Source organism: Saccostrea echinata, unplaced genomic scaffold (assembly GCF_033153115.1).
Source record: "Saccostrea echinata isolate AGI-Se365-2 ecotype Australia unplaced genomic scaffold, CSIRO_AGI_Sech_v1 ptg000033l, whole genome shotgun sequence".
Lineage (NCBI taxonomy): Eukaryota > Metazoa > Mollusca > Bivalvia > Ostreida > Ostreidae > Saccostrea > Saccostrea echinata.
In genome coordinates, this window is record NW_026889782.1 from 24,522,598 (window position 1) to 24,594,686 (window position 72,089).

At 36.6% G+C, this 72,089-nt stretch overlaps 3 protein-coding genes and 1 pseudogene across 3 annotated transcripts; 2 read left to right on the plus strand and 2 right to left on the minus strand.

The window, feature by feature from the left end:
- The first annotated feature begins 10,899 nt into the window (after positions 1–10,899).
- On the plus strand, positions 10,900–12,656 carry LOC133198306 (uncharacterized; annotated as a pseudogene).
- Positions 12,657–12,660: 4 nt separating this feature from the next.
- LOC133198307 (uncharacterized) lies at positions 12,661–15,252 on the plus strand. The gene is made up of 2 exons (XM_061334415.1): positions 12,661–13,520; positions 13,641–15,252. The coding sequence occupies exons 1-2, from the start codon at positions 12,661–12,663 to the stop codon at positions 15,250–15,252; spliced, it is 2,472 nt and encodes an 823-aa protein (XP_061190399.1).
- Positions 15,253–22,995: 7,743 nt separating this feature from the next.
- On the minus strand, positions 22,996–23,535 carry LOC133198308 (uncharacterized). The gene has a single exon (XM_061334416.1). The coding sequence runs from the start codon at positions 23,533–23,535 to the stop codon at positions 22,996–22,998; it is 540 nt and encodes a 179-aa protein (XP_061190400.1).
- Positions 23,536–24,474: 939 nt separating this feature from the next.
- LOC133199055 (baculoviral IAP repeat-containing protein 3-like) lies at positions 24,475–24,972 on the minus strand. The gene has a single exon (XM_061334942.1). It carries the CDS (start codon positions 24,970–24,972, stop codon positions 24,475–24,477), a length of 498 nt encoding a protein of 165 aa, XP_061190926.1.
- Between the last annotated feature and the right edge of the window lie 47,117 nt (positions 24,973–72,089).

Here is a 72,089-nt window from a genome sequence, read left to right on the forward strand (position 1 = left end):
CACATATGCACTCAGCATGTTTAACAACGTTCGGTTGAACCGCTCAACCATGCCATCAGACTGAGGATGATACGGTGTTGTGTGAGTTTTCTCAATCTGTAGTAAGTTACACATCTCATTAAATAACAAACTCTCGAATTGCCGACCCTGATCAGAATGGATTGAGTATGGTACGCCAAATCTTGCTATGAATTCTTCGACAATGAGTTTTGCAACAGTGCGAGCTTCCATATTGGGCATTGGATAACTCTCGGTCCATTTCGTGTAGTAATCTGATACAACGAGTATATATCTATTACCGTTTGTTGTCTCTGGCAACTCACCTAATATGTCAGTGGCTATTCTCTCCATTGGTCGACCTGTTTCAACTAACTGCATTGGAGCACGTTTAGTTCTGTTTGGTCCTTTTCTTTTGCTGCATTGCTCACATCCAGCTATGTATAACCTTGTGTCTCGTTGTAAGCCGGGCCAATAGTAAGACTGACGTATTTTACTTATGGTTTTTCTCACACCTAAATGTGCCGAGGTACGATTATCGTGACAAAACTTGAGAACCGTTCGTCGCAAACTCATCGGAATAATAGCTTGGAGTTTTGTAGTTTTCAGCTCAAAGTCTTCCCACTTCCTGAATAGGATGTTGTCTTCGCAGACTAATCTGTCGTACTGTGTGAGTAATGACTTCACAAATAGACTCTCACCAGCTATATCTTTGTTCTTAGGTCTCACACCTTTAGTCAACCACTGCTTAACCATAACAATATCAGAATCTTCATCTTGCAGTGTTCGCAGCTCAGAGCTTGACAAATTCTGTTCCTTGTCCTCCGCTTCTGTCGCTGTCATCACAACCACCTTATCTTCTTCAATTTCTAGATATCCACACTGGTGACATGGTATGCGACTCATTGCGTCTGCATTTTGGTGAAGCTTTCCAGGTCTGTGCTCAATGTCCATGTCATATGCTGATAAGACATCGATCCATCGAGCTAACTGGCCTTCTGGATTTTTAAACCGCATCAGCCATTTCAGTGAGCTGTGATCGGTCCTAATTGTAAACTTTCTTCCAAGTAGATAATGTCTAAAATACTTTACGAAGTAAACAACTGCAAGTAACTCTTTGCGAGTGACACAGTATTTTCTTTCTGTTTTAGACAATGTTCTACTTGCATAAGCGATAACGTGCTCACCACTCTCATTCTTCTGAGATAAAACCGCTCCGATAGCATCGTTACTCGCGTCAGTATCAAGTATGAAGGGCTTTGAGAAATCTGGATAAACCAAGATGGGTGCGTTCATCAAGGACTGTTTCAGTTTCTCAAACGCTACCTGGCAATCTTCATTCCAAACAAAACCATGCTGTTTCTCAGTCAGGTGAGTAAGTGGTTTTGCCTTCTCTGCATACTTCTCAATGAATCTCCGATAGTAACCACAAAGTCCTAGGAATGACCTAACTTCAGTTGCTGTGGTAGGCACAGGCCAATCCTTAATTGCTTTAACTTTCAATGGATCTGTGGATACACCTTTTCTTGAGATGACATGTCCAAGGTATTCTACTTCTCTTGCAAATAACGAACATTTCTTGGCTTTGAGTTTTAAACCTGCTCCTTCCAACTTCTCAAATATTTTGCTTAAATTTTCTAGCATGTTTTCAAATGATTTACCAATGACAATTATGTCGTCTAAGTAAATCAAACATATCTGCCATTGTAGACCTGCCAGCACTGTTTCCATTAGTCTCTCAAACGTTGCTGGTGCGTTACGGAGACCAAATGGCATAACTTGGAACTCATAAAGACCTCTCTTTGTTGAAAAAGCTGTCTTTGGTTTGTCTTTCGGGTCCAACTCAACTTGCCAGTACCCAGAACTTAAATCTAGGGTACTGAACCAAAGAGAATCAGCTAGGTAGTCTAACGACTCATCAATGCGTGGCAGTGGATATGCATCCTTTACTGTCACAGCATTGAGTTGTCGATAGTCGACACAAAACCTCATTGTGCCATCTTTCTTCTTTGCTAAGACTATTCCCGAAGACCAGGGACTAGCACTTGGCTGAATCACATTTCTCTCTAGCATGTCGTTAATCTGTCTATCGACCTCTTCTTGCCAATGGACAGGTACTCGTCTCAAGGGCTGCTTTATAGGAGCTGCATTTCCAGTATCGATCTTGTGCTTTACGACATTGGTTCGTCCGAGATCTCTTTCTGAAGATGCAAAAACGCTTGCATGTTTGAGTAGAAATTCCTTAACCCGGACCGCTTGTTCACTGGTCAAATTATTGACTGTCCTGTCATACAAATCTTTTAAGAATGATGGTAATTTCTCCTGTTGTCTCTCAGTCGTCTGAGCACTCATTACTTTGTCTATTGGAGTCATCGTTCCAACTATGGTACCAGGATAGATGTGCTTTACATCATCGGATAGATTGAGTACTCGTATGGGTACCTCTTTAGTTCCATGAGTAAGTGTTCGTCCAAGCAACATTTGATCTTCGCCTTTAAACTTTCCGGACGGCTCAATTATGTGGGTCTTTTCAGGTAAACACTCATCGCTGGTGAGACACACATGACCAACTGTGACTGTCTCAGTTCGAGGGGGTAAGTTCAGATGTTCTGTAACTGCTATCCGGTAATAACCAATTTTTCCTTCCAAGAATAATGAGTAGGATTTCTCACCGATTCTCAGTTTCCCATTATGTACGTCAATAACACAGGAATGGGTTTTCATGAAGTCTAAACCTAAAACACCATCCACTTGCAGATCAGCTACTGTCATTTGCTGTGTGTAGACATCACAATTGTCGAAGGTAATTGAGACAGTTGTTTTACCTTCAACTTTAAGTTTTGATCCGCTTGCACACAAGACGTCATTTGCGTGATCTGTTAAATTAAGGGACGATTTTAACTCTTCATAAACATAGGACGCAAGGATGCTTATTGTTGCTCCAGTATCCACCAGTAGATTGATTGTACGCTGGTTCACTACTGCCTTAATGAACATTCCTGCCTCGTTCCTGTGACGACTAATTCCAACCTTATTCTGGACAGACTTTTCTTCTCCAGTGCTCAAAGATGAGAAATTACTGTTACCTTTTTCTGAGTCCTTAGGTCTTGCATCTTTTGAGTCTGTCCCTCTGTTTCTTCTGTTGTCTTGACTGGTTTTTGGTTTCTTACAATAAAGACTTATGTGACCACGTTTTCCACACCTATAACAGGTCCGTTGAGACATAGGACATTTGGGTTTCTGAATGGTCGAATTCTTCTCATAATCCTTTCTCTTCTCATGAGCAACAAATCTGTTTCTTTTTAGTTGAGTAAGCTCACGAAGCATAGACTCCATTGTCTTTTCTATCGAGGCCATTCTCGACTCAAAATCCGATCCTTTTGAGTCGTTGCTAGACACTGGGCGAGCAAAATTCTTTGTCTCTTGATTGCGCCGGTCAGATTTAACATAAGCTTCGAGTTCAACGGCAAGACTGATTGCTTCATTCAAGGTCTTTGGACGACTTTGTTTTATTCGTATTCTCATGTCTGAGTCAACCAGGGCATCAATAAATTGCTCTTTTGCCAACGTTTCTTGTAAGTCATTACCAGCTGAAGGATAAGCTAAGTTTGTGAATCTTCGGATTGCTTGTCCAAGTTCAGGTAATGTTTCTGTGGCTTTTTGACGTTTTTCTCTCAATTGTACTCTGTACAATTCCATTTGGTTTGCTGGAAGAAATCTTTCCTCTAGTGCTTTAACTAGGACTAAGTACTCGTGAGTAGCATCACCGCTCAAATTACCCAGTATACCTTGTGCTTGACCTCTTAACGAAACTGCAAGGTAAAGACCTTTCTGTTTGTTTATCCACTTGTTTAATTCTGAGCAAGCCTCAAAATGAGATTTGTAATCTAGCCATGATCCGCTTCCATCGAACGTAGCTGGTTTAATAAATGTACTCATTGGTGCTTTTTCTGTTGAGTTAAATTCCGTTTCTGCTTTATCAGATGTTCTCGTCGTCTCACGTAAACGATTTCGTCTCATTGTTATGCCGTCTACACCTCTTCTCAGTTCATATGGGGTCTCATTTTCTTCCACGTTTGGCAATTCATCTTCATTATTTGTTCTACTCCTTACACTTGAGTTTCTCACTATAGACTCTGAATTTCCTTCTTCTCTCAGCTCTACTTCTGCTGTTGAGAATCTAACTTTAGGTCTGGCACCACTGTATTCTTCACGATCACAAATCTTCCTTCCCGAGAAGTCTGCATACTCGGAAGGACGCCCTGAAGCTAGTCCAGAATCATGCTCGTCTACTGGATTACTCACAGTCACAGTCGGCTTAGGAGTCGAATGTCCAATCTTGCTAGTTTCTCTCATAAATGAGTTCTCAATTCTTATCTGCTCAATTTGTCCTTCAAGGGCAGTGATTTCGTTCTGTATTTCTGCTATACTTTTATCCATGTTTATTAAACCTTAGTCTCGAGGATCCCACCGCTGCCACCAAAAATATGTAACGTGTTCTCTTCTGATGGATCCCTCAGTTACTAAACTGAGACCGAGACTCAAAAATAATACAAACTTAAAATATCAAATAGATCGCCTGCCAAAATATACAGATACGGCGAACGTATGTACAAAAATAATCGCCTGCAAAATATAGAAAATAAGGCGAAACGAGTTCCTCTCGTTAAAATAAAAAAAATGATTACCCTTAATTACTTAACTAACTAATCACTAATAAAATCACTTTCAAAAATATTAACTAAGATTTACAAACCTATATACAAAACTATATGACTTAAAATGAGTTCTCAACAGATGAGTACTCAGCTACTCAGCACTTTTATTTATACACACTAAAAGACACTATGTCCACTGAGGACTAGTCGAGCTGTCCCCGCGAGAGTAAGGATACTTGATCCACGTTCTCTTATGGGAAACTGTCGGCTTACCTATAAATATAAACCTCTGCACACAGCTTTCCTCTTCTGAGGTCAAACTAACACTGAATGTGCTGACGCTAGTGGTATGGCGTTTATATACCCTCAGAGCGGAAGTCAACGTAACTTGTCAACTAAGGGCGCCAAATTCAAACTTAGTAACATCATTTACATTACAGTGTCAATGGGAGTAGTAACATTGTGTGAGGGAGTGGTGACAGTGGTTATAGTAACATTGTGTGAGGGAGTGGTGACAGTGGTTATAGTAACATTGTGTGAGCGAGTGGTGTCAATGGGAGTAGTAACATTGTGTGAGCGAGTGGTGTCAATGGGAGTAGTAACATTGCGTGAACGAGTGGTGTCAATGGGAGTAGTAACATTGTGTGAGCGAGTGGTGTCAATGGCAGAAGTAACATTGTCCAGGGTATCACGTTTCTGAGTAGACTCAGTCATGTATTGTATCAGAGTACTGGACTGAGCCGTATGTGTTAGTACACGATTTGAGGACACATTATAATTTGCAATTGAAGTTTGTGCATTTTGTTTGTGTCTCTTTGTGAATGCAGAGAAAGGTCCAGACTTGTGAGTGTTGACGGAAAACGAAGTAGCCGCTGTTGTCATGAGGTCGGTCACGTTGTGACGAAGCGAAGTGTTGAAATCTAGAGTCAATTGAAAAATGCAAGTCAACAGTGAACATAAATAAAAATAAAATTAAACTAATAAAGGAGAAAAACAGAGAAAAAGACTGTACTTACCCATTTCGTTTTGTGATGGCGTTGTCATTGTGACTGTAGTGAGTTCTGAAAAATGAGAAATTAAGATATCTACAAATCGTAAAACGTGAAAGTATCCCAACTGCCTTTCACCTAAAACTGGGAATGTTATAAATTTACTCAATAAGTGAAATATTGAATATAGGTAACATACCAGGACAGACAGGTTCATCTAATAGAAAGTCGCAAGGCATTGTGTCTTTTCCTGGGAAAAATCAGATCAAAGATCTATAATTTTGCAGCCTTAGCTAAAATCTTGTGGTTTTGATTGGCTTGAACTGACAGTGGGCGGAGTTTTCCCACGGCAAGTGTATATGATTACATCAGCTAGGCTCATTCGTAACTACTCGGCCATTTTCCGGAAGAGAAATAAAGTTATTTATCGTTCACGGAAATGACCGAGTAGTTACGATTGCAGTCAGGCTCTATTTTTGAAAAGGGGGGGGGGGGGGTATTTAAGGAATGCATTATTTTTACCTGATTTTAGTGATATCTTCCGAAAAAGGGAGATTGAGAAATAAAGAATGTACATATACCTGGACATTGAAGACTTTCGTTTGTGTAGTCCAACATGACAATTTCCTTTACATTAAGATCATCTGCTGTACAAAAATGCTTATACTGTGTCACAGGTCCACATGATCCACGAATCAGTAACTGTTTTATGACAACTTGAGACTGGATTCTCCGAATAAAACAATCAACAATCACAAATTGTGCATCAAACATACACACATCCTCACTTGTACATTTTGCGAATTCAGACGACTGATGACACAGTTCACATCCTAACGAATTTCCGATTACGAATAAGGTGTAGAAAAGTATGAAATACATAACAGTAAAATTATTTTAAAGAAAAAAAAAGAAAGAAAATATGAATAATGTAAGTACGTTTGTATCAGATAAGCGAATGAAATAGAAATGGGTTGAAATGAATGGAAAAATTTGATACTGTCGTCAAATGACATGATTAAATTTGTTTAACTGATTAAGTTTGACATCATTAATGAGATAATCTGGAAATATCATCGTACCGACCCGTATGACTGTGAAAAATATGTCAGGTTACCGTGATCTCATTAGAAGGTGATGATTTCAAAATTCGTTACACCCTCTTGCTATAATCATTGTACGAAAAGTTAATTTTAAAATATCTACCCAAACAATGAAAAGAATCACATGGTTATTTTTTTTTCTTATAAAAACTGAGGGAAACACCTCAGAACTTCACTCTGGTTCCACTCATAACAGGATGGCATCATACAAGTAAGTGTATTTTCATTAAAACTTGCGCGAATTTTTTTTTTTTTTAAAAAGAAAACTATTCTATTATTTCCTCTCTTTTTTTAAGTTGCACTTGTGAAAAAAGGGAAGAAATATTAAGACTTCTCAGTTATATTATGGAGGATTTGAAGACTATGGAGTGTCCGTGAGTTATTCTTTTCTTTTTTTTTCTTTCCTTTTTTATTTGGTTTTGTTACCGTTTTTCTTCTTATTTTTTTTTTTTAAATTTTAAATTAAATCAGTATGAATCATTTACTTTAGATGTGAATTATTTTTATCTTAGAATGGCACTCCGGTTGCATAAAAGGAAAACTTTCTTCAGGTATTGAGATTATATAATTACGTGTGAAGAAATTTAGTGTTTTATTTTTACGCACACTTTGTTAATTTTTATAATTTATTAATTTTTTTACATTTAGTCTGTAAATTTTATTTCAGTACGCCTGATGTTTCGTGAGTGCATTAATTCAATCCTTACTTTAATAAATTCCTCATTCTTATTTATTTTTTACGTACCTAAGGGGGAAAAAAAAGGAAAAAAAATTTTGTTTTAAATATTTTTTATTAGTCCTGTGGGGAAAAAGTCCAGCAAAAATGGGTTAGTATATTACAAGAGTATTTATAATCTTTTTTTTTTTTTTTTTTTTTTTTTTTTGAAAAAATAAAATTACGCAGAAAAAAGGATCACAAAAGTATTATTAATATATAGTCAGATAGATAAATAGTTAGATCAGACAAATAGATATCTTTTTTTCCATTTAGACCGCCGAACGCACCACGACGTCCGCCGTTAGTATTTTATACTTTTCTTACAAATATTTTTTTTGTTGGGATTCCTTTAAGCTAATACATAATTTTCTTAAACGTTTATTTCTTTATTATATATATATATATATATATATATATATATATATATATATATATATATATATATATATATATATATGGATTTACTTTATCTTTCATTTACTGATTATTGTAATGATTTATTTTCAGCCGTCTTGTGATGGAGATAATTAGTGTTGAAGAGTAGGTTATCTTTTTTTAACGTCAAGTGGAATAATCTTATAGAAATAATATGTAGTCTGTCGGTATTGAGAAAATCTTATTATTTTGTAGTTCGGATAGCTTGGTGCAGTTACTTGGTGACAGCACGTTCGAAGAAGAGGAACAGTAAGCAAATCTCTCTCTCTCTCTCAGCTACTCACTTAACTACTCAAAAACAGTAAATATTACTTTAAAAAAATATTTCAGAAGCGAGTCATTGACGGTGGAAGAAAAAAATGAAATGACGGTGGAAGAAAAAAATGAAGAGAAAAATGGGGAAGAAAAATGAATGTGACTCTCTCTCTCTCTCTCTCACGCACACACTCCGTCACACATGTACATACACATCCTCTCACACACACACACACATACACACACACATATTAGTATACAAATATTAAATTGTGTACTATATGTTTTTTTTTTATTTTGTAGAAAGAAGAAAAGATTCGCGATGACATTGTACATGTAATATCGCGAAAAGAATAAAATCTAGAACTCAAAATGATAATATTTTGTTTGTGTTATTATTAAAACTATATGTGAAGTTGGAAAAAGGCTTCATGAAAGAATGGTTGTAAAATGAATGAGGAGAATGGTGAAATGAATCTACGTTTATATTATGACAAAGAAAAATGAAATGAAACAAAAAATAACAAAATGAAGTGTTGTTACTTGATGGATGATAACTTCAACAAAAAGAGAATAATTTTTACTGATATTTGACAGGTTATAACCAATTTATTTAAAAAAAAAAAAAAAAAAAATCTAAAAAAAACACACAAAAAACCACTAAGAAAGTGTACGAAGGATCCTATAGCCATTGAATAAAAAATAGACCTCAATGAAAAATTGAAATACTTATTTATTTTTATTCTTCTTATTTTTTTTTCAATATGTCGATTATATTAAACAAAGGATTATAAGATTAAATTAAAAAAGAAAAGAAATTAAAATTGTATTCTTTAATTCAAATGTCGACTGTTATTCATTCTATTGATTTCGTGAGTCTATTATACTCTGTATATGTATTTAAAAAAAAAAGACTATTTCGAAATCTCTCTTGGTAACAGACTGTTGTTTACGGATGATAGCTGACAACCAATAGAATTTGTCAGTAAAAAATAACATCACTGAAAATCGTATAAAATCTCTGCACATTTATTTCTTGAGTAGTCTAATAGCAACCCTCAGATCAGTAAGAACGTAACATCTTCATCTAACAAAAAAAAAATGTATCAATGTGGATATTGTCATTTAATATTCGGAGATTATGATAGTAAGGATAATCACGAAAAAAAAAGCACAGTCAGGAATATAAGAGAGGAAATTTATTCCCTGATAGGTAAGAAAAAAAAACCCAGATATAAAACATGTATAAAAATACAAAATCCAAAGCAAATCAAGTCCAAGCAAAGAAAAAAAAATTGGAAAAAGAAGAGAACTATAAATAAAGAATTGGATAAAATTTATGAGATAAAAAAAAAGTATGTGTGTTGTTATTGTTGTTGTTGTTTTTTTTTTGGTTGTTTGTTTTAACCAAAAATGATTAAGGGAAGTATACTTATTTAAAAGTGTATAACAATATTATTATGTCCGATTTTAAATATACAAAATGAATGCATTAAATCCTCGCTCGGTTACAAGACGCCGACTGGAGAAAGGGAGCTAATACGAAAAAAAAAAAGATTGGTATATTATGACATGAAAGGAATTTTGTTTGAAAGACAAATATACCCCCCCCCCTTTCCGTTTTGGTGGGAGTAGGGAGTGGTTAGATTTCAAATTTCTTTAGTTATACTATACAATTTATTATTTCTAGACGTAACTCTTAATGGACAATTGGAGAAATCATTCATATTTTATCCGTTTAATGTTTTAAAAAATATATTCAAACAAAAAAAAAAAAAAATCACATTTAGAAGAAAGCATTCATTGTAGATCTTTAAGAAAGATGGAGGGTACGTATGTGCGTGTGTGTTTCTTTATTTTTAAAAATATTATTATTATAAAATGGTGAGGAAAATATACAAATTTTAGAAACGTTTTACAATATGACAATGACTGGTTTTTAAATCTCCGCTCGGTGAGATATCACAAAACGCAGACTGGAGAAAGGGAGATAATACGAAAAATATTTATAGGAATTGCGATATGAAAAGAAGTATGTATTACCGAGTTGTCTTTGCTCTAAATATTTAAAAAAAAAACTTTAGAAGAAAACAATCATTGTGAATCTTTGAGAAAGATGTATGGGTGTGCGTGCGTGTGTATGTGTTATTGTATGGGTCTGAGGGTGTGCGCATGTGTTTTCTTTTTCTTTATTTTTAAAAGTATTATTATTATAAAATGATGAGGAAAATATACAAATTTTAGAATCGTTTTTACAATATTACAAAGACTGTTTTTTAAATCGATATAAAAAGACGGAGACTGGAGAAAGAGAGGTAATACGGAAAATATTTACACGAATTGTGATATGAAAGGAAACATTTCCGAATTCTCTTTCCTTAAAATGCTCGTACCCCCCCCCCCTTTATTTAAATATTAATAATAATAATAATTAACGTTTAAATTTTTAAAAAATAATAAATTCAAATATTTTAAGTATGGTAACTCGAAATGGTCATAACTTTTTTTTTCATATTATTTTTCAAAAATGCTAGTAATCCCCCCCCCCTTTCCCCTCTTATTTAAATATTTATAATAATAATAATAATAATAATAATAATAATAATAATTAAATTCTTAAAAAATAATAAATTCAAATATTTTAAGTACGGTAACTCGAAATGGTCATAATTTTTTATCGTTTCACTTATGATGACCCATTTCGAAAGATAAATAAGATGTGTATAATCTTTTATTAAAGCCCCATTGTCAGAGAACAGGATCTCTTTCGTGATATTGAAGGCATGGAATGGACAGACGCGTCTCCTCCTTCTGCTCAATCCATGATGGATGACATCCAGGCTTCGTCAAACCTGGAAGGTAATGATTTTGACGATATTGCAGAAACTTCGTTTCACAGTAACCAGTCCCTTCTGGTGGACATGGAGGTCGAGGGGATCTATGCCCCTTTCAGTCTGGATTTTTCAGATGTAGCAGACGTTTCCTTACAACAAGGAGACTCTCTCATCCAAAATGTACAAGTAGAGCCTTTAAGTGAGGGAGTGCAGACGGGTGGGGGAAGAGACGATTTCAACATTCGTTTGGTAAAAGAAAGAACCTGAAAACGATGGGTGTTAAGGAGGTCACCTTTGAGTTAACTTTTAAAGACCATCTCTTTCGTCAAGAGAAAAAAAATGAAAGAGGCCTTAGATGTTCTAAAAGAAGCCTTTGAGAAAGCAATACAACAAGCAAAGAAAGACCTCCGACCCGGAGACATCATGAGAGGTGTCATTCATAACGACGGACTAGATTTACCTGTCTACATCCCTTTTCGACCAATGGAGGACATGGATGCCGAGGCCATGTTAAATTGTCTCGAGATTGTTCTCAATAGTAATGAGGACATCCCCTTTGATTCTTCTTGTCGAATTGATCTCGGCGCTATTAAATATCCACGGGGTGGAAGAGGTGTCAAGATGTCAAATTTGACCAGAAAGATAAAAAATAAACTTTCCATTGTAGAGATTCGAAATCTCGACAACGCTTGTCTCATTCGAGCCACTCTTGTTGCTCTGACTAGTGCCTGTAAGACACATCCTGTCGAAATTCAGAGAATCAAAGCGCTGTACCCGACTTTAACGACAGAAGACATTTTTTTTTCAATTCGAGAAGTGTCCCACGTGGTATTACGATGATTTACGCGATAATAAAAAAGGAGCACAAGACACGCTGACGAGAAGGGTCTGTCAGACCATGGGCATCTCCAGCGAGAATCCGCTCACCTACGACTATCTTCCGCGATTAGAAGATTTCCTCAACATCTACGTCGTCAGTTCTAGAATGGGGGATGCTTTTTCATATGTCAGTCCCAACCTCGACGAGAAGCGCAAAAAGATCTTTTTATATCACGACGACGAAGACGGCGTCGAACATTTTCACGCAATCACAAAGATTACTGGCTTTTTTGGAAGGTCACGATTCTGTACGCACTGTCTCAAACCCTACGAAAAGGTTTACAAGCACAGTTGCACCAAACACTGTAACGTCTGTCTGTCCAACGATTGCACAAAAGGAGAGATTCAAACATGCCCGGACTGCCATCGTAGCTGTCGTTCCCGTGCCTGTTTCATACGTCATAAATTACCCTCAGAGGGGGGTGACGTACCCTGCGAGGTCATGTATAAATGTCCGATTTGTCTCCAGACATTTCACCAATCGGAGCGGAAGCGAGAAGATCATCGATGTGGATATTACGTTTGTAAGTCCTGCCAGCAGTATGTGGAACCGGAACACTTATGCTACGCCAGGGCTCACCCTTCCTCCTCTCCAGATGAACGTCGATATATTTTTGCCGACATTGAAACCTCGCAGAGAGACGAACTCGTGCAATGCGAATTCGGGTATTCTCCCCGACCTGTAGTCGACTGTCATCGATGTCGAGACAAGACCTGCCGGGAGTGTCGACTCTGTCAACACTGTCAGAAGTCTCACTGTGGACAAGCCAGACATTCATTTGTCCTAGCCGTATGTCAAACTGCCTGTTTCAATGCGAGAAGGAAGACCTGACGTCTGAGAGTACCTGCGAAAATTGCGGAGATCGATGCGGGACCTGTTCTAAGATCGACAAAAAGACAAAAACATATGTGACTCCTCCCTGTCTCGGTAGATGCGGGGGTCGAGAACGTGTCTTTAAGACTCTATTCGATCTCGGAATTTGGATGTTCAGTGAACAACATAAAGGATTTACTGTCTTTTTCCACAATTTGTCTTACGATGGTCAGTTTCTCCTTCAGTATTTATTTTCACAGTCCCTTCGCCCCTCTTTTACCATATACAGAGGAAGCAAGATTCAGATGTTCAACATCAGCGGATTACAAATTAGAGTCATAGACTCTTTTAATTTCCTTCCCATGGCCTTGTCCAAACTTCCCAAAGCCTTCCAACTAGATTCTTTGAAAAAGGGATATTTTCCTCATTTTTTCACGAGTGTGGCCAATTTAAACTACCTGGGGCCCTATCCTCCTGCCAAGACTTACGTTCCCGGCGGAATGTCGGTAGAAGGCAGACAGGAATTCTTAAAATGGTACGACGCTAAAATAACAAGTGGTGTCGTGTTTGATTTCCAAAAGGAAATGCTCGAGTACTGCCGCAGCGACGTGGACATCCTCCGTCGAGCCTGTCTCAAATTCAAAAACCTTCTGTGGGAAGCAACGTCCGTAGACGGAGGACGGGGTGTCGACGCTTTCGGTTCCTGTACCATAGCTTCGTTATGCATGAACGTCTTCAAGACAAAATTCTTACCCGAAGACTGGAAGATCTTGGTTCAGGAAAACAACGATGAACAGTGGTTAATGGAGAGACGACTAGACGGGCAAGCAGAAGTGCTGTACGAAGGACGATGGATTTCACGCAAAGATCTGGGGTTGCAAGTGTTATAAGAAGAATTTGTTTCCTCTGCCATCGCTCGACCTCCACCGCAGGGATACCACTCTCGCGTCAATTACAGCAAAAAGTCCATTGCATGGCTAGAATGGTTACGGAAACGTGCACGAGTCGAGGGACGAATTTTCAACATCCGACATGCCCTCACTGATCGTGGTGAATATCGCGTTCCTGGAACGCGGTATTCTGTAGACGGTTACGTTCCCCCCAGTTTAGATAATCCAGGTGGCGTTGCGTACGAGTTTCATGGATGCAGATACCACGGTTGTCCCCTCTGTTACAAGAATGGGGACGACGTCCTGATACCCAATTCGAACCAGACAGCATCGGAATTGTTGGCCCTGACACGACACAAAGAACGTCAGCTTCGAGGACTTGGTCTCAAAGTCGTCGTCTGCTGGGAACACGAATTCGACGTCCTGTTGAAGTCGGATGATACAGTCAGGACTTTTGTCGACCAACTCGATTTGGTCGACAGACTGGATCCCCGCGACAGTCTCATGGGAGGACGTACCAATGGATGTGTCTTGTACAAACGAGCAACCAGGGATACCAAGATAAAGTACGTGAATTTCACCTCACTGTATACCTTTGTCAACAAGACCTGTCGGTATCCGATCGGTCACCCCGAGATCATCACACGTGATTTTAACGACCTCTCTTCCTATTTTGGATTAGTGAAAGTCAAAGTTTTGCCACCTCGTGGTCTCTTTCATCCGGTCTTGGGCTATCGTACGGGAGGTAAATTGACGTTTCCTCTGTGTCGGACTTGTGTGGAGCGTCAGCAACAAGAACCTTGTACTTGTACTGAAGCACAGAGAGCCTTGACGGGGACTTACTGTACACCCGAACTCGAAAAAGCCGTTCAGAAAGGATACAAGATTTTGAAAATGTACGAGGTGTATCATTGGTCCGAAACTTCAAAATACGATCCATCTGCTCTGACTGGAGGTCTCTTTGCCTCTTATATCAACCTTTTCTTAAAAATTAAACAAGAAGCCAGTGGTCGACCGTCATGGGTTCAAACAGATGAGGATCTGAATCGATACATTGAGATGTACGAACGCAAAGAAGGAATCAGACTCGATCCGGGTAACGTTGAGTTTAATGCGGGTCTTCGAAGTCTGGCCAAATTACTTTTAAACAGTTTTTGGGGAAAATTTGGACAGCGTTTGAATTTGACAAAGACTCAATTTTTGCACGACAGTCAAGCAAACGTACTCTACCAATCCATGGTCGATCCTACCGTCGAAATTGTCGACTTTCAGATTGTCAACGACGAGAACCTCATGCTGTCAACGAAACGTACCTCCGAGGAGATGTGTTTACCGGGTCATACAAACGTATTTCTGGCATCCTTCACTACCTGTTGGGCCCGCCTCCAGCTGTACGAGTTACTAGACCGTTTACAGACTCGCGTCCTGTATTGGGACACAGATTCCGTCATCTACACTACCAAAGAAGGGGATTGGGACCCTCCCGTTGGTGATTATCTAGGAGAACTAACAAACGAACTCGAAGAAGGGGACTGGATCACAGAATTTGTCTGTAACGGTCCCAAGAATTACGCTTACCAGACACATAACGGTAAGCGAGTATGTAAAGTCAAGGGATTTTCCTTGAACTACCAATTCGCAAATTCTGAATCTGGAAAGCATGAAGGATGCCATGTTTAACAGGGAAGAACCCGACCTCGGTATCTATCATACAAAAAATTCAAATAAGATCTGCCGGGAAAAAATTCACTCGGAACTCTACTCCCAAGAAGAACTGAAACAATATTCAGCTGTCTACACAAAAAGGGTCGTCCAGAAGGACCTCACGACCCTACCTTACGGATATTGAAAGAAAAAGACCATTTGTAATTTTCGTCATTTATTGGTTTGTTTTTTTCATTTTGAATACATGATACGTGTGAACGTTTGACAATTTTTTTTTTAAATGTCAATAAAATGTTTAAAACTTGATCCAAGTCTTATTTTTCTTCTGTTGGAAAGTACGCAGACCCGGAGGAGATTTCCTCTTTAAGGGTTTGGCATAAATCAATCCGAATTCGGTCTGGAGGTCTGGAACGGTTTTTGCATTCGAAACATCTGATTCAGTTTGACTTTCTTTGGAATGGTCAGTGGATTCCTCGGTATTCGTCCCTTGATCTCTAACCTCTTTTTTTTCATTCTGGCAAAGCTTCATCTGATCGTGGGTCGTCTTTTTGACGAGAACGTACTCCTCTGCCATCTTTTTTTCAAGTGAGGTTTAAGAATCAAAGAAATAGCTTCGGGATGTCTCCTGAGTAATTTCTTAACGTCCGTGTTGTCGACGTTACGGTCAGCAAGAGACTGAAGGAGAGTCTTGTGAGCTTTCAGTTTTGTTCTGTAGTAAGAGGACACGACCGGATGACCCAAATATAAATTCATAGCTATTTCCCGGAAGGCTTTCAACTGTTCTTCAGTGGCCATGCCTACCAGTTCTTTCTTTTGTTGAGGATCTATCGAGTACAGAAATTGCAAGAAGAGATCGTGGCGTCTTGTTCTCTGGGACATGATGAAATGACGGGGTTGGCGAGTTTCGGTGGTATTTATTGGGGTAGGTAAACAACGGTTTCTCCTTCCTCCGGTAAGACGTTGGTACGCAATCGTCGTTCTTCAGGACAGTGATTGGTCAGGTCCACCAGAATGTATCCGTAAGGACGCCGCACGGCTTTGGCGTACGCGTCCATCCAAAATTTGGATCGTCCCGTGAACACTTGACTCCCAAACGTGATGATTTGACGATTGTCTCTCACGTTTTTAAACAAGACCACGTGTTGACAGTTTAACAAGATGCTCTTTTCATAAACCCCAGGCGGATATATGTTTTGAGACAAGAGGAAGGCCGTCACGTTGGCGTGAGACACCATGGTCTGAAACAGGTGTAAGGCGTCGGCACTCTTGGTTACCAAATGAATCATGTCGTCCAGGATGACGACCGTGTGAGGTGAATCCATGCACCATTCTCTTAAGTCTTCTCGACTGGGTAGACCTCGGTAGGTGGAAAAATTGGATAGACTCGACTGCATGTCGTCTACGATGGGTTGGTCTTCCAAGTAACAGTACACGATTTTTCGAGGAGGAACGTCAAATAGTTCACGACCGTGCTTCAACAAGTTCCATACGAAATGAGTCTTACCCGACATGGTACCGCTAACGACGGCAAAAGAAGTGGGGGTCTTGAATTGCATCGTACATCTTCGAGAACCTTCGATCGACTGATTCGTCTGAAGGACGAGGGTCGTATTTAAAAAAAAAAAACAACAACAAAAAAAACCTTTTTTTTTGGTTACACTTTTATTGAATAAAATCTTTTAAAATATATCATTACTACATGAATTCAATTTTAACTTTACATTCTAAATCACGTCAACAAAACCCATCCTTATACAAGAGAAAAAAAAAGACTACATGATTAAAAACAGAAAATAGAACGATCATATACATAGATATATACCTATATTATTTCATACCATGTCACATGAAAAAAAAAATTCACACAGTAAAAACAATTTGTGACCTCAGAAAATAAAAAATGACAAGACTTAAATCTGTCCTCATTTCCGCCGCCGCCGCCGCCGCGGAGGACTTGGAGACTCCGGAAACTTTTGGTCTCCGGAAAACTTTCAGTCTCCGGAAACTTCAGGTCTCCGGAGACCTCAAATCTCCGCAGTCTGTGGTTAAGACCAAAGTCTTTTAGTTCTTTTTTCAAAATGACGTCCTTCACAAGCGTTTCGGAGGACTCTCGGACGATGCGTGGCATGGAGATCCCCTTGGCACGACAGTTCAGAAAATATAATACGTAAAGTCCACAAGTGTCGGTCGAGTCTGGTTGTACTTGAACGTTGTTGTAAACACATAACAGCGAGTTGCGGTCCACAAAGTCTCTGAGACGCTCGTCGTAATCTTCTGGTAATCGTCCAAAACTATCAAAAAATTCGCATTGGTCGGCACTGACAAACCAGTAGGCGATCCAATGGGTCCCCTTCTTCTCGATGGGGTCCGTATTGGACACGTAAGCAGAAGGAAATTGGCGTACCCGATCAGGTAAAGTATTGGAAGCATAGATTCCTCGAAAGTGAGGTCGCAGTGCGTTTTGAGATTCGACGAGTTTTAACATTTGCTGGGAATCCATTTTCTGTTTTTTTTCTTCTGATGAAGTTAGATTTGTCGGACTTCACGGGACTGATCGATCATCAACAGTCCGGGACATTCACAGTAGGCTAGGGCACAGATGGTTTCTGTCGTTGCTACAGCGAACCGAGCGTACACTCCCACGTTTCCTTGATGTACCAGATTTATATATCCTTCTCCCAAGTCGTTGGGGACGAGGTCAAAGGCATAGATGGGTACAGCCCACTAATTGTTTTCCCATAGGCGGCAATGTTAACGTTTCTTCACATAGCAATGTCCCTAATTTTCGTTCAGCATTGAGTGACCCCTCAAATCAAAGCACATCAAGTTGTCTTTCCTTGGTTAAAATCTCGAGGTGGCATGTCAGATTCGTTTTCTGGCAAAATGCGTCTGTCTGCGTTAACCTCTGAAAATGAAAGTGAAAGTAGGGGATTTCAAGACTTCTCACTGGTGTTATAATACATAAAATAATTCTGCTGATCTTCTTGATAAATTACATCTGACAAGCTTTTTTGCAAGGGAACATACTCCTTATCAACAAGTATGAGGCTCAATTTAATACCTTATCACAGTTTTTTTATTCAGGTCTACAAATTAAGGAACTTGTAATTTTTTCTGCACTACTTTCTTCTCCTACCGATTCTAAAAATAATTAGAGGTATGTACCCAATATGAAAAAGTATTTTCTGGATTTTACAACATTTTACATCCTAAGTCATACTACAGACTAAGTAGTGACATTATGCCAAATTTCAGGAAAATTCAATCATTAATAAAAATTTTACACCATGCACAGTTCTGTATGCAAAATTCTTTTAAAATGCTTCCATCTAGCCACAACTGCACCCAAATTTTAAGTCATCGGTTAGCTTATTAATAAACTTATACCACTTTTATTCTCTTTCAAAACTTTAAATACATCAAGCAAAATCATAATCAAGAACTCATATGGGTCAATTTCTCTTAGTTCAAAAAATCAATGCATTTTTGCACAAAATTTTATCATCACTCACCCTTGAATTCATTGTTTCTCCATGATTAACAAAAAAAAATAAGTTTACAAATACCCTGAAAGTGGTAAAAATAGAAAGTACTGATTATTTCCTGTCCATTGATGTATCATTCAGGAAAATTGGTGTAGCAATAAAAAAGTTATAAGCCTTTATATTCTTGTATACATTCATCTGTTTCAAAGCAATTTTTACGCCAGTGCAAGTTCACTCATCTATGATGTCATAATGACATCATAATAATGGATTGCTTATTACACATGTAGTGTTACTTTTCCCGTACTTCTAATTAAACATGAAATTAAAACTAAAATATTCATTACAACTATAAAATGATAAAAATACTTGCATGAGCAGATCAAATAAATAGTCTACAGAAAATGTTTTGTTTCCATGGTAACCATTTTGTAATTTGTAGGAAAATAAAAGAGAACTTTGAAAATTTTGAATTTCCTTACAAGTCGCTCATTCTGACTGATAAATATTAAAGAAATTTCAACTCTTAAATTTGTTAATCTTAATATTTTATCATACACAACACTATGAATGTAATTGTTTTGAAATTCTTTTTAAAATATATTAGCTGTAAAATATATAGCATACATGTACAGATTAGTTTGATGGTCACTTTTATAGCTCAAATATTTAAAATCTACATTTTCTAAGCTTTAACACCCCCCCCCCCCCCTTAGACACACACAAAGAAGCTTTAGAAAATTCAACTTACATATTAAAAGTACTGCCATCATTTTACATGTGAAGACTCAAGATGTGTTCAAATGAGTTGGTTTTTACTGACTGATAGTTTTAAACACATCTGCATGAACCTCAACATTGTCCTGTATCACCATGATCCTAAAAAAAATCAATTTTAAAAATGGTGCAATAATAAATCAGCATCATAAAGCACCTAAAACATTCACAGACAGACGTCAAACAAACAAATCCTACCATAATCCTTTTATGCCCATAATTTGATATCAATTGAAAATTATGAATTTGCACTTATTAGTCTCAGCATTGTTAAATTACATGTAAATTAATAATACAGGTAAAAAGCATGTTTACTGACAATAATTAAACATTAGACAAATACATGTAATGCAGTTAATAAAATAAAAAAAAAATGTTAGTGTGCATGTTCACGCACACACTGCTTAACTTCTACACAACTGTAGCCTGACCGACTTCTTTGAAAGAATGCACATGATGTAATTCTATTCCATGAAAATAAAAGTTTTCATTTACAAATATTGTGATAAGGCATGGAAACCTTTTTTTTCTTTACCTCTTTCATAAAATGACAAATGCATATCACCTACATACTGCAAGACTCTGCACTAGGTAGCACTAAGCAGTTTTGATAACTTACTGCCATTCTACTTTCACTTTGACCTTGAACTTCACTGATTACCGATTCCGACCTCATTTGTGAAATTTTGTGTATTGAAAATAAACAATAGTGGTGGATGTACTTCTAAAATAATTGTTCCTTTTCTAAATATCTATTAATGGCTCTGAATTAATAAATTGTATAAAATCGATACATTTAATTTACATGCTACATTTGTACACAATGGGAGATATGAGCATAAGCTGTCTGTTCCTGGGGGGGGGGGTATTAACAAATCAATTTGTCTCAAAATACGTATAAACAAATTCAAATTTGCTTCTTTCATAAATTTAAACAATTGGAAATGATAGTAAACAACGAGTTCAAAACAAAGTAATGATCTATGAGAATTTTCTCTTACCAATAGGCTCCTCATATTGGGTACAGCCCACTAATTGTTTTCCCATAGGCGGCAATGTTAACGTTTCTTCACATAGCAATGTCCCTAATTTTCGTTTAGCATTGAGTGACCCCTCAAATCAAAGCACATCAAGTTGTCTTTCCTTGGTTAAAATCTCGAGGTGGCATGTCAGATTCGTTTTCTGGCAAAATGCGTCTGTCTGCGTTAACCTCTGAAAATGAAAGTGAAAGTAGGGGATTTCAAGACTTCTCACTGGTGTTATAATACATAAAATAATTCTGCTGATCTTCTTGATAAATTACATCTGACAAGCTTTTTTGCAAGGGAACATACTCCTTATCAACAAGTATGAGGCTCAATTTAATACCTTATAACAGTTTTTTTTTTATTCAGGTCTACAAATTAAGGAACTTGTAATTTTTTCTGCACTACTTTCTTCTCCTACCGATTCTAAAAATAATTAGAGGTATGTACCCTGATGGCATATCCTTTGGAGAACTGGTCTCTGTCGATGGTCAATCCTTCGTCTTTGTACCATTTCTCACTTGATTGATAGAGGTTACAAAGTGCAGTGACGTAGTTCCGATTGTTACCATAGTCAAATTTTAAGGGGCGAACGGGGATGGGTTCGCCATTAACGGTCACCACAATTTCGGACAGGTTGAAGTGCTCAAAGTTAAAAGGATTAGTTCCGTAGCTCCCGTTGACGGCCGACTGTTTGACGAAGGCAACGTACATCTTTGAAGGTTGTTTTCCGTTCCACACGTCGTCCCAGTAAAATTCACTCGTTTTGTCTGGAATGGTGGTCATCTTAACGTCCGTTTTCAGGTAGTTATATCGCGCCGGTGTCTTAGTGATAGTCTCGGCGTGATTTAACAACACGGCACTGTCTACTCGGATTTTACAGGCCTTAAAGACGGCGTCTAGGATGGTGACCTTATAATTGGGACTACTTTCGCCACTCATCAGGACAAATTCGTTCCGAGAGCGAAACAGTCACAGCTGTAAGTCAACACCGTTGATGAGGTACTTGTCCAAGTAAAAACAGTCCAAGTACAGGGGCCCTTCTAAATCGAAGGTCCTGGACATTTGCGTAAAGACGTAACGAGATCGAAGTCCCGTATTTCTTCCCGAGGCGGCATTGGGATCCTCCACACCGTCTTTGTCGGGATAATACAACAGGGTCTGTAGATAAGATTTACTGGCCTCCGCACTGCTGGACAAGACCACTTTCAGGTAGGCTTTCCAGGGGTAGTTGTTCGCATTCTGGGTGACACATTTTCCATTCATAAACACGTCAATTTGAGAGAACAGAGATTGTAAGGATAGGTTAACGATCCCCGTCTTCTCAGAAGCAGCCAAGGCCGTGCCGTCGGGTTTGGTGATCTTCACTTTCAGGTACAACCGACTTCTTCTCAAATCGAAATACTCATTTCCACTTCCGGGAATTGCAAATTCGAGCGGAGCGTCGTCCGCGTCAAAGGAAGAGATAGGTCGAGTTTCAGAAAAATATATCTTTTGAAGAGCCACTTGATTGGGAGGATCGGTGAAGAGAGAAAGCTCGCATGGTTCTGCCGTAGAAGTGTTAATTTCGGTCAGGAAAGACATGACTGTCAAAAGATGGGTTTTCCGTCGGGGTGCGTATTAGGTCGACCTTTCCCTTTCTGCGTCTTCTTAGATTTTTTTTTTCTGATTCCGTTTCTTGGGTGGAGCACGTCTTTTCTCTTTAAAAGTCGAGGAACGACTGAGCTGTTTCTTCTAGGTCTTCTTTTTTATAGACTTTCGAAGAGGCATGTGGGGCTCGTCGTTACGCATAGTTTCTTTCAGATCCGAAAGGGCTCTTTCTCGTTCGGCTGCGACTGGAGTTACTTGATGGATTTCCGACTTGGGGGAAGCAACAGGTTTCACGGGAATCATGTATGCCCTCCGTCGATTTAAGATACCACCCCCTTTTTGACTCTTTTTTCGTATCATCGGAATGAAATTTTCTCCTCTCTGCGTGTGACGAAACTGCTCCCACAATGCAGGATGCGATATGTAAGTCGGTCCAGACATTCTCAGAGTTGTCTAAATACGAGCGTCACCGTCGACTCCCCGGTCAAAAATGAGACGTCGTCGTCTTGTTTATCCTTTATATACACGTGGATGTCTCTGAGGTCCTTGGTGCGCAAAGGAATCCTATAGGGACGAAGAAAAATCACGTTGTTTGCGTCCTTCAAGACGATGCGTCTCAAAAGCGGTTTCTGACTTCCACCTACGATGCTGTCGTCACAGACGGAACAGTATACAAAGATTTCCTTGTCGGAAGTCTTGCCGAGTTTTGCGTTTCTGAATTCGGTCAGTTCTACCGTCCAATCGCCCGTTAAAGGTAAAGGTCTGGGTAATCGCACTCGAAAGTTTTGCGGTTGATTGTCGACGTGGACGGTGGCACTGTCCGTCGACTTCAGAACCATACGCATCGACATCTTCACGAAAACTGACGAGAGGGGGAACCCTCACGTCTCTTTTATATCGCCTTTCGGGATCCAGCTGTCGAATTTTTTGGGCCACCCCAACCATCTCACTAGAACTTCTTCTTTTCCGCGAACCTTGCGTTTACGCAGAATCTTGTCGATTCTCCAAATGGTCTCCTCGTCTTTCAAGACCTTTTGGAGTTCACTGGCATAGAAGGTTCCCTGGATGGGATCGTCTGTCAAGTCCTTCAATTTATAGATGGGGATGCCTTGAGACACCAATCGATCTCGAATCACAAAAATTTCTTCCGTGTAGGTTTGGTCGTAATCCCGTTGAAAAGGACGTCGTAGGTGTGTGATCCGCACTTGGTCTCCTATCTTAAACTTGTAAGGCAAACGTTTCTTCGACTTGTTTGATTTCTTCACCCGAGGGACCTGGGTGGCTTTTCGACGACGAACGAGGTAGGCGTCTAACCTCACCTCTTCTTCGTTTGCTTTCGTCACGGAAGCCGGGGTGCGACCGTTCAACGAACGATTGGGAGTGTCGTTGATAGATTGGACCACGTCTTGTAAGATGTCCATGTACTTGTATTTCTGGAGATGCGTGAAATATCGGTACAAGCGTTTTTTCAAAGTCTGAATGTATCTCTCTGCAAAGTTGGCCTTGGTCTCATTTAGAGCATAAAAAATCTTAATCCCTTGGTCTTTGAGATATCGTTGCAAAAGTCGGTTGTAAAATTCCGATCCTTTGTCGGTCCTTAAAGCTTTCGGTCTTCTCGGACCCTGAACACGTCCTTGAATGCATCCATCACGGATTTAGCTTTTCTGTCTCTTAAGGGACGGACCCACAGGTAGCGAGAAAAAACGTCTACGATTACCAGGAGGGAATTAATACCGTCATTGTACTCGGACAGATTCTGAACGTCGGCAAGGTCGGCTTCCCACTGGTAATCGATGCCTTGTACGACGACTCTTCTCCTCTTAAACCCTTTTCGGCGCACCTTCTTTTGAAGGGAATAAGCGTCCTGATTCTGTAAAAACTTTTTGATTTTCCCCATACCCACGTTGAACTTGCCTTCTTGTTTTACTACTTGATACAACTTGGAAGGTCCGGCAAACGATCCAGGATGCCGAGGATCGTACCATATTTTTTTCAGGTACTCTTCCATGTCCACACGTCGTGACGGACAATGTGGGAATGACACGATATCAAATATACTTCCACTCTTATAATTATGTGTATCATTGAATAAAAAAAGACACAAGACCAATAACAAGACATATTTTTATTACATCCATTTCTGTTTTTACAACATAGAAAAAAAAAAACTTTTTTTCGACTGCTCATCTCACTACTATGGTTGATCTTTGCCAACACGGCTCGGAGCACGTACGTGTCCTAGATCGGCTATTTCGGATTCTTGACAAGCAATCAAAAACAATACCAATCATTAAAAAAAACCACACATTATCAAATGTTCTTTGCCTATCTAATTCAGGGAACAGTTGCGTCTTTTTTCTTTACATTTTCCCGTCGGTTATCATCTGGGCATACATGCAGTTCTTGGACCAACGGAGATGTTCTTGGTAGGCATCGTCCAAAGGCTCCCAACTTTTCAGCGTCATTCCACAGCAAAAACAAGTCACCTTGTCCCCTAACTGCGTGTAAATGAATCCAGCTCGAGCCAAATCTTTTCGGTTAGGTCCCTTTAAGTATCTAGGCCAGTCCCCATACGTGGCTATCCTAGAGGCAAAGGTGAGGTACTCTGGATACTGCCAGAGACGCTGCTGAGGTGGAGGTGGTGGAATGTTTTTGATTGTCATCTGTCTAGTTCCGAAATTTCGCCATTCCTTTCTCCCTTCTTCTAAAGGAGTGTCTTGGTATCGCCAGGCAAAGTTGGCACTGGAATCCCAAGAGGTGGAAGATTGATCTTTTAAAGAAGAATGATCGCTTCGAGGATAATCACTAACGGAATCCGTCTCCACAAAATTGACGGCACAATCTAGAGAAGAAGACATCTTGATCTCTCCAACGGCAAACGAATAATACAGATGGAGACAGGAAAGGACCCTCATATATACTCTCTTTCTGAATGACGTCATTCGTCCTTGAACCCAACAAAAACTTCCTTGTTCATCGATGAATACCTTATAACATTATGACGTCAAAAAAGTTTTTATTTCTATGATATATAGGTCATTGACGTCACTGACTAAGCGTTTCTTTTTTTCACAAACCTTTTTTTGAATGACGCCACTCTCCTATTGTCATAAATATAAAGGGTCTTCTCTTACTTTGACGTCATTAAGAGTTCACAAACAGAGATTGATAACACCCTGACACAGTATTTCTTTTCAAGGTGAAAGGAAACAATGGTTCGAATGCTGTTATGGTCTCTACTTTTACGTCATGGTATTTCCTCGACGTAAGCTTTTGCTATATAACCGAAGCTCAGAGAGACATAGCTTCATTTTCGACTTCACCGTCCTGTAGAACACATCATGTCAGATCAACGTTGCTCCGTCGCTCTCGAAAATGGACGTTATGCCAAAGTCACCCTTTGGCAAAACGAAGTTAGACTAGATATGCGAGAGTATATAGTGGGAGAGAAAAAAATCATACCAACCAAGAAAGGAATATCTTTGAAACTGCATCACATCAAAACGCTGTCTAATTTCATGGAGTCCATACATGAGACCTTAAAAAAGAACGGAGAAATGAAGTGGCACCTGGGATACAATGTTTACGTCTCCGTGAAAGAAGACAATCCTTGCGTCGACATACGGCAGTACTGGAAACCGCCCCAGGCCGATGAGTCTGTTCCAACTAAAAAAGGCTTATGTCTCAGACCACAGGAGTATGAACACTTCCTAACTCAATGGGAAACAATCCTAAATTCCATACCGGAATTGGACACATTCGTACCCTGTTATGATCAGGATGATCATTTGAATCAACTGGGAATGCTAAAATGTCCCGCCTGTAATCCCGACGGATGGGAAAATTGGCGAATTGGACAGTGAATAAAAATGATCAAAAAACATTGACTTTAACAATAGTCTATATTATATTATATATGCATGTGATGCCGTTTATCGTTATATCTGTTGGAATTACAATTTTTTGTACAATAAATTTCATCATTTCAACAAAAAAAAATGTCCTGTTATTCTTTCTACAAAGGTTCTTGAGATGATGGGGGGAAAATGGCTACGGATTTTTTTTTTTTGTATACATCTTCTTCAAATCGACGTCCTTCAATTCTACACTTATTATCATGTCTTATTTCATGTGTCGACCCTGTTTCTGCTTTCCTCTTTGAATCTCTTTTCTTTCAGCTTTTTTTTCCATTTCTGATTCAAACGAACTGGAGGAACGTCACATTGGAAAAAAAAACAACAACACAAAAACACCCTTTTTTATCATTTATTATAATTACACATGCAAAAATAAATGTATTTCTAACAAAAAAAAAATACATTCTGAGAGTTCAATGTCTCATTCATACGAATTCACATGGGTCTTCTTTACGCCAAACACCGTCAGGCCACAGGAATTCAACTCTACCGTAATAGAAATCTTCCCAGATTGAATCGTAATAGGCAGACATCATATCTTCGTAGGGAATATCATCAACCATGGTCATTTTCAAAACCTCTGAAATGTTTAAGGGTTTCTCTTTCCATGATTTGTCTTCAATGTCCTGTACACGAAGACAAAATGTAGGCATTTTCATGACATTCATTTTGGTTTCTAACGCCAGTCTGACGAGACAGTGTTTTTCGCGTACGAGTTGGGTTCTCAACACGTAATGTTTTTCACAGTAGTCACAGGACACAGGGTTCGTGTTGTTTGCAATATAATCGTCGACGAGAATTTTTATAGCTGCAGCCTTTCTCAAGAAAATCCCAAAACCCACATCTTCTCTTTCCATCGTGTCAACGTATTTATTTGAATTCATCCTCTAAAATGCGTGTACTCTGCTGTCTGATCAGTAACGGTATGATCATTCCTTTCACGATTTTTCTTCTTTTATGAATTGAAAATTAGGTCAAGGTCACGTAAAAAAGAAGGTTTTCCATTGACGTCACTCTCCACTAGGCTTTGTATTTCGTTTTGATATGAATACACTCATTGTTTATCCCCTTGTTTTAGACTGAAATTAGATCAAGGTCATCTTCCTTCTGTTCATCATAGATCCATTGTCCACCTCCAGTGTATGGAATTAGGTCATACATTGTTCTGCTAATAATAGACTTTATTGTTTCCCTTCTATTTCTACCTATAGATCCGCCCTCCATTGTATTCTTATAAAAATAGAATGTAAAAATAGATTCCATTATTCTCTATTGTCCTCTGACAACAATAGATTCCATTGTTCACCCCCGGTGTATAGCCGTCCTTACTACTTACCGGTGAATTAAATTAGAATCAAGACACCGAAAAAAAAAAACTGTCTCAACCAAAGCGTTAACACTAGACGGACCTGTTCCAAACGGCAGAAAAGACTATTTAATTTAAGTTCAACCTAGAAATATGAAATAAAATCTCTCAAAAATATAAGGAACCCGAACCCAGATAAATTGCACAGAAATATAAAACCCTCCGTTAAAGCGAGACAGTTAAACTGAATGGGCCGGACACTGCACATGTATTTACATTTACTACCCCCATGTACCATTGTTTGATAAGAAATAAACGGGACAATAGGAAGGTAGAGTACACAGAGCAATTAACTTGACATGACAACCGCAGGGTTTAAAATTAAAACAGGACTAAAGAAAACAACTCGGCCATCAATTCGATTAGTTAGTGCTTTTCCATGTTTCCCGGCATTGCATGAAGAGCTCTGGTTTCATTTTGTGTAATTAAATTCCCTTCATACTTCTAAAGAAATATTTTGCTTTTGTTTGTTTGTTTTTTAAAGATAATTTTACAAAGGTAAAAAACTTTTTTCACCAATGGCTTTAAAATTAATTTATTTTAATGTATATGCAGATACAGTTCTTACAACAGTGGCCTAACCGAGTGACAAACGTAATAGTTGTGAATGTTCCCTAATATAAACATGTTCATTATCCCCCATCACAAAAAACAGTAGATTTATATCAATTCAACTATACAGAACTATACCTGTAAAAGTACGATACAATTTTATGTTTATGAATTTTCAAGAAATTCTTTAAAGTCATATGGCGTATTTTTTTTTTTAACAAGTTCAGACTAACTAAAATTAAAAAAAAGGATCTTCCCATTTGGTTAATTACTTAATATAAAGATAGGATTTTCCTGTAAATAACACAATTTAAATCAATAACCTTTTAAAGATGTTAGAAAATTTAAACAATTACTGATTTATTTACCGACTCCGCATTTACAAGTCAATTTAACTATGGAAACATGAGGTTGTTCAAGTTTAAAATCGGTGAAAATTTGAACGCAAATAACATATATAATAGTGTTGGATTTGTACAAAAATAAAGTAACAGAACTTGCCAGAATATATATTTTAACTTTTATTTAAATTTGTTATTCAAAACCTAGATCCACCTCTTAGTTCTCCCTTACCTGTACATACTTATATATTACTTAAGGGCATTGGTCAGGTGTTTTGGAAGTGGTTATTGTTATTTTGGTTTTTATTGGTTATTGATTTGAAAGGTCTGATTCTACTGGTTTTATTGACTGGGTTGGAGTTTTCCCACTTTATTATGAGCATTCTTTGTTCAGTGGTTGATTTGACCAGTCTATATATATTCATAAAAGACATTTTTGACTTTGGACAGATTTCCATTTCTGGTAAGTTACTAATATTACTTTCATATTTTAAATGTTCATCCTATAGTATGCAAAAGCCATTTCGGCATTATCCTGTTATTCGCTCCGCGGGGTGAATAATATTTGACGTTATTGACGTTATGTCAAATGAAAACCATTGGTCGATGTGAGGTCAGTATTTGAGAGGTGCTACTAAATACAGGAAACGGAAATCAAGAGTTCTGGACTGAATCTATATGTAGCCTACATAATAAACATACAAATTTCAAGCGTTGTTTTATATGTTATCCTCACAATATAAAATAAGAAATTTATAAATGAAATTTGAAAGTTTGCCTGTGTGCATAAACATTTTATGCAAGGACAAAGGGCCATACTTATTCGCACCGGTGCGAATAACAGGAGTATATATATACCGACGATCTTTCCATTTTCAAGCTAAAATGCTCTGGAAAGGGAAGATTTCCCGGGAAAAGGGTTTCTTTGGGGGAGAGTATATAAAAATGGGGCTTGGAGTTTTTGGGGGGATATTCACTCTAAAATTGACATTTTATGAAAGGACATAGGGCCATACTTATTCGCACCGGTGCGAATAACAGAAGTATATATATATACCGACGATCTTTCTATTTTCAAGCTAAAATGCTCTGGAAAGGGAAGACTTCCCGGCATATCCTGTTATTCGCTCCGCGGGGTGAATAATATTTGACGTTATTGACGTTATGTCAAATGAAAACCATTGGTCGATGTGAGGTCAATATTTGAGAGGTGCTACTAAATACAGGAAACGGAAATCAAGAGTTCTGGACTGAATCTATATGTAGCCTACATAATAAACATACAAATTTCAAGCGTTGTTTTATATGTTATCCTCACAATATAAAATAAGAAATTTATAAATGAAATTTGAAAGTTTGCCTGTGTGCATAAACATTTTATGCAAGGACAAAGGGCCATACTTATTCGCACCGGTGCGAATAACAGGAGTATATATATACCGACGATCTTTCCATTTTCAAGCTAAAATGCTCTGGAAAGGGAAGATTTCCCGGGAAAAGGGTTTCTTTGGGGGAGAGTATATAAAAATGGGGCTTGGAGTTTTTGGGGGGATATTCACTCTAAAATTGACATTTTATGAAAGGACATAGGGCCATACTTATTCGCACCGGTGCGAATAACAGAAGTATATATATATACCGACGATCTTTCTATTTTCAAGCTAAAATGCTCTGGAAAGGGAAGACTTCCCGGGAAAAGGGTTTCTTTGGGGGAGAGTATATAAAAAATGGAGCTTGGAGTTTTTTGGGGGATATTCACTCTAAAATTGACATTTAATGAAAGGATATAGGGCCATACTTATTCGCATCGGTGCGAATAACAGGAGTATATATATACGCAGCTCTGTTAAGGCTACATAAAGGGGGCGGGGCCTAATTTATACGGGAAATGTCTACTGTGACATCACACAAATATAGCAATTCCTCACAACAGAAGAAAATGAAATAATTTTCGTTTTTAAACTGCATAAGAGTGATGTACTATATCAAAACTTACCACTGCATTCATTTTTGTCGCTAGTTAAATCCCACACAGCAAGATATAAACAAGTCACTGATCGCAATGCACTTGTCGACATGACGTCATCATGGTAAAATTTGACACATTTTATGTGCAGTGAGAGGCAGATCAAGTCATTTAACCACAGTGAGAAATGCATTTTATTATTAAACAGAATATTATTTGCAAATCTTAGGTAGACCATTAATACAAATCTAAAACCTTTGTTTAGTGCCATTATCTAAAAACTATCGGGAGAAAGTATTGAATTAATTCTTCCGTATTTTTGTGTACTGGGTGTACATGTTTCACGCCGAGGTGCCTCATTAAATCGCGTTTTCGCAAGGGCATACACTTAATAGATCTTGACCATTTTTAAATATGCATAACGGAAACATTCCTTAATTTGAAAAGTGCTGCTGCTTTCCTGAAATCGAGAGCATTACTAAATAAATAAATAAATAAAATACATGGTAAAGGTCACACATATTTCGACTAGAGCCAAATAACTTGAAATTTAAACTAATAAAATGCGAATTCTATTTAAAGCAGCAGCACTTTTCATAAACTACAAGTTATATATAGATTCAATTTATGACTGAAATTTTTAATTCTACCTAAGGTATGCCCTTGCGATATTGAAATTTGTTGACCTACATACAGTACACAATACATGCTTTTATCACGTGACTGTCAAATAACGTGACCAAACCAAATTCCGTACAGAGTGGGTATGCTATGTTATTTCAATTAAAATTAAAGTCATGTGATAAAATACTACCTTTGCAAAAATAAATTCAGTTTAAAAAGGTATGTATTTATGCACGTTTATATTCCGCTGATTTCTTCGTAGTACGCCTTAACAGTCCTGCGTATCGACGATCTTTCCATTTTCAAGCTAAAATGCCCTGGAAAGGGAAGACTTCCCGGGAAAAGGGTTTCTTTGGGGGAGAGTATATAAAAAATGGGGCTTGGAGTTTTTTAGGGGATATTCACTCTAAAATTGACATTTTATAAAAGGACATAGGGCCATACTTATTCGCACCAGTGCGAATAACAGGAGTATATATATACCGACGATCTTTCCATTTTCAAGCTAAAAAGCTCTGGAAAGGGAAGACTTCCCGGGAAAAGGGATTCTTTGGGAGAGAGTATATAAAAAATGGTGCTTGGAGTTTTTTGGGGGATATTCATTCTAAAATTGACAATTTATGAAAGGACATAGGGCCATACTTATTCGCACCGGTGCGAATAACAGGAGTATATATATACCGACGATCTTTCCATTTTCAAGCTAAAATGCTCTGGAAAGGGAAGACTTCCCGGGAAAAGGGTTTCTTTGGGGGAGAGTATATAAAAATGGGGCTTGGAGTTTTTGGGGGGATATTCACTCTAAAATTGACATTTTATGAAAGGACATAGGGCCATACTTATTCGCACCGGTGCGAATAACAGAAGTATATATATACCGACGATCTTTCCATTTTCAAGCTAAAATGCTCTGGAAAGGGAAGACTTCCCGGAAAAAGGGTTTCTTTGAGGGAGAGTATATAAAAAATGGGGCTTGGAGTTTTTGGGGGATATTCACACTAAAATTGGCAATTTATTAAAGGACATAGGGTCATACTTATTCGCACCGGTGCGAATAACAGGAGTATTATATATACAGACAATCTTAATTTCCATTTTCAAGCTGAAATTCTCTGGATTTTGGGGGATATTCATTGTGAAAAAGGCATTTTTATGGATGAAAATAGAGTTATACTTATTCGCACCGGTGCGAATGAACAGAGGTAGATTTTTTACAAACGCCATTCTCAATTGTTTAGCAGTGTTAACTGAACCATAGGTGAACGCTATTCATGCATCTGTTAGTCACTGTTCCTATTGTTAGGAGTAAATGTGAAAGCGTATTTTTCTTTAATTGTTGTTATGGCATTGAATTTAAAGGTCAGATACAGTAAAGATCGAAGAAATGATATCATGTATGTACAGAGATGTATTCCCTGTTCAAATGATATTATGTGCTTTGTAAATTCACATAAATATACAGTACTGTGTCTCTGCAAACGCATGGCTTCCTTACCTAATAAAAATTATAATTGAAATGGCATGAAAATATGGTTTATTCCGTTACAGGTGTATAAATAAACATAAAATATATTATACAGTTGAGTACATGATTAATTTCCTCAGTTTTAATTAAATTAACGTGTAAACAAACAATAGATAAAACATGAAGATAATTATGGTTTATTCCGTGATAAAACAAGCATGAAAATATAATATATTTCACTTTATTCCCTGATAAATGAATGAACATGAAATTATTAATGAAAATAGGGTTTATTCCGTTACATTATATAGAGAGTAATTAACTTGATGAAATTTATTTCCTCACGCAAGAGAAATAAAGAAATCCACGGAATAAACGCTCTATATTATCTCACATTTAAAATTTCACTCAATACTGAAATTTAATCGGGGTTAAAAAGAATTCCGACGAAATAAACGCTAATTTCTTAAAATATATATTCTTTCAAAGGGAGGTTTAAATTACGAAGGTTTAAGAATATATGATAATCAAAGAAAAACTTACGAGGGAATAAAAGCTAATTTCTTAAAATATATATTCTTTCACAGGCAAGTAGAAAAACATAACGTCAACAACGTCAAATATTATTCACTCCGCGGAGCGAATAACAGGATAATGCCGCCATTTCCATTTGCACTTACTAAAGTGAATGAATGAATTTGAAAGAAAGTTATTTTATTATGTATATTTATTATTGATTACAAGATCAATATTAAGTATTTGACAGACTGAAGTAATTTGATATTAATCAGATTATAGCGAGCGGCGCGAAGCGCCGCTCGTCACTGCGAGCTCTTAAAGCAACGCCTGGGCGAAGAGAAAATTCGGACTTTGCACAATGGTCCAAATGATTTTTTTTTCCGCAGTTACCTGTGGTCCCATAATGCTTAGCGAATTGCATCTCGTCGGAAACTACGTTCTCGCGGTAGCAATAAAATTCAACAAAAAATAAAATCACCTTGATTTAATGGATATATAGCAGACAAATAGTAGAATAAACTTTCTTGATTAAAATTAGCACTGTTCACACTTCGTTTTGGTAGGCTAATGCAACATATATATGACGTCAAAGTCCAGACGTAGCAAATGTCACGTGCGGTTTGACGAGCCCGATCTAAGTAATGAAAACTGAAAGGTATCTGCGCTCGCTCTAAATGTTGCACCGTCAACATATTATGTTTTTATGATGATGAAAGATATATTTGATGATATTGTTCAAAGTGAGCGATTGATATATTTTTAAAGGGATAATATTTTTAAATATAATTGTATTAAATTACAGATCGCCATTCATATATAGGCATTTGTATATTATTACAATTTGGGAAAGCCTATTCCCATAGAATGGTGAGATTTGGATTTATATGTTTTTAATCTGGAATATATTTTTTATGACTATTATGGGAGTAATATGTAAAGATTTATATATTTGAGAGTTATCTCCCTTTGATGACAATGTAAATATAAATGATGATAATTCAATAATTATCTTAATGTAAAATAATGAACATTGTGTATGATAACTATTTACATTATATTTATTGTTGTTTTATGATATTTACAGGGCTTACACAATATACTACATATTATAACTATCACTCCACTGTGCAATAAATAATTGAAGAACCCTGACAGGAGTGTTCAATTGTGTTTGCTTCCATAGTGATACCCCTGTTACACATATATCATGTTTATCTTTACTTAATCTCGTGTTTTTCAAATTTTAGCTCAGATACGCTATATATAGCTTTAATTACTTTCCAAACTCTCATCCCCTCAGTAAGTAAATACCACCCATTGTTTACATTTTGCCAGAGGAAATGTTTATAGTACGAGATAGCTATAACACAAGACGACTTGGCAATGTTAACTCATACAGTTCATATTCGATACCAACGCACTAGAAGCTAACATATCTGGGTCATTTTTCAAAAGACAATTGCCATTTAATTTAAAAAAAAAAAAGGTATCTACTTCTTATGAATTAAATATCATACCATGGTATGATAACGAATCACTTCGAAAATTTGTTTTGATAGTTCGTACCCGAGTGCGAGTTTAATTCATAAGACATCATTGTTCGGTGGTGCAATGATCGACTTATTCAGGAAATGGGACAAAAAATCAGCAAAATTTACACATTGGATGTTATATATTCGATAATTGTAAAAATTAAGTTAATTACCATTAATCTTAAATGAATTAGTCAAATCTGTAGACAGAGTACGAAGGAGTGCAGCTTCGCATACGGGGCACCCTAGCTAATTTTTACTACAAGGTATCTAACTCAATCAGGCATCCCCGCTTCAAGGTCGTATTTTGTTAATATATCAATCATTAACCTACTTTAAAATGACGTCGTTCGCTTCGATAGACTTTTTTTCTTGTCAAATAAATCGTTTCAGACGTCTCTGGTCGAGCCTCATTATTGTAAACCACGTATTTCCTTGAAAATTACCTCGATACTTATCAAAACTTTAGATGGGATACAATTTCCTGTTGTGGTTATAAATGAAGGATAAAACTAGAGACCTCGAAATGGAATACTCGGAAGTCTCTGGTTATATCCTACCCCAACTAGACGTTTGTATCCCATCTAAAGTCAAAACACGAGCTTGATACGGGGGTGCCTGAAATTGAGTAAGACACCTTGTGGTAAACGGCGTTAACGGAATGCAAGAAGATTTCGACTGAGAAATCCCGGCAAACACACACAGGCCTGTTTACTCTTACGATTTCGCCGTATTTTGTACGGATTTTCAGTCCAAAATACGTCTTACGTTTTGCTATAACGAAAATACGGAAATCCGTTCATATGGATTTTAGCAATCGATGAAAAGTGAAATCTTACGGGCAAATGCCAAATCTCACTGACAAATGTAATGAAAAATACTGAGAGACAACAATTTGGGTAAACAGGTCTGCACACATTATAGAGTTGTGAAATGGACATTCTTCACTAGGCTGTCTCTCAAAGAATGGCGGATTTCCAGCTCAGGACCAGACCACTTCATCTTGAGATGGGGGGGGGGGGGTTGAGCAATACTCTGTAAACAGACACTCTCCTTTATTACATAGTATCCATCCATAGGACTGCAGCATCGAAATATTTAGCCTCCTCTGTTGTCACTTTGGGTCTTTAATGGTTTTTACAGAGCTCTTTCTCTTTACAACTCTCTCTTGTTAAGGCCGTTTCAAGTCTCACTGGAATAGAATTATGGATCCGCCTAATCTTCTCTTGTCCAAAAACACACTGATACTTGGTGGAAAGAACTTGGATTTCTTTCAAACGGTACCGTGGGACTGGCATGGAATTCTCAAGTTTGTCAACTTCCATGTATGACAAATACCGACCTTGGTGCGGAAGAGCTACACAAGAGCAAAACAGTAAAGTTTTGCTGGTATCAGTACTACATAGCTGTAGGTTTTTCAACTCTGGCAATATTGGTGATATCCAGGGAAAAGAGAAATTGGGTCTCTTTTGCAACTCACTTAATTTGCTCTGGTGGATGTACCTTCCAGACATCAGTTGCAGCACAGTCGCCTGGGTACAGATCTGACACAAGGCATCGTCCACCACTGTATCCCCTTGTCTCAGCATAATTTTCCAAATATGCAGTCCATTCCAGTTCAGACGAGGGTTTCTGCATGTTTCATTAGTCTGAACTGCTGGAAAGTATCTCAAAGCACTGTACGCAGTACAGTTAAGGCAACATTTTTTATCAAAAGGCACCAAAAACGAGACACTTAAAGTTCAACCGTTTTATTTTTTAGCATGAAACTCTATTTGAAATATCTTAATGGCATTTTGAAGAGTATGTTCATCGCTTTTCATATCGATATTTTTTGTCATCATGTGACCCTCTACAGTCACGTGGGATCCGATTTTGGGTCAAAATATGAAATGTCAAATTTAACCAAAAAGTGCAAGGGCAAGGCAAGCAAAAAATAAACTGCAAAATGTTTCAGTGTGTCCCTTGATATCTATCCTATCTCAAAACTGATGCTCATTCAGTTAGATTTCTGAGATATTTAAGTTAATCATTAAAAACAAACTCCAGTATTCAAAAAATAGGGTATTTTCATAATTTCATCGGAAATTATAAATTACCTAATGAATTACAAAGAAATGAGCATCACTTTTTAAAAACTATACAGTAAAATAAAGAATTTAAAATAAAAACCTACCTCTTGGGTTGTCGCCTTGCCCTTGCACTTTTTGATTAAAAATTGAAATCTTGACACATTCATTCTAAATATAGTTTTCAAACGCATCATTGACCCAGCATGGGAGATAACTCTCTAGTACTTAACAGAGTTTCTGTACCTCGCAAAGTTTAAACAAATAATACCTACGTACTGTGCTGGGCTTCTTTTCGCTAAATCAAAACGGTATGCATAAAAAAATCCTTGACTTTACTTTGTTTTGTATGTCTTCGTTCTTTTATACGCTACACAAGACGTCTTTGACACCCTCCGCATTTCCTCCATCCACAGGCCTCTGAATTTCTATCAATAAGCCGTTATATGATTGATCGGAGTAATATATATATATTTATATTCCCTCTATTATATATAAATACATATAATTATATGTATTTATATATAGAGGGGGTATATATATCACTCTGATCAATCATATAACGGCTTATTGATAGAAATTCAGAGGCCTGTGCTCCGTGATATAACGTTCACAATAGGCCTAAAATTTGCCGCAACATCCATCATGTATGCCCATGGTTAAAAATATTGAAAGATTCAATCATTTCTAATAAACAATAGACAACTCCTATCAATTAATTAAATATTTATACCCCCTCCCCCAGTACACACACAAATAAAAAAAAATCTCCAACAGAACTAAGTTTTTTTTTTTGTTTTTTTTGTTTTTTTTTTTTTTTTTTTACATACATTCTATGTGATTCTCGTAATAGCTATCAAACCTTCTACTGTTCAGGGATTCTAGACTAAGTTTTGTAGAACCAGGAGGAAGGGATTGGAGTGCTTACACATGTAATATTAATAACATGTTTTCCTTTCTATAGATCTACACCCCCCCCCCCCCCACTACCAGTTTGCTTTTGGCTCCTTTGATACCAAGTACCGTACTTGCGTGTTAAAAATTAAATTATTATACCGTGTTTACATCAGGTTTTACTTCTTTAGGTACTTTTAAATTAGCACAATTCAGGGGTTGGAGGGGGGGGGGGATTAATCTCCTTTTTTGAGTTTCTATCAATCCATGCACAAACAAGATAATCATACTAGGGAAAACTTTGTAATCAAGAAACAGAAACTCTGTTAAAAAAAACAAGTGAACACAATATACACGAACTTTAGATCTTTTGGTACCTCAAACAACTAAATACATGCAAGTTAAGATTTTCAAATCTTAACACCCTTCAAACTTTCACACCACTGTACAGTTAAAAAGTCAAAGTAGTATTTTTCTAGAAAATAAATCTAATAAACACAGCTCTTCAAATTCAAAGGCAGGCTGTGAAGGGAATTCTGAGCAGGTGCATATTTCCGTTCATGTTCCTTTTGATGAAATCAATTCTGAAAACAAAATGAAATACCATTATGGAAAGTTCATTGGTGTTGAGAAACATAGAAAGCATATATATGTATATATTTTAATTCTACTGTTTTTATTATCAAAACATTTCAAAAATCTTGCCAGGAATATGTATAATGGTTTATACATGTAGCTAATATGGAGCAGGGCTGTAGGATCAATTACAGTTGGGGGGGGGCATACATTTTTAGTTGGGGGTGGGGGGGGGGTGGGGGCACTATCAACTACCAACAATTCTTTGACAAGAAAAATTTTTTTAAAAAAGGTCATGATCACAGTTTATTATTTAGGATGAACAAGCAATATATACCAGTTGTAGCTATGCTTTTTGTCTTCAAAATTATCCCCCCCCCCAGGTTCCTACGGCCATGAGGAGCATACCTTTTTACTTGATTGGTGAATACACGTGCTGCCTGAATGAATGAATTGTTCGGGAGAAGTAATACATAATAAGTTACATAATATATGTAATTAGTGAAATACATTATGACTACTATTGTAGAATGAAATGACATTGCATTGTGCAAAACAAACCATGCTATACTAAATTCATAAAATAAATGGAAACAAACTTTTATACATTAATTTTCTGGGAAATTATAACCTATAACATTGGCAAGAGCAGATTGGTAGCTATAGTTAAAGTTAAAAAAAAAATAAAATCAACATACTAGAGGTAACATTTAAGTCTTTCACCGAAACAAAACTGAAAAAAAAAATTACAATGGCATACTATAAAATGAATGTGAAATGCTTTTTTCTAATTATTTAGACATAGTGATCATACCCAGTGGATAAATTGATGCATCTATTTTGATAATTCTGGGTGATGTAATGCCAGTTTTATTTATTCTTTCAGCCTACAACACCTAGCAGCTACAATGATAAAAAATTGTACATATAAACAATTTATGAATACATGTATATACATATAAGACTGACTTAATTTACGTGTAGTCAAACGAATGAAAATTCAAATTTTTTATCTTCATTAATTTAATAACATATATAAATTCTACAAATTTACAGCCTAGTGATACAGAAAGAAAAAAAGTTGAAAAAAAAATAAAATATGAAGTACTGGTAAAAAACTGAAATCTTAAAATTTCATTTATTTTTGATTGGTATTTTTGATTGTCAGAGGTATAAATTAAAATCAAAAGGGTCTTGAATTCTTTTTTTTTTTTACAGTGCACATACATTGTGCACTGTACAGTTTGACTAAATACATATATATATGCACTACAAGTGTGACTGCATCTAAATTTATATTTGATATCAATTCATGTTATGCTGTGCATTTTTTATTATGTAACATGTTTGTATGACAAGAATTCTGTATATTCAGTGCAAATTAAATTGTTAAAAGTGTGCAACTTTTATAATGTGTGGTTGGTGGTGGTGGTGGGGGGGGGGGGGGGCATACACACAAGGCACTGCATTACAGTTTGTGACGGACTGTAATAATGCATCTTATTGTACATATACACGGTTATTTTACATTGATGTAAACAAAAGTATGTCTAGGTCTACATGTTGATATACATATGCGCATACACACCTATAAATGAACAGATAGGGACCTAGGGAGGTGGTGCAGATCGTCCCAGTTTTCCTTGATTTCCCGAAATAACGTCATCATCTTCTTAACAAAGAGATAAACAAGGCTTAGGTGTCTTATTTTATCCATATCCTCTTTAAAGATTGTCTGCTTGTTGCATTTATCCACTGCATATTTCAGCTCCTGTCGCCACGTTTTAGATGTAAACAACATTCCGTGTCACCGAGTGCAAGCGCTTGGCTGAAGCCGAATGCAGCCAAACGACACCAAAATAAGAGAATTATTTCGTGTTTTTATATAAAAGAAAATCACTAATTTTTATTTATTTAAACATGAAAATACAGACATTCATTACAAATTCTCGCAATCACCATTAAATGACTTTTTTGAGCTCTATTTCCTTATATAGATCTATCAGGGCGGAGCAACTGTCATGACGTCAAACCTCATTATGACCTCATTACCATATTATCTTCATGTGTAGCCTTAACTGTACTGCGTACTTCAATCCTTCTTCCAGTGATTCCTTGGGAGATCTGATAGATTTGTCCAGCATATATTCGGTCGCTAACCTGGATTTAACAGCCTTGGTCAGGGAGAGGATTATATATTCGGTCGCTAACCTGGATTTAACAGCCTTGGTCAGGGAGAGGATTTCTTATCTCTTTGGAATGTTCATTACACCCTTGCATATAACCCATAAGTAGTGGTATATATGCTGTACTACAACACACTTTATAGTTATATAGTATGACCCACCCATTTAACTATATATTCTTAGCAAATATGCTAATAAGATGAAAGGCTTTCTCTTTATTTATACCAAAGGCTAACAGTAGTCTCTGCCAACTAAGAAGGCTTCTCTATATATTTATACCGAAAGCTTACAGTAGTCTCCGTCCACTCGGAAGGATTTCTCTATATATTTATACAAAAGGCTTACAGCAGTCTCCACCCACTCAGAAGGCTTTCTTTATATACTTATACCAAAGGCTCACAGTAGTCTTCACCCACTCATCAGGTTTTCTCTTTATAATTTATACCCATGGCTCACAGTAGTCTCCACCCACTTAGAAGGCTGACAATATTTAATTTATAAATAGGTTGAGAAAAAGTCATATTTAATATCTCACCCACTTACATGGCTTTAGACCACGCATCTTAGTGGGTGGAAACTTCTGTAAGCCTTTGGTATAAATATATAGAAAAAGCCTAAGGAATGATAACTAAGATCAGTTTACTCCATCGACCTTGATGATTTCATGGATGCAATTAAAAAAAAAACCAAAATTACAGAATAAATGAAATATATGTTGCATATTGCTATATACATCACCAAGATGAAAAAAGAAATTATCCACAAATAGTATAAATATATTCACTATGCACATGAGTAGTATGAGTATAATACATCACCAAGATGAGAAAAAAATATCCAATTACATACTCATTAGTTATTTTTTTTATTTCCGGAATTAGTCCACGGAACTTTTCACCACAAAAGGTTCTAATTCCTCATCCTAATTCTCTCCAGAAAATATCTGCACATCCTCATATTTAGGGAGAGAAGTGTTCCCTTTTTTAGGTCACCTGAGTCACTCAGGTGACCTATTGCTATCTGTTTTCGTCCGTCGTGCGTCGGTCGTAAACTTTTGAACATTTTCAGCTTCTTCTCTTGAACCACTGAACCAATTTCGACCAATTTTGGCATATAGCATCAATGGGTGAAGGAGTACAAAAATTGTGAATTTCATGGTCCCTACCCCCCTGGGGCCTGAGGGATGGGGCTAAAACCATTAAAATTAGTGCTATCTTTAAAAATCTTCTTCTTTACTCCTGGCCCCAAGACCATAAACTGAGAACAGACTTAGGTCAAAATTTCAAATCCAAATAACTCTGGAAATAATTTTGATAACAGAACAAAATTTTTATCATATGTTTATACTGGAATATTATACAAACCTGCAAAATTTTATGTATGTTAAATAAAACTCAAGATATTCAAAATCAAAATTTTGACTTAAGTCTGTTCTCAGTTTATGGTCTCAAGGCCAGGACATCAAGCAGTCAAACTGTTGGCATGATTGTAATAAGCAATGAGCCCTCTACCAAAATTGTGAAATTCATGGCCCCAGGGTCAGGGGTTCTGGTGCTAGGGCGGGGCTATATAGATCATATAGTGAAAGTGCATTATTTCTTTGAAAATCTTCTTCTCTACTCCTGGGTATTATTGAAACAAATTGAATACATAGTTATGATAAGCAAGGATGCCTCTTCCAAAATTGTGAATTTCATGGCCCCAGGGCCAAGGGTTCTGGTGAAAAGGGGGGGGGGGGGGCTCTATTGATTATATAGTGAAAAAGCAAAATTTCTTTGAAAATATTCTTTTCTGCTCCTGGTTAAAAAGCAAAGAAGCTATATGTATAGTTATGATGAGCAAGAGTGTTTCTTCCAGAGTAGTGAATTGCATGACCCCTGGGTCAGATGTGCTGGTGTAAGGGTGGGGCTCTTGATAATATAGTGAAAATGCATTAACTCTATTAAATAATCCTGTCTCCTCTTAGTGTTAAGCAGATAAACAAAGTGATAACCTACGATGAGCAAACTTCTGGTCCCAGGGTGAGAGGCTCTGGTGTTTCTCGCTTGGGAGAGGGGGGGGGGCTATTGATAACACAGTGAATCTGTAGTAAAAATGCATTATTTCTTTAAAAATCTTCTCTGCACCTGGGCATATCAGGGGCAAAAAGAGTAAAAGTTTTAATAAGGAAGAGTCTTTTTACCAGATTTTTGAACATGTGGACCATTTGGTCAAGTGTTCTGATCCTGGCGAGGGCTCTATTCATTTGTATTCTACTGAGAGGAGTTATTCCCCTTTGCCATTTACTTTTGATAATTAATCACTGTAAGTAATGTACTTGAAAGGTTAATAGAATAAGAGAATTATGCAAGAATTTTTATTGTATAATACAAAAAGTACTTTCATAGTTTTAATGTTCAGATAGACTTGTAAGTTATAGATATATAAAAATGAGACAAAAATAACTTGTCTTTATAAATGTTCATCAAAGACCAAGAGAGGCCAATGTAAGAAATTTCAACAAGGAATTAAAATAGTACTGAAGCACTGATTAGTTCGTTAATATACTGTATGGTGATAGTGATAAACGGGGAACAGATTAGAACCTAATTTACAAACTGTTAATGAATACTAGACTAATTATTTTTTGATCCTGATCACCCTATTTTTCTTGCGTTTGGGCAACAAAGCTCCACCTTTCAGATCATTTTATACTCTATGGATCCTCAAAATTGTATTATACTCAGGTGACCGTTAAGGCCCTTGGGCCTCTTGTTTTTGTGCACATTCTGTCCCGCTCCAACCTCCCATCAAACCGCTGTTTGTCCTTGCACTGTTTGTAATGCTCACAGCCATCACCCCTTTTAAATTTATGGCTATGGTTAAAATCGCAAGAAGTGAAGTTCTTTCAGAAGAGCTTTGTTATTTTTTGCACATCTAATTAAAGGACGTCAAGGACGGAACGCATCATGTCAAAAACCGTGTTGGTTATAATACACATTCAGATGTCAAACATACCCTATTACCCTTATTAGCCTTTTTTTATATCAGATAGTCAATACCCGGTCAAACGTTCTTAAAGACCCCTATCAAATAATTTTCTCACCAAGTATTACATGCTTACCTATTTAATTTTTCACAATAGTAACTTCTTTATTTCCACAGTTCAGGATGCATCTTAAGATTGAGTCATTCCACAACTAAAGACACCCCCTCCCTTTCATCAACCCTTCCCAGCAATCATGCAGAAAGATTCAAAATAAGGAATATCATTTAAACATTTATTCACAAATGATCTTGTTAACAAACCATGTCAGCTAAAAATAAATCTTTAAATCAGTAAAATCTCAATAGATACATAGAGTTAATTTGGCACATCTCTTTGTAAAAGTGTAAATAAAAATAATGAATCATAAAAAATATTTCTTAAAAATGACAATTTAAATCACAAAAAGATTAATAACAATTAAAACAACACATTTCCTGTGAGAAAAAAATACAATAACAATGACATGATGAAAAAAATCAAATATAAACCAATAATATACATCAAAGGATTGTATAATTGTATAAAATGTGAAAGCTTGAACACAATCACAATCATCTTGTTTTAGATATTAAAATGATAATAAATCTATGCCTAATTACACACATTTTAATTAAACTATAACTTTCCAACAAATTTAAGAGAAATGCATCTAGCAGGAAAACTTTGTCAAAAACATTATATTGACAATGATAATAAAACTATGCATAATTGAAGACCTTTCAATCAAACAATAGTTTTTAATATAGAATTATGAAAATAATTATTAATGATATTAATGATGATGGTCTTGTTCATTCTATGCACCTAAAACTTGCACCTGTATAGTTACATTTATTTAAACAAAAATAACCCTGAAAGGCTGTTTGTGTTATACAAAGGTTCATTATGAAATTTAATAGTCAAAAAATAAAATAAAGAGTGTTAAGATATTAAATAAAAAACACTGAGGTTATTGTCATACATGACTAAAAGCAGATAACAAACAAGGTAAATGGAATTTATGATATAAAAAGAAGCAAGGTAGCAAGCACCGTCAAACATCACATACTACACCATTTTTTTTTTTTTTACATTATTAACTCTTAGTAGTTTGAGTAAAAAAAAATCTATATGTATTTTAAATGGTACTTGTTTCAATTTCTTCTTCTTCAAAACCAAATAACCTACGTCTTAATCTATAAGATTCTTCTAAATCATTCTGGTCTGTAAAGCTATGAAAGGCCATTTCTTCATTTCTTTGTGAACTTTTAAATTTAAGTTGAATATACATAATCTATGCAGCAATCAAAAGGCCAAACACAACTAAAGAAACTGAAAAATAACAAGGTATCAATATTCTATAATCTAAAATATTATTTACCATTGAATATGACAAGTTAGGTTTTTAATTCAAAAGGCTAAACACAACTAAAGAAACTGGAAAAAATAAAAGTTGTCAATATTCCATAATCTAACACATTATTTCCACTGAATATGAGAAGCTAGGTTTTAAAATTAGTTAATTCCATAAAATTCAGTTTTCTTTCTAATTCTGAGGGGGTACCTACCGTCAGTTGTTATAATTTGAACTTCTTGTAGAGGTATTGACTGTATTGGTATCTGATTTTGATTATCATTTTCATGATTAAAAATATGAATCACCATTAAAACAAAGTGTATAATTCTGATACAGATAGCTTGTAGAGTTCTTCTTATTATAGTGAGTTGATTTCCAATATAGGTGAGAAGTCCAATTAAACCTACGAAAACAATATTACAGACCTCTACTTTCATTATAGTTTATATGAAGAATTTATAATTTTAACATGTTCTGATCACACAACACCAAAAGTCATTAGATAAAACTCATGATACTGCGGTAGGACCGGACCAAATACACTATCCAATAATTAAACATCTCCCTAAAACAGTAAAGAATGTCTCTGGCAAATTCTTAATTTTATCTTGGCACGAGGTCTTTTTCCAACTTCCTGGACGCAAGCAACAATTATTCCTATTCCAAAACCTGGAAAGGACCACAGAGATCCTAATAATTACCGACCAATTGCTTTAACAAGCTGCTTATGTATTACCATGGAAAGGGTGATCAATGAACGCTTAATATGGTTACTTGAAACCAATAACATTTTAACTAATATACAATGCGATTTTAGAAAAAACCGAAGTACTATTGACCAGTAAGTAAGACTGGAAACGTATATTCGAGATGCCTTTATTAAAAAAGAGCATGTCGTATCTGTATTTTTTGACTTAGAAAAAGCATATGATACCACATGGAGATATGGCATCTTGAAAGATCTTTACAGTATGGACCTTAAAGGACATTTGCCCAATTTTATAAAGGATTTTTTGAATGATAGACATTTTAAAGTACGCTTGGGGTCTACATATTCGGACAATTTCGAACAGGAAACGGGTGTGCCACAAAGTAATATTTTATCTGTCACATTATTTAGCATAAAAATTAACAGTATAGCAGAAGTGCTTAAAAATGATATGCATGGAAGTCTATATGTCGATAATTTTGTTCTTTGTTTTGAATCCAAAAGTATGAATTATATTGAGCGAAAATTACAGCTTTGTCTAAACAAAATTCAAAATTGGGCTGATAAAAATGGATTCAAGTTCTCAAAAAGTAAAACCGCTTGCGTGCATTTCTGCTCTAAACGGAACCACATTTGCTTCTAGATAGAATCCCTATAAAAGTAGTAAAAGAGATAAAATTGTTAGGTATTACCTTTGACAGTAAACTCTATTTTATCTCGCATATTAAAAAGCTTAAAGAAAAATGTATCAAAGGCATTAGATGTATTAACAGTTATTGCAAATACAAAATGGGGGGGGGGGGATAAAAAAAACTCATTTAAAACTCGATCGTTCTTAAGTTAGATCTAAATTAGACTATGGTTGCATTGTATATGGTTCGGCAAGAACTTCATACATGAAAGCTCTGGACGCAGTCCATCATCAAGGCCTTCGACTGTGCTTAGGAGCTTTTCGAACTTCTGTAAATAGTCTATACGTTGAAGCAAATTAGCCACCGCTGGACTTAAGAAGAATCAAACTTACCTTTCAGTATATTCTCAAATTGAAGGCAAATATTAATAATCCTGCTTACGATTGTGTTTTTCATCCGCAGTACGAAAACTTATATGATAAAAGTAAAACATGTATCAAACGTATTGGTCTAAGATCTAGAAAACATATCAGGGATTCTGACTTACCTTTGGACATTATAAAACCTACAAGTTTCTGTGAAATACCGCCATGGAAATTAATTAAACCAAATGTAGACACATCTTTAACTGAATTTAAGAAATCAGAAACCAATTCTCTTGTTTTTGAACAGAAATTGGCCGATATAAAACAATCTAAAAATTCTACAGTCGAAATTTATACAAATGGTTCTAAAGACAAAAATAAAGTAGCAGCGGCTGCAGTGAATAAAATAATGATTTTTCTCAATAGGCTTAAGCACAGAAGGGTATAGAAATAACTACATGATTGCAGAAGCAAATTTACAAAGAACTTTCATCATTGTCTCCAATAGAATAATTAAATCGTTTTCAATATTTAAATGCTCTTGCTGTATGCGATTCCTAATAAAGCGTCGAAAAAGCACCCAACACAGGCAGCCACTGAATGTTGCAGCGGACAAGCATAGAGAAATAACTGAAAGTAAATTTATAACGCATAGCTGTATTTCATTATAGGAAAGAAATGTCTCAAAATTAAAAGAAACTTCTTTGTTACTAAATGTTGTTGGATTTACATAGTTCAGTGATAAATAATTGTGTATGTGCTCAGAGTGAATTATGACTGATCATCTCTTATTTATATCTCTTGGGTATTGATCTTGATATTTTGGATACAACAGATTATGATGTCTTTTCTTTCTTAACCAAGAAATAGTTATCGTAAATAATACATGTATAAAAGTAGTTGTCAAAACTGCACAGACAGCTGAAAAAATTAAAGAATATCCTCATATAGTTCATTAGTGTGTGGTCTTAAATAACCTGATGAATTGAAAGAGTCAAGTGAAAGAGAAGTACTTGATCCAGTATATATTGGACTTCTTAAAGACTGGTTTTGTTTTATTTTGATATACAACAATCTTAAATAGTTATTGTTATAGTTATTGTAATATTGACTGATTATTGTTGTTTAACGCCGAGTCGGCAGCTATTGTAATAAGTGACAAACAAAAAGAAGAAGTGGATAAGTATTTACTTATTAATTAAAATGGTCACTGTTGAGGATGTTGTATCCGTAGTCGTAGGTGGCTGAAATATTTCAAATAACTATAAAAATCACAACAGAAATAAGATTATAATGTGCTTTTTAAAATATTTGGAAGTCATAGATGGTTGAAACATAAAAAAAGTTTTATAATAACACAATTGATGACTAATGCTACCTTATCTTTTAGCGATATCTACAGCTAACAGTGAGTTATGACTATTCATAAACAATAGCATAATGTAGGTAAGATAAATTAAGAGTTTACTATAATACCAATGTATGAAACTTAAAAAAATTAATATAACACCTTTGCATTCTTACATTCTTATGAGAGTCGCCCGCGTGGCGCAGTAGTTGAGCATCTGCTCAAGAGTCGCGAAGTAAGGAGTTGATCCTTATGTCGCGGGTTCGAATCCCACTGTGGGACGTGGAGACCGATCCTTCGGATGAGACTGTATAAACCGATGTCCCGTGTCGCAGTAGTAGGTGCTGGCACGAAAAAGATCCCTCACTGCTTAATGGCCGTAAGTGCCGAGTATAGGACAAAATTTGCAGTTCTCCACCGGCAAGTGGTGGCGTCTGTATATGAGTATAAAATTCTCGAGAGGGACGTTAAACAACAAACAAACAAAAAAAATACATTCTAATGAGCTTTAGCATTTCTTATTATGAGACGATTTATAAAATATTGAAACTGATTGAAAAGCATTAACGGTTGTTGACCATGCCTTTAAAATTTGTATAAATACATAAAATTCATAGTTCCATATATATTGAAAGGTTCAACTTACGCATAGAGTCTCAGCATCGCCTACAAATATACTGGGTACGTTTTTGACATTTTCTAAAATTTGTGATACAGCATTGCAATCAAATTCGCTTTGGATAAAAATCTGCTGTACTGAAGAGCACGTTAAGTCCATGGTTGAGGTAGTGTCAAAGTATGGGAACCTTATCGTGAGTTTATCAATGCATCCAATGAATCTGCTTCTCTCATACCAATTAGTCTTCATTTTTTCATGCATCATATACATCTGTTTTACAATGAATTTGGTCTAACATTAACAAAGCAAAACAATCCAGTAAAGCTTGGTGACAGTTACTCAATGGATCATTGCGCGCGCTCTTTGTATACATTTAAAACAAAATATTTGATTATCGATCTCGATGTATCTTTAAACGATTATTCAGTAAAATCTTTTTACACACGATTATGCATGAGTTTATCAACAGAGTTGTTTGCTGCAATAGGCCATAGTTATACACCAGTAAAATGGAATTTAATGAAACATAATTTGCCCTAAGTAGAGGTGTGTGTGTGTGTGGATGTGTTCAAGGGGGGGGGGGGGGAGGAAGTCGATTTTATGTTTTGTTTTTTAAGTAGGATTGATAAACAATAATCCAAAATTACTGATTATATTTTCTCAAATTGTCAGATTTTACTTAAATTAAAGGCTGATTCCCTGAATTTCTGCTGATTCCCTGAATTACTTCCTTTCCTGACACAGTCTTATAGATCCTTTGCCAAGAAGTCGCATTCTTTCCTCAGGACAACACAAAGGGCATCATTCTTCGTGTAAAAGGGTACAAGTAGTTCATGTTCTTGTAACAATTTCTGTAACTCTGAGGATCGGATAATGGAAATTGAATCTCCGACAAGAAGTTACTAGGAGCGAACACATACTCCAGTCAACAGCTCAGTCTGTGCAGGTTGATGATGTTGTCTCTGCAGACAGACACATTCGTATCGATCTCCCAGTTGAACCGCTCCATGGTGGACTGATGGAACATTCCACAGTTGACAATGGCTCCTGACACAGTGTGTAGATTAGTTGTGGCTTAATGTGAGATGCATCACCAATGAGTTGCAATTTGCGCACAGATAAACCTTCCGGCAGTATCTGTCTTAGAAGTTGCTTCACATCCACATCTGCCATCCAAATTAGACTGTAAATTGGCGGACTCTCTTAAGGAACAGAGAACTGGAAAGGATACACCACAAAACCTTTTTCAGGGATTCTACCTAGAGTGCAGGCAACAGGCACAGTCTGGTTGTGATCGAGGTTGGAACGAAACTCCAGTGTCAGCCTTCACTTATCACGCTCACCAAACCGGAATATGATAATTTTGGGTTGGAAACCATCTGGTATCCGATTCTGCTGGATGCAGGTATCCATGAAGGCAAATATTTCTTTTCTGGACTTCCGGTAGAATGTGATTTTCCCCAAGTCGGAATCGGCATTCTTAGTCAATCTCTACAGGCATTTACCATTCTGAAGGAGGTGACAAAGCATGAATCTAGTCATCAACCTTTTAAAATATTCCCCCAGACAGTAGATAGATGTCACGGACAGATGACAAACATTCCCATCTGGCAGCGGAAGTAAACACACTCGTGATAAAGCCGGAATCCTTGGCTTCGCCGCAAGGCTATCAAGGACTCCTTATACTGGACCCGATCTAGATGCTGCTTCACAATGGAAAACAGTGGCTTCAGAGGCCGTAAACTTTACGGAAGAAAATTCAACTATCGGACTTGAAACTGCACAGCTTTGAGGGAGGACAAGCCAAGAACTATGCCATCCACATCATGGTCCAGTGTAAGATACAGGCTGGAACAGGTAGGAACAGTAAAATCTCGAGTAGAAATTGTATGTTATGCGAGGGATGTTTGTGTGTTTGTTGTTTAACGTCCCTCTCAATTTTCACTCATATGGAGACGCCACCACTTGCCGGTGGAGAGCTACAAATTTTGACCTATACTCGGCACTCAGGGCCATTGAACAGTGAGGAATCTTTTTCGTGCCAGCACCTACTGCGACACGGGACGTCGGTTTATACGGTCTCATCTGAAAGACCAGTCTCCACGTCCCACAGTGGGGTTCGATCCCGCGACGTAAGGATCAACTCCTTACTCCGCGGCTTTAGAGCGAACGCTCTAACCACTGCCCCACGCGGTCGACGATATGTGAGGGAAATTACTGTCATGTGAGGAAAATCACTAATCTGTTTTATCCCTGGCATCTGTCTAATGAAGATCAATTAACAAAATTTATTTCACAGTACCCTTTACTTATACCAGTTCGACAAACATTGGATAAACCTAAATCATTCGTGGAAATAATAATTGGATATTTTCTCTCCGAGGAAACCGTTCACGGTAGCTCAGTCGGTAGAGCGCTCGCCTCGTAATCGGGAGGTCGTGTGTTCCCGGCCGCGACTGACCTAAGTCGATAAAAAATGGGTAGCAACTGTTCCTTCGCCATGTGTTCGGCACTTCGAAGTGAAAGTTGCGGGTCCTTCGGATGAGACCTTAAAAACCGAGGCCCCGTGCCACGGCAGGCGTTGGTACGATAAAGATCCTTCACTGCACAATGGCCAAGAGTGCCGAGTAAAGGTCAAAATTTGAAGCCTTTCACCGGTATACGAGAGAAATATTCTCGAATGCGACGTTTGTTTGTTTATTGTTTAACGTCCCTCTTGAGAATTTTTCACTCATATGGAGACGCCACCATTTGCCGGTGGAGAGCTGCAAATTTTGTCCTATACTCGGTTCCGGAAATTGCGTTACGTTTGGTAGACAGTAACTTAAATCGACCTTTCCTGATACAAATTGCAACTTCCGTTTCCTGCATGGGTTTATTACAGAATTATTGGTTCGTCAATTTCAGAAAATTACACACTCCCCATACAGACCCAATGAAAAAGCTATCAGCAGCTTTCAAAGAGGAAAAAAAATTATCCGATCATAACTATCCTCCGTTGTCACATTTAAAGCGTACAGGCTACATGAAAGTATACCTATAGCCTTTTTGGAACCCTGTAATATTCAAGAAGGAAAGGAAGTAATTTCTACTGATAATCAAGCAACAGAGCTCACAGACGAACTTAATGATCAGTTTGTAAATGTACCAATCGATTCCTCCTCTGAACGAGAAGTAATACACTATACAGAGAGAAGAGGAAGACATGCGAGATTTTCCGGTCGATGTACTGCACAAAAAATTAAATATCTTCATTAAGTCATTGAACGTAATCTGAAAAGTGTTTAAGAAGCTTACTAGTTTTATCAAACAATTTGCTTAGAACGAAAGATACCAGATAGATCTGTTGCTGCTTTTAAAACAAAATATTTTCGAGTTAAACTATGAAGTGTAATTTCATATCTCATATCTTAGCAATAATCTTTATCCATATCCGTAAATTCTCAACTTTAATTCAAGAACTCGATTTTATTGAACACTCTTACCCGCCAAGTAATTTTTGTCTGCCCACATGTTCTCATGTAGCCCATTTTGAAAGATGTCCATTTTTGCTCGTTTACTTCGGGAGCAATGGTTTTTTTGAACATTGATTGAAAAGCCAGGCCTCAGCTTTTTTTACATTTCTAGTAGAATTTTTGCCATCTTGAGGTTGACAGTTTGGGCGTAGTGCAACGGCTGGGGCATCACATTCCTCTTCGTCAAGATCCTCATCTTTTTGGTTTACAGGGACATTTACCAATTCAATTCTTGTACCAGAAGGGTTAGGGATTTCTACTGTTTTGATTTCTTGCCGGTAAATCAATGGGAATTGCATCTTTTTGAGGGTGCTGTCGAGATTTTGCACCGTTGAGTTTTTCCTGTTCCTTAACTCCTATTCTGCGTTCCCTTTTTATAATAGCTGACATCTCGTTGTTGCAAGATTAAAGTTTACCCCTCTATTCATCAATCTCCCCACTACATTCTTTATTTGGGCCAAGCCTTTTTGAAATTCGTCCGTTATCTGTTTCACGCAGGTTTCTAAAACCCATATTATTACCTAGTCGTTATTTTGCTCTGAAAGAAAGGAATAAGGTATTTGAGAAATCATTAAACTGAGTTGAACTTTGTTTCAACAACATTGAATATAAATATTTATCATAGTTGTCAATCATTTCTTTGTCCATGAGTAGTATTTTTTTTATAAATATTCAGAAAAAGATTGAAACAGAATAGATGTTTTTAAAGTACAAGTAGTGGGCAAGCGTTGGCACGATTAAGATCCCTCACTGCTCAGTGGTCCTGAGTGCCGAGTAAAGGTCAAAATTTGAAGCCCTTCACCGGAATATGGTGACGTCTCTATATGAGTGAAAAATTCTTGAATGGGATGTACAGAAGAAAAAAAAAACAATGAAATGAATACATAATACTAAGGGAAAGACATCATTAGTATCCTCAGATACAAAACGTTGCATTAAAACTAGGACTCAGGACCCTAGGATTTTCCTCAAACCTCAGACAAAAACCTTAGATTTAACCCTTAAACCCCGGATACTTGTCCTCAAACCTCAGACTCAAACAGTAAAGCCTCAATCCTGGACACTTATCATCAACTTCAGACACAAACCTTACCCTTAACACTACGACTTAAACCTCCGGCACTTATTCTCAACCTTCAGACACAAAGCTATGCGTTATCACTAAGACTCAACCATCTACGATTATCCTCAACCCTCAACTTTACCCTCTAAGCCTTAATCCTTATATACCTATCCTCAAGCCTCAGACTCAAACCTAAGCCTTAACCCCTAATTATCTTATACCTATCCTCAAACCTTAGGGTTAGGGTTATAGACGATGCTGCAACTGCAAGTGAATATACATTTACCCTTAACCATCACAACATAAGGGAAAATAAAAGTATTTTTAGCCGGGCTTTGCTGAAAGCAAAGTCCTGGCTGTAGGCATCGTGATCGACTGCCTTACTATAAATAGCACATGTTCAGAAAAGTAAACAAAAAGCCTAACAGCGTCAAAGCAGACGCTTCCGATAAACAAAATAGTCACATTGAACGATACTTAAACAAATATTTTTTACATCTCAATCTACGGAATTGTCAATTGATCAATATTTTTGTTTGAGAATTAAATTAAAAGAGGAATTAGATATTTACTTTATTAGGGTAGTCGTGATACAACAATTTGTGCACATACGCTACTGAATGCATATTGTAAGCGAACTATTTTCAATAAGCGCGGGTTTTTCGACAGGTTGCCTATATTGAATTGTTAAAGAATTTCATATCGTTTTCGTCGATGTTATGTGAGTGGTTATATTCTCTGTTTTGTCTTTCAGCAAATAAATAGATTAAGTAAATTGGAGTTTAAAGAATTAATTAATGTGCGTTATGCCTGAATTAAGTCGCCTGACAATTGTACATGGTGTATCTAGTCGGCGATAAAAGTACTGTTTGTTTGAAACTTTAAGAATATCTCTCAAAATATGTGCATTTCTTTAACTATGAATTATATTATTAAACCGATATGAATTTAATTTTTTAAAATTAAATTCTTATTCAAATCTATCTAAAGAAAAATCAGCAAACCATATGGTTCAACATTCTTTTTAAAAAAGTTTGGCAATTGACAGACAAATATTTTTTTTTTAAAAAAATTGTTTTCTTAAAAGTTAAAATTAGTGACCTTAAATGTTTAAATTAGTGACATTAAATAAAACAAATGACTTATATATTCCCCTCACTGGCCATATGTTATTGGTAGAATTAAAAAAAATTGTATGACATTTTTTGTTTGTTTACTGATATTATAGTATAATTAGTCTGACCTATATTTATTTACGTCCGTAATGCTTGTATAAACAGTAAGCTCAGTGACAATGTCGTGATATCTGTAAGTGTTTTTCAGATCAGTATAGCATTAAGGTGTCTTGAATTGCAAGAAATTTAATGTAATAATGAATTTTACAAATATCGGTTTTCATTTATCAGATGTAATTTGGTATGATACCGTGTTAATTCCTTTTGATATTTTCAGGGTTGATCTTGTGAAACCGGCTTAACAGGAGACAATTTATTAAATTTTTCCTTTCAAAATAATTTGAAAAGGATGATTTTATGATTATATTAACGGCATAAAATACAGCGAACATCGACTACTTGCAGCAAACAAGTGCGCCGCCATTACGAATTCGTAAAACAAAGAGACAGTTACGGAAACTCGTAATTTTCTGAAAAAAAAAATGTGTAGGAGGTCAGTCGGTTATAACCGGAAACAATTTTTTTTTAGCCTAATGATGTATGTTTGTAAATATTCATGAAGATTAATCTTACATTTGTAATACTGGTAATGCTGAAATGTTTTCAATATATTACTACTCAAATAAAAAAGTTAAAATTTGAATGCGTTTAAAGAAAAGGGTTTGAAAATACGGTATTACTTCGATAACCCTGAATGCAATTAAAATAACTTTCTCCTTTCTAATAAATAATTTCGAACAAATCCTTATGATGGATAAGATCTTGTGTTTGTTTGTTTGCATGTTGTTTAACGTCCCTCTCGAGAATTTTTCACTCATATGGAGACACTACCACTTGCCGGTGGAGAGCTCCAAATTTTGTCCTATACTCGAGCTCGGCACTTACGGCCATTGAGCAGTGAGGGATCTTTTTCGTGCCAGCAACTATTGCGACACGGGACCTCGGTTTATACGTGTAAACGGAAGGACCGGTCTCGAACCCGCGACGTAAGGATAAACTCCTTACTTCGCGACTCTAGAGCAGACGCTCTTACCACTGCGCCACGCGGGCGACTAAGATCTTGTGTAAAGGTGATGTAAATGAAGTTCAAAACTATTTATTTTCTTTCATAATATGAAATAAACAATGCGATTCCATTTGGTTAATATTTTAATTTAATAGTTTTAATTTAGATGACTGGGATAAAGATTTATGTTCTGTGAAGCATGGAATATAAATAAATAAAAATGTAAACTTTAAGATAGAAATTTCATGTGAATATGTTTATGTATAATATATAAATTATTTATACCCATTGAACAATCAATTTAGCGTCGAAAATTTTTATGTTTACAAATTCAGATCAAATTTTTAGTGAAAAGTCAATGGTATACTGTTTTGAATGTGAAAATTTTGTTCGAGACTTCTCACCTTGGATTCATTTCGTATGTGCTCCCAAAGCGCTTTACAGTATATTGAGCGTGCGCGCACATTCCAAAAAATTAGTCTTAAAATACATGCAAGCTCTCAAGGGTGCTGGGAAATAAAAATCGTTTATATTAATATATAATTAAAAGAAAACAACATATAAAAATGTTCATTAGTCTTTATCTAAGTACAACACATTATAATTTTTCAGAAAAAGTTGGTTAGTCTTTGCTTCAAAATTTCCTGTTCAGAATGAAGAGCCATCTATGTACGAGCCATAAAGACCTGAATATATCATGATTTTCTCAGGCAATGACCATTTTGGCCGAACCTGGAACTAGAACTAGACTCATATTCATGTCATAAAGATTAGATAATTATAATTTTCGTGCAGCTGGTTTCCTAGAGGACCAAAAATAAAGAATTTTTTTTTGTGATTAATACAGGCATGTAGTATCATTTTTAAAGGAGAAAAAAGGAGAATTGTCGAAACCCGAAAATCCTATTCCGTTGGAGAAGGAGTAGGGGTGGGCTACAACTTACTTTCACATTTCGAATTTCATTAATTCATTACCAAATTACCGTAATTTTAATATGCTGCAATAAAATGATGGGTACAATCTAATTAAAATTAGACTATCCATTTTGCTTTTAGTAAATCTGTTCGTCGCTCGTGGTAAACACCTGGTTTATATTACGAAGAGTGAGTTGAAAGTTCCAATTCAAAATTTGATTGCGAAGAGTCAATCAACCTTTCAATGTACATTGTCCATTGTAAAAGTTTATGTTTGGAAAATGGTGACACCCCTAGCTCCTCCGATACTATATGCCTGTATGAATCAGCAAAACCACTCAAAGTGCACTGTTACCATGCATAACCATGGTGAGCTTAATAATTAGAAAGGTATAAATGTATTTTCATTAAAAATATCACCAAGTCCTATCCTGGGGTCTTAACGTTGGGTTCTGGACCGTTAATTTTAATTATTGGTAGATGGGTTATTGTTAATCATAATCATACAAACTCTACCTGTTAAATATCAATGGTCAGAAAGAAAGATTTTCAAATATGTACTAAATTAGGATAAGATAATACACTCGAACATATTAAAGCCCGGCTTTCAGTACTTTCAGTACTTTGATTGTTGATGTATTTATTGGTGGACATGGTGCAACTGTAAATGTTATGTCAGAAATTATGGGAATCCTTGAAGGCCAACAGAGTGAAATACGTGAGCCAGAAATCTTCCGAGGAGTTGTATGCGTATGGACGGAAGCCACTAAGTGTCATAAGAACATTCCAAGCAGATGTTGAGCTTAATGATTCTCGGAGATTCAATACAGAGTTTTATGTGATTGAGGAGGAAGGACCAGGAATTTTTGGGAGAGATTCAGCTTCTCAACTTGGACTGTTGAAGTTGGAAATTCCACACGTAAACACTACGGATAAAAAAGCACAGCTGGAAAACATGTCTCACAGGAATAGGGAAACTCAAGGATTAGAGTCTCAAGATCCCAACTGACTCTAATGTGACACCTGTGATTCAACTTGTCCGGCGTATTGCATATCATTTGCGTGACAAAATGGAACTAGATGAACTGATTTCGCAAGATATTATTGAGAAGGTAAATGAACCGCGTCCATGAGTCTCACCAGTAGTAGTTGTTCCGAAGAAGAATGATATCCGATTGTGATAGGACATGAGACAGGCGAACCGAGCTGTGTTGCGTGAAAGGTACCCTATACCTACCTTAGAAGAAGTGCTACAGAACTTCAACCAATTGTTTGTGTTAGTAGATCCATTTTGGATTAAGTCCATTCCCATGCGAGTATATGATAATCTCAACTGGAAGGTCTTTTCTTAACTTTTGTTTGTCGAGTTTTTGGCAGAGCTTAAGACTCTGACGTTTGTTGAGTTCTAGTCGTACTTGGTCAGTTTTCTTGATTTCTGTTTGACTCAGCATTTCGTATCTGTTTTGTGTTGGTATCAGGCATTTCACTTCAGTATTTCCTTCATCAAATGTACATTCACTATGGTGTTCAGCTTGGAGATAGCTTTTACTGTATTCAAGTCTGCTCATGTTGTTTTTCACCAAGTAGACCTCTTTCTCTAATTCTTTTAGCTCTTCTGAACCAAAGGCTCAACGAGCTATGTTATGGCCATTTGTGCGGCGTGCGTAAACTTTTCAGAATATGGGCCATAACTCAAGAACCCCTTGACCAATTATTGTCAAATTTGTCACAGGGTATCCTTGGCCCAAGGACTCCTTTTTATACTAAAACTAGGGTTGTGACCCTTAAGGAAGGGGAGATAATTAGGAAAATAGAAACAAAATTACTGGTTGCTAAAAAATCTTCTTCTCAAGAACCACTGGGCAGATTATTACCAAACTTACACAAAAGGATGAGGATATGTTGTAGATTAAAAATTCAGAAAAAATTCAAGGCATCACCCTGGGGCAAAGGGCGTGGTCTCAAGGTCACTTCAAAGTTCACCAAAAATTACATTTTATTAAAATGTTGATATTTTGCTTACTATAAGGACTAGGATCATCAAATCTTGTCAGTTGATGCATATAAGGACCTCATATCATATTGACTTTAAAGGAGGTCATGGTGACCTACTTTTAAAATTTTGCGGCCATTCTTTATCAAAATGATTTAGAGACATATTTTGAACAATTTAAGGCCTATGATCATCAAACTTTGTCAGTTGATGTATTTCAGGTCCTCGAAGTACGTCAACTAAAAAGTAGGTCACCTTGACCTACTTTTTGAATTTATTTATTTAATAATTTTTATGGCGCATCTTTTACAAAACAATGATGGTCAATAATTTGAATACTAAGAGGTTTAGAATCATAAAATCTTGCAAGATGATGCACAGACCTGTTTACTCTTACGATTTCGCCGTATTTTGTACGGATTTTCAGTCCAAAATACGTCTTACGTTTTGCTATAACGAGAATACGGAAGTCCGTTCATATGGATTTTAGCAATTAGTTTTCGTTATCTGTCTTGGTATGACGCTCTTTAATCGCTAAAGAAGAGAAAATTTTTAAACATTTAAGTTGCCAAAATGCGGTGGTTTAAAAAATGACAGAAATTACTCAAAAGAGAGCAGTGTATAATGATTTTTTTGTTATTAAACCATGTTTTGGTAATCGGAAATGTAGTTGTTTTCTAGTAATATACGTACAATCGATGAAAAGTCAAATCTTACGGGCAAATGCCAAATCTCACTGACAAATCTAAGGAAAAATACTGATTTAAGTAAACAGGTCTGGATGCATCTTGGGGCTATAAAACATATGTATTAAAAGTAGGTCACAGTGACCTATATTTTGAGCTTCGCAGGCATTCGATTTCAAAGCGTTTTAGAGGCATAATTTGGACATTTTAAGGCCAATGATCAAAAAACTTTGTAAGTTGATGCATCTTGGGACATCGCAGTAGGTCGACTGAAAAGTAGGTCACCGTGACCTACTTTTTAATTTATATGACTATAAATATTTCAGGTACTAATTTGCTTAGAATCATCAAACTTTGTCAGTTGATGCATCTTGGGTCTTCGGAGTAGGTCAACTGAAAAGTAGGTCACCACGACCTACTTTAATTAAATATTTCGGGTACTAATTGGCTTAGAATCATCAAAATTTGTCAGTTGATGCATCTTGGGTCCTCGCAGTAGGTCGACTGAAAAGTAGGTCACCGTGACCTACTTTTTTCAATTTATATGACTATAATTAAATATTTCAGATACTAATCTCCTTAGAATCATCAAACTTTGTCAGTTGATGCATCATTGGTCTTCGGAGTAAGTCGACTGAAAAGTAGGTCACCATGACTTACTTTTGAATATTTATGGCTTTAATTAAATATTTCAGGAACTAATTGGCTTAGAATTATCAAACTTCGTTAGTTGATGGATCTTGGGTCCTTGGAGTACGACAACTGAAAAGTAGGTCTCCCTCACCTACTTTTGAAATTTTATGGCTGTATTTAATATTTCGGGGGTACTATTTGGATTAGAATCATCAAATAGAAGTGTTAGGTTGTACAGTTTATCAGAAGAGCGATTCAAGGCCCTTGGGCCTCTTGTTCTTCTAGGAGTTTTTTTTTCAAGAGTGCTTCTTGTTTGCTTTCGTAAAATTTGATTACTTGCAAGAGGTTTTCTTCCAGTGTTTTTTTTTTTTAATTTCTGTCAGACTATAATTCAGTGTTTTTATTATTTCTGTTAGACAATCATTTAGCATTTCAGAATTTTCTTATATATAGATAAATCTGTGCATATCCGTGTTTCCTGATTTTTCAGGGAGGTAATGCGTTTTGTTGGTAACGTTACTCTTGGTGTTGGGAATGCTCCATTACTGAAATTCAATGTTGACTGAAAGTCGTCGTCGTATCCAAAAGACTCGTCAGTTTTGTGATGGGGTTTCATTATTCATTGAGTTTACAACGGCTTTTAGATATTGAAATTCGTTGCTTACCCACTGACTGTAATAGTTTCCATGAGAGGTTTGTTGGAAAGTAGATATTTATAGTAATTATCTTTTCACTTTCTTCGCCTTGCGGGTCTACGTATGTTGAAAGCTTGATAGAAATTTCATTAATATTTTCATTGCTCCCCACTTTCAATCTGTCTATCCACTTACATCTAAATTCTTTTTTCCGAACTGATAATGATACATATATGATAACCACCTCAACCAAATGACCAAATGATAGTTTTGTTTGCAACCCGAAATGCAACCACTGAAGCCTACATATAAACATTACAAATAATGCAAACATACTAGGCATACATAAGGTCCAGGTCGTGATCCCTGTCAAACAAGATACCTTTACTTTGGTTTAGACCACTGTGAACTTTTCAGAGTACCGGGATATCTGCCAACATTTTAAGAGCCAACAATGAAACTGAATGTTGTTTCTTGCTTACTTCAATAAGTAGAGCTCCAGATTTCAACTTTTTCACAGATTTGGGCGTACCAATAATTCCTTGTATGCCTTTTTGTATAATAAAAGGCGATATTTTTGTTAAAGGCTTTTTTTGCTGATCTGGTAACTGTGCTTCAAGTGATGAAGCGGGGCCAGTGTTCCGCAAGTTTTTAATTGCTCATCATCGAAGGAGTCTAAATCTGATGGGTAAGAAGGTTTTTTTAGAAGAAGCCATGGTTATACGAAAGAAGTTCAGAATCCTTGCTCCCCGCCCGCCTCGGAGCGCCAACAAGGGCGATATCTAGTCAAACGGACATCCAGTAAGACCGACACCAAGAGGATACAAAGAAACTATACTCGGACATGATATGCCTGATTGACCCTAAGCCACCGCTTAATTTAAATATCAATATGGAAACGTCGGCGTATTGGTAAGTTGCCAAAAATGTGAACAATTGTTGAATAGGACATTGCAAAAACATCAATACTAAAGGCATATAGATATTATAAGCTCGGCGTGACCAGCCGATTGATCAAGTCGGGCCAAACTTGACCTTCCGTCTAGATGAATATGGGGCCAAAGTGGAGTGTTGGTCAGTCAGGTGCATTACACCCAGCACCCGCAGACCTCAGCCACCAGGATCCCCTTCTCCATCAACACGGGTCGCAACCCACGGCCAACAGGTTGCCCCATTTAGTCGCCTTTTACGACATGCAAGGGGGTGCCAGGGACCTATTCTTATCACCCCGGGTCCCCACGGGGGCATGCGAATTGAAAGCACACTACTTTGCGTATGGAAAAGAGCACACTACTCTGCGTGGGGCAAATAAAAGTTATATAATTCACGAGTGACTACCCCAATGTCAATACATTGCTTGTGAACATTAATATACCGTACCATCATTTTTTCACCTGAATCTCGAACCTTTCCATCTTCACCGGAAATTGCCTTTTCCACTAATCCTGTTGGCCAATCACATCTCTTCATATCTTTTTCTCGTTACGTCTCCTTCTCGCAGATTCTCTTTATCGGTTTTCCACTTTCTACCAGTTTGAACAATTTATAAGAACTATTTTCATCGCTTCCAAAACTTTTCTGATAAACATGTCTCGAATGTCCAAGTTCTGAAGAGGTGGTGCTTCCTCTCCTTCCTTCTATATCAAGATTTATTTTATTTCTGTAAACTTTGAGAACATATCTGATTAAAATTTGTTATTTATTTTATATTGACAAACCACGATTTTATCAATTCAATGATAAATAAATTGAAACAGTTTTAGGGATTAAACTTAGTTGCTTTTCCGCCGATAGATGCGCGTTGGACGAATAATTGCATCGCTTTGGTGCAATCACTAAGCTCGATCGCTTTGCGGTCTTTTTGTCGGTTACGGAAAGGAGCACAGGTGATCCGAATAAGTTGAGTACATTTGATTCGCAGTACAGTTAAGGTGCGCAAAGGAAATATCGGCAATTTTTGTGATTAAAAAATCTATTCTTAATCAGGATGGGGATTCTTATTAGTATTTTATTCATAGCGGACAAATGTAATTATGATTATTAACTACATATTGAGGACGATTAAATTTTATATTTAGACTTGTCACGTGATGTGCCAGTCACGTGATTTTAGCACATATACTTGCAATATTGAGGTCACCTGTAAATTTCACTAGTGCAAGGTTTAGTTTATAAATATTTTGAACACGCATTGTAGTTTCTTAAAAGTGCTGCGATCCTATATAAATTCTGCTATTTCATTGTTAAAATCATATTTGTATGACCGCATGCTGAATATTTTGCTGGTAAACGGCATTAAATATAGATAAAATTAATTCATTTTGAAGATTTCACCAGGATCGCAGCACTTTTCAAATACCTTAATACTTCTAAAATTTATTTGTAAAAGCTTACTGATCCATTGAGTTTATGCTCTTGCACTAGATCAATTTATTAAGACCCTTACATTACCCTCCAATATACTTGCGTACAAATATACGGCAGTATCAATTAAATAGGAAATGTACAGAAAATATATGAATATAATCATAAAGAAGACATTGAATCCAAGTAAAAAGCCTCTTAAATACCTGTAAATAATATTTTATTTAATAATAAAATACATTTTTCGTTGTGAAAAAATTACTTGATCCGCCTCTCACTGCATACAAATGCGTCAAGTAGTTTAATGCTCTGGTACAGTTTAAAATCACAGATCATTTCATTTTTTGGTATTTTAAAGAATCGGTGGTTTTGTGTGATGTCATAGTTAACATTTCCCGTACAAATTAGGCCCCGCCTCCTTTTTGTAGCTTTAACTGTGCTGCGTTGTATCCATGCATCTTAAGAAGATCCAAATATTTCCTATTGCTGGACTTTCAATCACCTCATAAATTACATCAACTTCTTATATCGACACAGCTTTGAAATAATGGAGCAAATGTAGTCTGCCCTAAAGATGTTGGTTGCGATGCAAATGGAAATTTAGGAGAAGTGGCAACACCCCTCACCCTAATGACAAGATGCATTTGACCAGCACAGATGAGGAGTTTGATGTTGACATCTTCAGTTCAAGTAACTGGTTTCCCAGAGAAGAATGTCTATGTTGCCGTACCCGGTGTGTTTTTCGTACTTTATGAGTTCTCCGGTGTGTTTTTCATACACCAGATCCTCCTTGATTTTAATTTCATCAAACAGTATGCCGGTGAAGCACTTGAAAGATTCATCCTCCTTCATTCCCAGCTTTTTTGCTTCTTCGTATAGCACTTTTACAACATCAGGCTGAAATATCAGAACACTTTTACTAAAATGTTGGTAATCAAAGATGTTCTTGCACTTGGCAATTTTATAAAACCTCTGTTCATGGAGTTGTAAGCTTCAGCACTTTTACTTCTAATATTTGAGCACCATCTAATGATCATAGGGGTGCCAACGCTTTCCGCATTTACAGGATTTTGAAATTTTGTGCTGTTGGTTTTCTCTACGTCCTCTCTACTAGAAGCAATGACGTCTTTTATGTCACTACATGCCTTCTTTCTTGTATCACCTCGGTTAAAGCCTTAGCCAATAATGCCAGCCATTTTTAGGTCACCTGAGTCACTCAGGTGACCTATTGCTATCCGTTCTCGTCCGTCGTCGTGCGGTTTGCGTCGTGTGTTAACATTTGAACATTTTTAGCTTCTTCTCTGAAACCGCTCAACCAATTTCAACCAAATTTGGCATATAGCATCTATGGATGAAGGGAAACAAAAATTGTGAATTTCATGGTCCCTGCCCCCCTGGGGCCTAGGGGGTGGGGATAAAACCACCAAAAATAATGCAATCTTTGAAAATCTTCTTCTTTACTCCTGGACATCAAGCAGTCAAACTGTTGGCATCATTGTAATAAGCATTGAGTCCTCTACCAAAACTGTGAAATTCATGGCCCCAGGGTCAGGGGTTCTGGTGCTAGGGTGGGGCTATATAGATCATATAGTGAAAGTACACTATTTCTTTGAAAAGCTTCTTCTCTGCTCCTGGGTATTAAATAAACTTACTAAGTACATAGTTATGAAGAACAAGAGTGCCTCTTTCAAAATTGTGAAATTCATGACCCCAGGGTCAGGGGTTCTGGTGTTAGGGTGGGGCTCTATTGATTATATAGAAAAATGCGTTAATTCTTTGGAAATCTTCTTCTCTGCTCCTGGGTGTTAAATAAGCTAACTAAGTACATAGTTATGATGAGCAAGAGTGCCTCTTCCAAAATTGTGAATTTCATGGCCCCTGGGTCAGGGGTTCTGGTGTTAGGGCAGGGCTCTATTGATTATATAGTGAAAATGTATTAATTCTTTGAAAATCTTCTCTGCTCCTGGGTATTAAATAAACTAACTTAGTATATAGTTATGATGAGCAAGAGTGCCTCTTCCAAAATTGTGAATTTCATGGCCCCAGGGTCAGGGGTTCTGGTGTTAGGGCGGGGCTCTATTGATAAAATAGTGAAGATGCATTAATTCTTTGAAAATCTTTTTTCTCTGCTCTTGGGTATTAAATAAAGTAACTTAGTACATAGTTATGATGAGCAAGAGTGCCTCTTTCAAATTATGAATTTCATGGCCCCAGGGTCAGGGGTTCTGGTGTTAGGGTGGGGCTCTATTGATTATATGGTGAAAATGCATTAATTCTTTGAAAATCTTCTCTGCTCCTGGGTATTAAAAGAACTAAGTAAGTACATAGTTATGATGAGCAAGAGTGCCTCTTCCAAAATTATGAATTTCATGGCCCCAGGGTCAGGGGTTCTGTGTTAGGGTGGGGATCTATTGATTATATAATGAAAATGCATTAATTCTTTGAAAATCTTTTTCTCTGCTCCTGGGTATTAAGTACATAGTTATGAAGAACAAGAGTGCCTCTTTCAAAATTGTGAATTTCATGGTCCCAGGGTCAGGGGTTCTGGTGTTAAGGCGGGGCTCTATTAATTATATAGTGAAGATGCATTAATTCTTTGAAAATCTTTTTCTCTGCTCCTGGGTATTAAAATAAAGTAACTTAGTACATAGTTATGATGAGCAAGAGTGCCTCTTTCAAAATTATGAATTTCATGGCCCCAGGGTCAGGGGTTCTGGTGTTAGGGCGAGGCTCTATTGATTATATAGTGAAGATGCATTAATTCTTTGAAAATCTTTTTTCTCTGCTCTTGGGTATTATATAAACTAACTAAGTACATGGTTATGATGAGCAAGAGTGCCTCTTCCAAAACTGTGAATTTCATGACTCCAGGGTCAGGGGTTCTGGTGTTAGGGTGGGGCTCTATTGATTATATAGTTAAAATGCATCAATTCTTTGAAAATCTTCTCTGCTCCTGGGCATTAAATAAAGTAACTTAGTACATAGTTATGATGAGCAAGAGTTCTTCTTCCAAAATTGTGAATTTCATGGCCCCTCTTTCAGGGGTTCTGGTGTTAGGGCAGGGCTCTATTGATTATATAGTGAAAATGTATGAATTCTTTGAAAATCTTTTTCTCTGCTCCTTGGTATTAAATGAACTAACTTAGTACATAGTTATGATGAGCAAGAGTGCCTCTTCCAAAATTATGAATTTCATGGCCCCAGGGTCAGGGATTCTGGTGTTAGGGCTGGGCTCTATTGATTATATAGTAGAATTGCATTAATTCTTTAAAAATCTTTTTATCTGCTCCTGGGTATTAAGTACATAGTTATGAAGAACAAGAGTGTCTCTTTCAAAATTGTGAATTTCATGGTCCCAGGGTCAGGGGTTCTGGTGTTAGGGTGGGGCTCTATTAATTATATAGTTAAAATGTATTTATTCTTTGAAAATCTTCTTCTCTGCTCCTGGGCATTAAATAAAGTAACTTAGTACATAGTTATGATGAGCAAGAGTGCCTCTTCCAAAATTGTGAATTTCATGGCCCCTGGGTCAGGGGTTCTGGTGTTAGGGCAGGGCTCTATTGACTATATAATGAAGATGCATTAATTCTTTGAAAATCTTTTTCTCTGCTCCTGGGTATTAAATAAACTAACTAAGAACTTAGTTATGATGAGCATGACTGCCTTTTCAGAAATTGTGAATTTCATGGCCCTTGGGTCAGGGGTTCTGGTGTTAGGGATGGGCTCCATTGATTATATAGTAAAATTGCATTAATTCTTCTCTGCTCCTGGATATTAAATAAACTAAGTACATTGTTATGATGAGCATAACTGCCTCAGAAATTATGAATTTCATGGCCCTTGGGTCAGGGGTTCTAGTGTTAGGGCGGGGCTCTATTTGATTATATAGGGAAAAGGCATGAATTCTTTCAAAATCTTCTTCTGTGCGCCTGGGTATTTTTCAAACAAAGGAAGTGCATGGTTATGATAAGGAAGAATGCGTCATGGCCCTTGGGTCAGGGGTTCTGGTGAGGGGGGAAGAGCTCTATTGATTATATAGTGAAAATGCATAATTTCTTTCAAAATATTTTTTCTACTACTGGTTATAAAGTAAAGAAACAAGTGTATAGTTATAATGAGAAAGGGTGCTTCTTCCAGAAGTGTGAGTTCGTGGCCAATGGGTCAGATGTTCTGGGGCAAGGATGGGGCTTTATGTATTTAACAATATGGTGAAAATGCATTTCTTTGAAAATCTTCTATGCTTCTAGGGATGGTCAAGGCAAACAGAGTAAAAGTTTTAATATGCAAGGGTATTTTTACCAGAATTTTGAACACCTGAACCATTTAGTCAAAGTGTTCTGGTCCTGGCCAGGGCTCTATTAAGTTGTATTCTGCTGAGCAAAGTTATTCCCCTTTGCCATTCACCTTTGATAATTAATCAATGTAAATAATGTATTTGAAAGCATAATAGAATAAAAGAATTATGCAAGAGAATTTATTGTAGAATAAAAAAGTACTTTCATAGTTTTAATGACTTGGAAATAATAGAAAAATAAAAATGAGACAAAAATAACTTATCTTTTTAAATGTTCTTCAAAGGCCAAGAGAGGCCATTGTGAGAAGTAATAATATGGGGTTAAATGATAGACATTTTGTTAATATTCTGCATGGGAATAGTGATCAGTGGGGGGGGGGGGGGGGCAGATAGATACTAGACCAATTATTTTGTTGATGCTAATTATACTATTTTTCTTGCTTTTGGGTAACAAAGCTTGATTTTTCAGTTTATGGATCCTCTAAATTGTTGTATTGTACTCGGGTGACCGTTAAAGCCCTTGGGCCTCTTGTTTTTAAAGCAACTTAGGAGCCTTCTTCATCTTAAATGTATGCGCTGTTTTGCTCGATATGAAATATTAAGAAATAACGAAGAGTATTCAGGCTCAAAAGTCTATTAAACAATACAAATTAGGAGCAGAGCAAACACGGACCTATTAAATATCAGAGGTGGGATCAGGTGCCATGGAGGAGTGAGCATCCCCTGCCGACCGGTCACACCCACCGTGTGCTCTTGTCATGATCGGCAAATAACGGTAAAATCCGTCGACAATTCAGTGTGTAAGTAAAAACCCTTTGGCAAACTTTAGAAAATAAATGTTTTGTCCCTGAGAGGTTTTTTTTTTCTAATGATCCATATTTTTATATATTGCTTTAAAATTTTAGAAGCTAGTCTTCCAGCAAACGCCTTATTTCTTAGGTTAGCGCGGTCTTGGTATCCTCATAATCTTTATCTGGGTTACGTTATCTTTTCACTGCTAAAAGGTTCTCGGTTGTTTCATAACTTGTTTTGCAGGCTTCTGTGTAAGATTTTACAGGTGATGTAAGCTTCCTAACTGTGTGTCGCGAATCTCGTACAAGGTGGAGATTTGTATTAAAATATATTAAAAAAAATAAATTATCTACCACAGATATTTCTACGAATTGTTTTTCATCAGGGACATAATTATAACGTTTGTATGATGTTTAAGGTGCAAAATGACCGGCTTCAATCATGTTATAAGTCGTGTGAATTTGGTTCACTTTACTTTCATCATTATCTAGCAATACATATTTAACTAGTTTAAAATGATTGAAGTGTTCAATATTCCTTCATTATACATTGGATACTTTAAATAATTTCATAAGTACAGTATACATGTATTAACAAATTTATATGATTACATCATAATTTTGTTTGTTTCATCAATTATTCAAAATCCGTCACAGTAGCTCAATCGGTAGAGCGCTCGATCTGATATCGGAAGGTCGTGTGTTGGAATCACGGCTGCGACTAACCTAAGTCGATAAAAAATAGGTAGCAACTGTTCCTTCGCCATGGGCTCGGCACTTTGGAGAGAGGTTTTTCGGATGAGATCTTAAAAACCGAGGCTCCGCGTCACGGTAGGCGTTGGCACGATAAAGAACCCTCACTGATCAAGGGCCCTGAGTGCCGAGGAAAGGTTTAAATTTAAAGCCCTTCACCGATATATGGTGACGTCTCTATTTGTCTGAAAAATTCTCGAACGAGACGTAAAACTATACAATCTATCAATTATTTAAATGTGTACATTGTTAAACGTTGGACATTGACTTATACTCATTAACAAATCGAAATCACTGAATAACGGTTTGTCAGCATAACTCCTGCACTGAATTTCCTGAAACTTCCTAACATTTCATAAATAATGTGTAGATTTGTATATTTCCAAGAAATTTTGATTTCATTACTTATCTAGAAACTGCAGCCCAATTAAATACGCAACAGACAAAGATTTGAATGTCCTTATATGCAAGACGTTTTAATGTTATTTTTTGCAAGTAATGTCCATTTTGGAATTAATTCTGTGTATTTTAAGTGCAAATCATTATGTGGTGCATTGTCAAGTGAAAACAGTGCAGCAGTCAACACATCTTGCCCATTATCTCATTTTATATGAACAATTGATAAAAACGTTTAACAAAAAATGATCACATATTTATCTTACGTATTGTGTAATTTTTGTCATGTATTATTTACATTTTGTAATTTTTTGGCAATATATATCCGCCTTCTTGACTACATCAAATTTTATGAAGAAAATTACTGTACAAAGTTATTTGAATTTATACTTCACATTTTTCTTGACAAATTCACATATTATGCACATGATACTTATCAATACAAGGAAACACTTGACACTGTTTGCACTGAATGTTGACTTTCTTTAGTGTATTCCCCACACTTAGTATGTCTTAATGGTCAGTGGGCTTTGCCCTCACCAATCCATATTTGACCTTGCTTTTCTTTTCCTTGATCTGCGGAAAGTTCCAATTAGTTTTATAAAAATAAACCAGAAACTTAGTTGTGTCCAGGTAATTTCCCGGTCCCTTTTTGTCGTCGGCTTGTGGTTTGGTGACTCTTTCATACAGATGAATAAATTTACAACTGCTAGATCCACCAGAAACCATAAATATTTTCACAATTTTTTGACTTGGGCATGTGGAGTATTGCATACGCAGTGGGTCTGCCCTGTCTTCACCGAACATGTTCCTGCTGTATTTTTGACCTATTACAGGGCATGGAACTTCTTACACACTGCCGTCCTTCCTATTGCAGAACACTGATATCTTCATTTGGGTCAGAAATTGTTGAGAGATAAAAGGCGGTCTTTTTGTCTCTCCAAGCAGTTGCACGAAGTTCATTTTTCTGAAGGATTTTATGGTCACCATGTTTTATTTAAATTTACACGACTTGATTCCCTTAGGCAATGCCTTTTCGGTTCCCACAAACGGTCCCATAGCGGTAGACTTCTTCTGACTACAAGACAGTTAAAAGCCGTGGAGATGAGAAGTTCTCAATACACACATAGTGGCATTTATGCACTATTTTCCTTGTTTAGATCTTTTACAACTCTGGTCCCAAGCCATTCTTCTGTAGCACCACCAACTTTCCCCGTGTATATTTGAATTCGTGGCAGCAGCCATTTTGAGGTGACGTACGCTCACAAACTTTAGTTTAAAAATATCAAAAAGACAATCGGAACAATCATCGCTTCTATAACATGGACCTCCGAATACATCAGGGATTGGATCAGGTGCCATGGAGGAGTGGGCATCCCCTGCCAACCGGCCGCACCAACCGTGAGGCCCTTGTCATGATCGGGAAATAACGGAAATATCCATCGACAATTCGAGTGTAAATAATAATGGCCTAACAAATAGTATGAAAAACGTCAGTCAGCATATGACTTAATGATTGATTGTAAATGCTGACAAGACCATTGTATCGACCATAGAAAGAAATGATGACTTTAAACGAGACTGTTGATATTCTTGTTTCATCAATTCGTTTGTCTATAACACTTAGTGTTAGAAACTGTTTATACGTAGACTCTCAACTGAGAGATACACACCCTATATACAGGTAAAAATGGTGTATTGCTGCATAACAAGGAAGTTGGCGATTGAAAAGTTGAATTCATAACGTTTATCATAAAGCTTTGTTGTTAGAGTACCATTAACGCCTTTTTCTAGTAAAATATCCAAATATATAACAGATTTGTCAGCATCTGTGGTATCTTTATTTCAAGTTCGCTGGATATATCGTGTCGACATATGAATGGAAATAACTAATGTTAATTGATAATACGTCTACGTATTCTCCTGTCAGGTCCTGGTAATCTCATTGCAGCTTTTAATTTTCTCTTCATTTTTGTGGCATTCCTGAATGTGTTTTGTCAATGATGACTGTAATTTCTGACCGAAAGGACATGGTTTCTTAGAATAGGTCTATTTTTTTCTTTACTGATTCGTTGGGCATTTCTGGAGGTGCTAAATAAATGACACAATCATGTAAATAAATGTCTTAGAAAATTCTTTCTATATTAAATTTCTATAAACTGATTTTAAAAAATCGAAATGAATGCTTTCCTATTTAGTTACAAGCAAAGAAGTTGTACTGATATTTTTAAAATTACATTTGTCTCTGGTTTTCCATTTGGTTTGTGTGTAGTGGGACTTTCTCTGAGGCTTGGGCAAAGAGAGTTAGGACGCTACAGTTCTTGTCTCTTTCACAACCATCTCTACGACATCGAAACATCTCTATAGGAATGAAACATAAAATGTTAGTAAACATACATACACCAACACAGCATAAAGAATGTGTAGCAAGCCAGGGTTTGACACTACCTTTTATGAGTACTCGACTAGTTGGGCTTCGTCCTATAGTTTTACTAGCCCTGACCATAAAATCACTAGCCCTGACCAAACTTTTAAACTTACTTCTTATAACCTACTAATTTTAAATTAGTAAGTTTTGAAACCACACTTAATCTGTTAATAAAGACATTATCTCTTGCTCGTGTCAAGATATATTTTGAAGACTATTCAATAGGCCGCAGCCAATTAGTAGGAATATATGGATGATACCCGACCACTTCTTTCCAAAAATAGATAAATACTTCTCTTTGCTGAAGGTCGGAGGATTCTCGATAGTTTTATAGTACATCTCTTTGCTAAAGGTCGGAGGATTCCTGATATAGTTTTATAGTCGGAGGATCTATATAAAACTTTGTCGATGGATTCAGATATAGTACTATATGTCTTTATTTATTTTTATATAAAGCTGAAGGTAGGAGGATCCAGACCTATATAGCTCTTTATATACATCTTTTTCAAAGGTCAGAGGATTCCGGTAGACACATAGTACAGTGCCTCATGGATTGATTGACTGGAATTCTAGGTCGGAGGATCCAGGTAGTCTATTTAAAGACAGGAGGAGGGATCTATTTGATTTTCATGATAAATGAAATAAATTTATTAACTGTATAATAATACAGTCATTATCAGAATAATGGTCTGGTGTTAATGATGTCACAATTTAGAGAAAATCTGTTGGAGTCTCGTTATTGTAGTCCGTTGTATAGAAGCTTTGTTACAAAATGTAAGGTGATAATATGGTGTAAAATTGAAGAGAAATGTCAAGATATATGTGTTGAATGTCAAGATAATTAACACCCCATCTCAAACATGGCACTCCTGTATAATGAATACGATGAAGATCCCTCACTGCTCAATGCCCTGAGTGCCGAGTAAAGGTCAAAATTTAAAGCCCTTCACCGGTATATGGTGTCGTCTCTATATGAGTGAAAAATTCTCGAATGGGACGTAAAACAACATACAATCAATCAATCAATCAATAAGAGGCCCAAGGGCCTTAACGGTCACCTGAGTATAATACAACAATTTAGAGGATCCATAGAGTATAAAATGAACTGAAAGGTGAAGCTTTGTTGCCAAAAGCAAGAAAAATAGGGTGATCAGGATCAACAAAATAATTAGTCTACTGTTCATTAACAGTTCATAAATTAGGTTCTAATCTGTTCCCCATTTATCACTATCACCATACAGTAAATGAACAAATTATCAGTGATTCTGTACTATTTCAATTCCT

Coding starts and splice junctions, on each gene's coding strand:
- LOC133198307 (XM_061334415.1), top strand. CDS start 12,661: ATGTCAAACTGCCTGTTTCAATGCGAGAAGGAAGACCTGACGTCTGAG. Junction 13,521..13,640: donor GACGGGCAAGCAGAAGTGCT/GTACGAAGGACG, acceptor CGTCAATTACAG/CAAAAAGTCCATTGCATGGC.
- LOC133198308 (XM_061334416.1), bottom strand. CDS start 23,535: ATGGACATCTTACAAGACGTGGTCCAATCTATCAACGACACTCCCAAT.
- LOC133199055 (XM_061334942.1), bottom strand. CDS start 24,972: ATGTCTTCTTCTCTAGATTGTGCCGTCAATTTTGTGGAGACGGATTCC.